At 50.8% G+C, this 71,474-nt stretch overlaps 1 long non-coding RNA gene and 1 other non-coding gene across 3 annotated transcripts; one reads left to right on the forward strand and one right to left on the reverse strand.

Moving 5' to 3' along the window:
- Positions 1-18,399: 18,399 nt before the first annotated feature.
- Positions 18,400-25,257, reverse strand: LOC127041930 (uncharacterized). Of its 2 annotated transcripts, none has more exons than XR_007771775.1 (4): positions 25,178-25,257; positions 21,128-21,220; positions 20,308-20,434; positions 18,400-18,483 (listed from the first exon to the last, which is right to left on the reverse strand). It is a non-coding gene; the product is annotated as an uncharacterized LOC127041930 (long non-coding RNA). The 2 variants fall into 2 exon arrangements; XR_007771774.1 differs by lacking the exon at positions 25,178-25,257 and adding an exon at positions 21,875-22,216.
- A 33,815-nt stretch (positions 25,258-59,072) lies between these two features.
- Positions 59,073-59,154, forward strand: TRNAS-AGA (transfer RNA serine (anticodon AGA)). The gene has a single exon. It is a non-coding gene; the product is annotated as a tRNA-Ser (tRNA).
- The last annotated feature ends 12,320 nt before the right edge of the window (positions 59,155-71,474 follow it).

The following is a 71,474-nucleotide window of genomic DNA, read 5'->3' on the forward strand; positions in this document are numbered from 1 at the left end:
TAGAGCTGGTGTCTAGGTCAAGCTGTTCTGAAGGAGGCAACTCAAACATTTTCTCCCTGCTTCCCTTGGCAAAGTCTGACTGGGAAAAGAAAATTCCCCAAACTGAAAATTTTCTGCTGAAAAACCAATACTAGTCTGTTTGGGGACTTTGATTTGAATGTATTATTATTCTTCTCTTCTGATTTCTGAATTATTTCAGTTCAGTGTTTGTCCGCCAGATGTGTTTACAGGTGTTGAGTTGTGGGTGAGAGAGGCCAACTCATGATGTCTCTACCCTTCTTTCATAGTTTCTTCCAACTTGCTAGGAAGTACCTTTGCTACGATGTGAGTCAAGCAGTGTCCACTGTCTCTGTGCTATCTCGGAGAAGTCTGCATTGTACACGGTTCCTGGGATAGTCCTTGGGAGTGTGGATCCCTGTAATGGGCCAGCAGTGAGTCTGACTTCTCCATTGTCACACCTGACAGGCTGGTGGTGGGCATTTCCCAACCTCATAACATATTTCAGTAACTCATACAGAACAAAACTTCATAACTTCCCAACCAATGCTACACACACAGTCCAACATGATATTAAGGTTCAACAAACCAAGACTTTTGAAATGATACCTCACCAGGCAGACTTTGTACAAACCGTATCATCATTATATGAGAGCGGTGAATATGGGGCTTCCAGGGGCTGCTCTGAGCACAGCGTGCCGCACCCGGGCTGACATTGCAGTGGAGACGTACCCTTAGAGTCCATCTTTCCTGGGATAAAGATGGCAGCATGGCTGGCCTGGGTCATCTGACTTGGGCTCATGGAGTTAAAGGTGTGGGGCTAAAAACTGTGGTGCAGATATTTGTGTTCACACTGAAGCCTGGGTTTGGAAACCCTCACTCCTCGTGGGGTCTCAGAGGTTGGGCTCAAGTCCATATGTCTGCACTGTAATTTTATAGTCTTGCAGTCCAAGCCCCATAACCCTCAGTCAGCTGGCCGGGCTTTGAAACAGGTGCCTTGGGTGTGTTAATCGCAGCGTAGACAAGACATTAGGCTACGTCTTTAGTGCAATGAAACACCCACGGCTGGCCCGTGTCGGATTAATCAGAATCATGCAGCTTGGGCTGCAGTAAAGTTGCAGTGTTTGTGTCTTGCCTCAGGCTCAGTACGGGAGGGAGTTTAGCAAGTGGAAATGGTAAAATCACATGGGAATATTACCCTGGACTCATGGCATTTCTCCATTGGTCTGTCTGCTTTGGGGCAGGGACAATGACACGTCCTGCTGCATTCGTTATTTCAGAGGGCGGTTTAGGATTTTCATTCTCAAACACGGTGCACAAAGCAGGACTCAAACCTCGACATAAACTAAACGAGCTGCCCACTGATTCTGGCAGCCACAAAAAGCATTTGGTGTGAAAGCTCAGACCTGCCCCTGTCCCAGAGGGAGGGGGTCATCTGCGAGGGGACTGGACTACTGATCTATCAGCTCCTAACTCCTAAACTTTCAGTAACTCTATCCTCAGTGCGAGTGTAATTTAAACCATAAAAACAGTCACACTGGGCTAGACCAAAGGTCCATCTAGCTCTGAATCTTTTCCTCTGACAGTAGCCAATAGCAGGTGTCCCAAAAAGCCACTCTACAAGGCACTACTGGGAGTTGAACCCAGAATCTCCTGTTTACAAAACAGGTGCTTTAACCAGCTAAGCCATGTTGCCTGCTGTTGTGTATTTGATTGCCATAGTTTTTGTTCCTATGGCAACTGAGTTAGATTATTAGGGGATAGCACAGCCAGTTTTGGCCCATTAGGCGAACTCTGTGTCTGTAAATAAATGGTAGTTTTGTTAGCTGTCTGCTGCTGTCTGGCCTCAAGTGATTTCTTCCTAAACCGGCTGCCCCCAAGGATATAACAAGTGGCGACGAGGATGGGATTCCGGTGCTGCTCCAGCAACAGAAGGAAGTAGAAGTCACGGTAAAGAACAAACAAACAAAAAAACTGCTTGTTTGCACTGACTGTGAAAGTGAAACTAAAAATCATGGCTACTCTGAGCGGGCCACTGGAACCTTTTGATGAGAATATAGAGCAGTGGCCTGCGTATACTGAGTGTTTTGAGCTTTTTGTTATTGCAAATGACATTACAGAAGTGAAGAAGGTGCCCATATTCTTAAGTGTTGTAGGAGCTAAAACCTACTCCCTGCTACGCAGCTTACTACACCCTGTTAAGCCTGAGACTAAATCTTACAGTGTTATGGTGGAAATCCTGGGGTCCCATTTTTCCCCAAAACCACTGGTCGCTGCTGAAAGATATCGGTTCCACAAAAGAGACCAAAAAGACGATGAAAGAGTTGTACAATTTGTAGCAATTTTAAAAAAGCTAGCAGAACACTGTGAATTTAAAGAGATGTTAAATGATGCCCTGTGTGACAGGTTAGTCTGTGGCCTCTACAGAGAAGCTATACGGAAGTGCATACTGACAGAGGCTCAGCTTACATTACAGAAGGCTGTTGATATTGCTGTATCCATGGAACTGGCTACAAGGGAGGCGCAATACATCGGTGCATCCCCTAGGCTGCAAAAAGTGTCACAAGAACCTACCCACAGAACTGTGGAGAGTCAGGAATGTTACCGCTGTGGTAAACTGGGTCACCAGGCATCAGAATGCAGGTGTAAGGACCTGGTGTGTCGACACTGTGGCAAAAAGGGACACATTGAGTGTGCCTGTAAACAAAAGAAAAAGAGGCCTGTGATCTGGCCGACAAAAAGAGGAACCCTGCACACCCTAGAGCAGACCCAGGATGATGAAGGTGGCACCTCATCGCAAGCGGAAGTGCCACTGCATGTTTTGTCTTTGGCGGTAGGCTCACATGAATACAGGGTAACCCCGTTATTGGATGGCAAACCTATACGCATGGAACTGGACACCGGTGCAGCCGTCTCGCTGGTCTCCGAAACTGTGTATAAAGACAAGCGACAGCATCTTCCGCTTAAGGCAACAAAAACTGTTCTGAAGACATATACTGGAGAAGCTGTGCCCATGTTGGGCACTATTGATGTTAAGGTGGAGCTCAATGGACAGGCTGCTAAATTGCCACTGTTTATGGTGAGAGGTAACTACCCAGCCTTAATGGGTAGGTCTTGGCTTGGGCAGATTCAGCTGACCTGGGCAGAAGTGCACTGGATGACTGAAGAAGAAACCAGTCTAACCCCTATACTAAGGAAACATGCTGCTGTTTTTGGAGATGATTTGGGAAGTATGAAGGAATCACTATGACATTGAACATTAAACCTGATAATCCACCAAAATATCTGAAAGCCCAAACTGTGCCATATGCCATCAGGCCAAAAGTCAAAGCAGACCTGGAGTGCCTGGTCACCAATGGAGTCCTAATACCAGTTACCCATAGCTCATGGGCCACTCCTATCGTTCCAATAGTGAAGAAAGATGGCTCTCTCTGGATTTGTGGTGATTTTAAAGTCACTGTCAACTGAGTGTTGTGTGCTGAGCAATACCTGCTTCCCCGCATCGATGACCTCTTCGCAGGCCTGGCTGGGGCACAAAAGTTCAGTAAGATTGATCTGAGGCAAGCATATTTACAGATGCACGTTGATTAAAAGTCCTAAGATCTGTTGACTATTGTGAATCATAAGGGGCTTTGTCGATACTGTCGCCTACCCTTCGGAATAACGTCTGCTCCAGAGAGCTATGGACCAGATCTTGTGAGGCTTGTCAGGAGTTCAGTGCTATCTGGATGATATCCTGGTCACTGGAAGGAATGAAGAGGATCACTTAAAGAATTTAGAGGCTACCCTACAAAGACTGGAAGAGTATGGCCTACAAGTTCGCAAAGACAAGTGTGAATTCTTCAAGCCCTCTGTTGAACATTTGGGACACATCATTGATTCTGCAGGTCTTCATAAGGCCCCTGCAAAAATTAAAGCTATTGTGGAGGCTCCCCCACCTCAGAATGTAAGCCAGCTGCGCTCGTTTCTAGGACTACTGAACTATTATGGAAAGTTCATCTCACAGTTAGCCACACTGCTAAAACCACTTCATGAGCTCCTGGGGCAGAACAAGGCCTGGAAGTGGACTGAAGCCTGTGATGTTGCATTTAACAAAGCTAAGGATGCATTGCTAAATTCTGAAGTTCTAACGCACTTTGATCCATCCTTACCCCTATAATTGGCCTGCGATGCCTCCCCTTATGGAGTGGGAGCAGTCGTGTCACACATTATGCCTTCTGGAGAAGAGAGACCTATTACTTTTGCTTCATGCACTCTAAGCAAAGCAGAAAGTAACTACGCCCAAATCGAATGTGAGGCATTCGGAATTGTTTCTGGAATTCGGAAGTTTCATCAGTACCTGTTTGGGAGAAAGTTTACTCTTCTCACAGACCATCGACCTCTGACATCAATTTTTGGACCCTACACAGGCATTCCTCCATTAGCTGCTAGTCGTATGCAACGTTGGGTATTGTTACTTTCAGCACACACATATGAAATCATATATCAGAAATCCACTCTGCATGGCAATGCAGATGGCCTCTCAAGGATGCCTTTGCCAGTCAAACATCAAGATAGTGCCCAAAAGGAAATGGTCTACTTTGAACAGGTAGAGAATACACCCATCACTGCTACTCAGATAAAGAAGGCAACTCGCGTTGACCCAGTGTTGTCCCAAGTTATGGACCTGGTGATTCATGGAAAATCTCGACAAACCTCTCTGGTCTCACCCAACCTTGTTACCTACATGTCCAGGAGGACGGCGTTATCGGTCCAATCCGGTTGTTTGTTGTGGGGGAGATGTGTCATTATTCCATCACCACTGAGATCACAGATGTTAGAACAGCTACATTCCAGTCACTGTGGAATAGTGCAGATGAAGGAAATTGCACAAAGCTATTTTTGGTGGCCTGGATTGGACAGTGCTATTGAAGAGAAAGCAAAAGCTTGTATGTCATGTCAGGGTATGAGGAATGCACCCCAGTGGACACCCCTAGACCCATGAGACTGGCCTGAAAACCCGTGGCAACGTATTCACATTGACTTTGCTGGCCCCTTGAAGGAAGCATGTTCTTGGTGGCAGTAGATGCCCATTCTAAATGGCCAGAAGTCTCTATAATGCAGTCCGCTACTGCAGAGAGTACTGGCCAAAAACTATGGGGACTTTTTAGTCGTTTTGGTCTCCCAGAACAACTTGTGAGCAACAACGGACTGCAGTTCGTCTGTCAGGAGTTTCAAAATTTTATGAAGGCAAATGGGATACACCACGTCACGTCAGCATCATATCATCCATCCACCAACGGATTAGCTGAAAGATTTGTGCAGACAATGAAACACGCTTTGAAATCAGCAAGGGGACAACACTCCACTCAAAAGCGTCTGGATACCTTCTAACTTTCCTACAGAAACACACCTCATGCTACCACCCAGGCATCCCTGGCCTTTCTAATGATGGGACGACAGCTGCGCACTTGCTTTGATCTGCTGAAACCTTCTGAACCCCAACAAATAGTGCAACATCAGCAGCAACATCAAGTCATCAGACGTGCACCCAAAGCAAAAGACCGAAGCTTTAGCCCGGGACAGCCAGTTTTGGCTGGGAATTATACTTCTGGAGCTAAATGGGTCCCTGCCATGATCATCACTCAAACAGGACCTGTTTCTTACACAGTCCGGACTGCAGAGAATCTTACCTGGCGGCGACATGTAGATCAGCTGTTGCCAGGTCATGCAAGTCCTCAGACACATCTGCAGTTTGACTTCACCTCTTCAGGTGAGACACTGAATCACGAATCACCTGATCTTGACTGTTCTCCTCCATTACTGCCGGCGGCTGAGATACCCCTTTGCCCAGCACGAGCTGATACCACCTCCTCACCTGTTTGTGCTGCAGACCCTGAGCCCATGGTACTTTTGGGTGCAACAACACCAGAAGTTTGCTGTAATCCACCTAGAGACAGAAGGCCTCCTCATCGGCTGGATCTTTATCTAGGGCGAACCCACAGTTATGAGACAAAATAATCCCCGGGGTTTAGCCAGGAATGGAGGCAGTCTACCCTCCTTCTCTAGTCTAGTGTGTGTTTTATTTAGGGGAGGTGTTCTTATTGGGGGGGGGAGGAAAATGCTGTTTATTTGGTTGTCATGGTTTTTGTTCCTATGGCAACTGAGTTAGATTATTAGAGGATAGCCCAGCCAGCTTCGGCTGGTTAGGCGAGCTCTGTGTCTGTAAATAAATGGTAGTTTTGTTAACTGTCTGCTGTCTGGCCTCAAGTGATTTCTTCCTAAACCGGCTGCCCCCAAGGATATAACACCAACCCAGCGTGGCTTCTCCTCCCCTTCCCCAGCTTGGCGCTTTTCCCCCTCCCTCCCCCCACTGCAGCTCCTACAGGGGCCCGGGGGTTCTCCTCCCCCCTGCCCCTCCACAGCGTGGCTCCAGTCCAGTCCGGGGCTTCTCCTCCCCCACTCCAGCTCGGCTTCTCTCCCCTCCCCCGCCCCCACGGCTTCTGCCGCTATCTGGAGCTTCCCCTCCCCCTAACCTCCCGTTGCCACCAGCCCCAGCCTAGCTGGGCTCCCTGGGGCACCCGATGCTCCTGTGGCTGGAGCCGAGCCTGGCGGGTGGAGAGCAGCGATTCATGCGGAGGCCATGGCAGAGCCATCACCCCGAGAAATGTGGGGCAGCCCCAGGGAGAGGGGCGGGCTGTGCTGCTGCTGGCCCCACACCCCCCGCTCACCCCGACCCCTGAGGCTGTTTGTGGGGAGACTCACTCAGCCCCCGCAGGAGCAGGGAGGGGGGAGCAGTTGAGTGGAGCCTGCCCAGCAAACAGCTGATCACAGCTGTGCGCAGGCTGCCCCCAGGGAAAAGCGCAGCGGAGGAGGCACCACAAGCTGCCGACAGCGGGTCATTCCTGGGGGGGCTGAACACCTGCCTGCAGCCACAGCAGCCTCCTCCCCTTCCCCCGGCGCCTCCACGGGAGGGGGAGGAGCAGCCTCCCTAGCCGGAGTTCAGGGCATTGGGGTGCCGCGGCTCACCCACGCGCACGCCTATGCCCTGGACACTCACACACACACTCTCCTCCTGGACTTTCCTGGCTGCACTGAGACCGTCCAACCCCCCGCCAGTCCCCCCACCCTTCCCCTGCCTGCAGCTCCAGCTACTCCCCTCCCCTCCTGCCCCCCGCCAGCCACACCAAGGGGAACCCCCAGGCCCCAGTATCTGTTCCCACCTGGATCCCAGCGGGGCTGGGGGCAGATCCTGGCTGCAGCTGAGAACAGCGGCTGCTCTCCGGCTTGGGCAGCTCCAGCGCTGCTGGCAGCACGTGGAGAACTAGGGAACAGCTGCTCAGCCCGGGCTCCGCGTCACAATGTGCCAGAGCCCCGCCCCCAGGAGCTGCCACACCCCTGTTCTGTACCAGAGCCCCGCCTCCAGGAGCTGCCCCGCCCCCGAGCTGACCTAGAGCCCCACCCCCAGGAGCTGCCCCGCCCCCAAGCTGAGCCAGAGCCCCACCCCTAGGAGCTGCCCCACCCCTGAGCTAAGCCAGAGCCCCGCCCCCAGGAGCTGCCGCGCCCCCGGGCTGTGCCAGAGCCCCGCCCCCAGGAGCTGCTCCGCCCCCGAGCTGAGCCAGAGCCCCACCCCTAGGAGCTGCCCCACCCCTGAGCTAAGCCAGAGCCCCTCCCCCAGGAGCTGCCCCGCCCCTTGCCTGTGCCAGAGCCCCTCCCCTAGGAGCTGCCCTGCCCCTTGCCTGTGCCAGAGCCCCGCCCCCAGCAGCTGCCCTTCCCCCGGGCTCTGGGCTTTGTTCTCCTGCCTCCTTCTTCCCAGCACCCTCTGCCCCCAGCTGCTCCCTCTCTGTGTCTGCAAACACTGCCCCTGGGCGAGTCGCTGGGGCCAACTCTGCTGGCTGAAGTAGCCTCCATCTCTGCTCACCTCGGGGGGAGGGGCGGGAGGAAGAGAGAAGATGGTCTCAGGGTGTGCAAGCAAAATTAGGGGGCAGGGAAAGGAGGACTGTTTGGAAAGGTGGGTTTTTTGCGGGGGGTGGGTGAGCCAGAGGGAGTCAGAAGAAGTTGGGCAGCAGAGGCTCACGGAAATTGAGGGGAACCCCCTGGGTGTCCCAGTGTTGGCCAGGGATTGTACAGCACCTAGCGCGATGTGGGGTCCTGATCTCAGTCATGGTCTGTGCAGCACCTGGGAGCCCTGATGTCTATTTCCTGATCACAGGCACTGGGAATGGACAGAGGGAAAACCTCAGCACCTGAAGCGTTAATGCAGCCCTGTGTGCAATCCCTGCTGGGTGGCGCTGCTGCTCTCATGAGGGGTTGGCTTAGTAGATCAATAACACAACCCCGGTCCCATGTGGTCTAGTGATCTGGATTCCTGGCTTTCCCCCAGGTGGCCTGGGGTTCAAGTCCCAGTGCGGGAATAATGCAGAGCTTTTGCTCAGAGGTGAGGAAGGGCAAGGGGGAGAGATCCTAGAAGCATGGCATTTGGACAGTGTGGGGAGGGGATCCCAGAAGTGGGGGTGGGGGGCAGAGGTCTGAGGGGAAATCAGGGATGGATCCCAACATTGCGGAAAGTGGGCATCATGGAGAGCCCAGGCCTGGCATGGGGACGGGGAAGAGTTACTCTGTCCTTCTAAACTCAGCACTGGCAGACTAGACAGGCTTGGAAGAATTACTTATTTGTTAGTAAATGTCAATTTCTGTGTAAACACACAACCCAATGGCAAAATATTTCCATTGATAATAATCAAAATTGACAGATGGGCAAAGTAAGAAACATGCTGCTTGAGAATTTATTCTGTTCTAATCCTATAGGGGTCCCTTCTGGCTTAGATGCCACCATGTGGGTGTTTCATTTCCCTCCCCATTTTCACACAGAGACACAATTTCCTTTGCATGGATCCATGAACAGTAAAATCTTCCTGTGTCACTTGTCTGAGCCAGGGCACTCAATTTCACAGAAACTTTCTCTCCTGCAATGGCAATGGTCAAACAGAGGGGACGTGGCCACCTTCACCCCTAGCAGTGAGATATTCCCTCTCCTCTTTCTTCAGGCTGCTGCTATTATTCCATGAATCATCAATGATGGAATAAAAAGCTGAGTTTACTCCAGAATGAGGAAAGAAAGGAGCCACCAACTCCTTGAAAAATCTCAGTGTCCAGAGAAAACCTGCCGCTGTTATTGGAATCCCTGATGTGTTGGTAGCTTGTTTATTTACACTGACGATTGAGTCCTACTTTGTGCACCGTGTTTGAGAATGAAAATCCTAACCCACCCTTTGAAATAACGACTGCAGCAGGACACGTTTATGTCCCTCTCCCAAAGCAGACAGACCGATGGAGAAATGCCATGAGTCCAGGGTAATACTTCACTGCAGTTTTACCATTTCAACTCGCTAAACTCCCTCCCAACCTTCTGGGCTCCTAGAGCAGGGTACAGAGCCTGAGCCGAGATATGTACAATGCAACTTCACAGACCAAGCCGCATGACCCTGATTAATCTGACATGGGCCAGCCGTGGTGTTTCATTGCACTGTAGATGTATCCTAATGTTATGTCTACAATGTGATTAAAACACGCAGGGCACCTGTCTCAAAGCCCGGCCAGCTGACTCGGGGTTATGGGGCTTGGACTGCAAGACTATAACATTACAGTGCAGACAGATGGGCTTGAGCCCAACCTCAGAGACCCCAGGAGGGTGAAGGTTTCTGAACCCAGGCTTTAGCGTGAACACAAATATCTGCACCACAGTTTTTAGCCCCTCAGCGTTAGCTCCATGAGCCCAAGTCAGATGACCCAGGCCAGCCATGCTTCCATCTTTATCCCAAGAGAAACGGACTGTACGGGTACGTCTCCAGTGCAATGTCAGCCCAGGTGTGGCACGCTGTGCTCAAAGCAGCACCTTGAAGCCCCATATTCACCACTCTCGTATAATGATGATACGGTTTGTACAAAGTCTGCCTGGTGAGGTATCATTTAAGAAGTCTTGGTCTGTTGAACACTAATGTTGTGTTGGACTGTGTGTGTAGCATTGGTTGGGAAGTTATGAAGTTTTCTCTGTGTGTGTTACTGAGATATGTTATGAGGTTGGGAAATGCCCACCACCAGCCTTTCAGGTGTGACAATGGAGGAACCAGACTCGCTGCTGGCCCATTAAAGGGATCCACACTCCCAAGGACTATCCCAGGAATTGTGTACAATGCAGACTTCTCTGAGATAACACAGCAACACTGGGCACTGCTTGACTCACATCCTAGCAAAGGAGCTTTCTAGAAAGTTGGAAAGAACTATGAAAGAGCGGTAGAGACATCATGATTTGGCCTCTCTTCCCACAACTCAACAGCTGGAAACACACCTGGATGACAAAACTGATTCAGAAATCAGAAGAGAATAATAATAATACATTCAAACCAAAGTCCCCAAACAGACTAGTATTGGTTTTTCAGCAGAAAATTTTCAGTTTGGGGGATTTTCTTTTCCCAGTCAGATTTTGCCAAGGGAAGCAGAGAGAAAATGTTTGAGTTGCCTCCTTCAGAACACCTTGGCCTAGACACTAGCTCTGGTTCACTGTTGAGGCCTTGCTCAGGATGGGGGTATTTTAAGAATTTGGGCAAGTCCCAGGGTGTTTGGGGGAAGATTATGAGGATGTTACCTTTTGAGAGAAAAGTTAAGAAATACAGAACTAGAGAAAAACATTTTATAAATGTGGGATTTAGACATTTTATTTAAAGCAATAGGGGGTCTGAATTTCTCAGAAGGTTTTTGTTTGTAGGAAGCAACATTGCTAGAGCTGTTATTGTACCAAAGGGGGAGATGGTTGTCTATAAAGGAGGGGTGAAGACCAAATGCCTCCAATGAGGATGGAATTCAAACCAGCACGTGCAGAGCACAATGGATTAGCAGTCCATCACCCTAACCACTAGGTCACCTCACCTGAGCTGTCAGGAAATGGACAGGAAGAGAAATTTAAGGCCGTCAGAGATAGGAATATGATGGAGTTTTTAAATACTAAGCATAAGCAGGGGCTGAATGAGCTCCCCACTCACATCTAGTGAGGAACTGGGGGAAAGACTTCAGGAGCAGACCGTGTTTGCATAAACACACCTACTCTGCCTCGGTATGCTGCATGATGGGGCCGCTTGCCCAAAATGACCAGTTTGGGATGGTGGTGGGTTACAAATCACTTTAGGATTGAGTGGAATGAAATGTTATTCTCCTTCCTGTATGAGTGAAGGGCAGCAGAACATACCTATTGCGTGCTGATGGAGGGGTAGACATCTCAGGGCCTGAGCCAGCCCCTGTGGAGGGCAGGGAGGGAGTACTACTCAACAGCACTCTGTCCCAACTCTTCCCCAACCCCACCCTCAGCCTGAGACTCTGGCTCCCAGCCTGGCGTCGACCCCTTTACCACTGTCCCCACCCCTCTCCCCAGCAAGCAAGAGCCCCACTCCCAGCCCCAGTTCTTGACCGTGGCTTCCGAGGGGCCACAGCCATGGATAAGAGAGCACAGTGTGAAATATTTGGGGACCACTGGTTTAGGGTGACATCCTCAATCACTTCTCTGCCACCACGGGCAGCCCAGAGTCCTTAAATCTCAGCCGCTGCCGGGATTCAAAAGGGATCAGAGATCCCTGAGGCTGCAGGCAGCCCAGAGCCCTTTTAATCCCGGCCATAGCTCCAGCGGATGGAGTGGGGTTGGGATTTCAAGGGCTCAGACTCCTCTCAGCAGCAGCTCTGGGCCCTTTAAATCACTGCCCCAGCCCCACAAAGCTCCGGGTTCCCCCAGCCACCGAGCCCCGGGCCCTTTAATTTGACTCTGATGGCTCCCAGCCACCTCTTCAGCTGGGAGCCCCTGGCTGATTTAAAATCAAGTATCACCTCCACACCCTCAACCTTCCTTTTTGACCCACAGCTGTTTTGGTGGGGCGGTGGTGGGGAAGGAGGGCTTGTTTCTGCAGGGCTGGGGGCGGTGTTTCCACCGGGCCGGGAAGTCCGGAAGGGGGGTGGTTCCGTGGGGCTGGGAGGTTTCCGCTCTTAGCTGTTTTCTTTAGAGTAATGTGGCCCTCGCCGCTTTACGAGTTGTGCAGGCAGATTGACGGCATTCGCTGGGCCTCTTGCTTGTGTGGATTCTTTGATGCCTAATAAGGTGTGAGCTGCGACTGAAGGTTTTCCCACACGCACGGCATTCGTAGGGTCTGTCCCCGCTGTGGATTCTCTGATGGGTAATAAGGTTTGAGCAGCGATTGAAGGTTTTCCCGCACTCACGGCATTCACAGGGCCGCTCCCCTGTGTGGATTCGCTGATGCCTAATAAGGGCTGATCTTTGAGTGAAGAGTTTTCCACACTCACGGCATTCATAGGGCCTCTCCCCTGTGTGGATTCTCTGATGTTGAGAAAGATGTGATCTGTAAGTGAAGTTTTTCCCACACTCAGTGCATGTATTTTTTTGCTTTTCCCTGCAGATTTCCTGCTGTATTCTGGTTTCCTTAAGGCCCTTCTGAGTTCCCTGACAGGAAATAAATTTATCCATTTTCTCCCCTGGCTGGTTTCCCTGCTCTTTTTCTGGTCTGTGCTGAACCTCACAGGATCTTCCCTGCTCGTGATTGCTGGACACATTCCTTTTCATTCTTTGCAATAATGCTCTGTGTTTATCCACTTGCTCAACATTTCCCTGCTGAGAATTCTGCTCCTCTTTCTCACACGTCATTGCATCACCTGCTGTGATAGAGACAGAAACCTCAAACAGGGATGGAAAGGGGAAGGCCAAACCAAAACAAGTGCTGGAGAGAGATCAAATAAAAATCAGGAACTCAGCTCCCCCCAACAGGAGAGAGGAGGGGATCAATTCAGCCTTCACATCCCATCCAACTTCACAGGGGGAAGGGAGAAAGCTACTGCCCGGAGTCTGCTAGGATCTATAGGAAGCCTTGAGCTATATTTACCCTGCAGATGTGACCCCTGCTATGGACAATAATGAATTGAGAGACTTCCCAAGAGCTTTGTAGGGCATCCCAGATGTTTCCTTCAGGCACTTACAGATTCTGAGTTGGTTTAATGTTTCCTCATCTGTGCGGGGAGATCTCAGGATCTCTCTTTTCCTCTGAACCCCGGAGATCTGGGACCCATGGCTCTTCCCCTTGTTCCAGCTGGGAGATCACATCACGTTGGAAAACCAGAAACCCTGGTCAGATGAAAGAAAACAGAGGAGTTCAGTTGATTTCATAAAACTTGATCATAAAAAACATTCTATTAATTTATCTTCAGTGCTTAGTGTGACCTGGTGTGCCTGGGGCAGTCCTCACTGAAAATGCCAAGGTCAGAGCAGGCTGAAAAAGGGAGAGCAGATGCTCCCCAAACTGAAGTTAAACTCACTGACCAGTCACAAACTGTGCTTCTGATCCCACACACTGGTTAATGAGACTCTGAAAAAAGAAATCACACGGCCCCCTTTATTGCATGACAGTTCTCTGACTCCTAGTCAGCAACTAGGTCCCGTACAGTGAGAGGTTATTTAAAAACTCTGCTCACTGTGAAACAGCATGGCCAGAGGGCAGCAGGAGAGTGATCCTAATTGGATCCAGGAAGTGGGTGGGTGGAAGGTCAGCCACATTACCCAGTCACTATAGGTTTGGATCTCATCCAAAATACCATGCTGCCAGCCAATCCTTTAGCAGTTAAACTAAATGTTTAGAAGAAAGAACGAATGAAAGAATGAAGTTAAATTCCATCCTTCCTGACAATTCTTTAGCATCTAAATTAAAGGTTTAAAAGAAAGAAAGAAAGACAGAAAGAAGTTAAATGGAAAAGCAGTCAGATACATTCCAAAATGGATATATCAGGTTCTTAGCAGTATTGGTGAGTTGCCGGTGTGAAAGTCTGTCTGGAACGCATCCACAGCTTGGATGGGTCATTCAGTCCTTTGTTCCAGGGTTCAGTTTGTAGAGAAGTTGCTCCAGAGGTAGGAAGGGGGATTGAAGACAAGATGGAGATGATGCAGCTGCGCTTTATATTCCTTTTGCCATGTGGCTTGTACTTCCTGTGTCCCAAACACAAGCTTCACAGCACATGGCATGGAAAAGCTTTGGACGTTTCATTACACAGGCAAACCTCAGCATGTCTTGCTGACTCAATAGGTGTATCCCCTTTGTCCATGGGCTCATTGTACAGCTGATGACCCTCAATGGGCCATCAAACAGGCTAAGCAGTGTTGATGCCAATATGTCTGGGGGTGTCACCCAGAAAAACTGCACAAGTCTGGAAATACAGGTATACCTTACATATCTGTAACTCACAATACAAAGGTGATAGAAACATAGAAACAAAATCATCATACTTGGCAAATCATAACATTTTCACTGACACTTTACATGGCATACCTAGCATGATTCATTGCAATTTTATCAGATTATATTATTTTATTATTAATACCAAAGTGTCTCACAATTTCATGCAGTCTCACACTGGCTAAACTAGTGAATTCCCAGGACCAGTTCCCCAGGTCCTTGGAGATGCCAAACATTGTGCTTATGAGGGATTGAAATACCCACATATCTGCTGGGAACACACACACAGACACTGTGTCAGTCTATACCCCTGTGTTCACTCTTCTAGAAAATTATGATCAATTTTGTACCCAGTATGGCTTGAGAGGTATCATTAGAAAACGCATAACCTACTGAATATTATCCTCCTGTTATAATGTGTAGTAACACTGTATGTAAAATTGTGAGATTTTACAGTATGATATTACTGAAAAAGTTATAGTTCTGGGGAACACCCACAGACCAGTTCCTCAGAGACAGCAAGGCAAACAGCTGGTCAAATAGCCATTCTCTTGCATGGGGAAGGTGTGAAGACATTAAGGGCTGGTCTACACTACGGGGGGAAATCGATCTTAGATACGCAACTTCAGCTATGTGAATAACGTAGCTGAAGTCGAATATCTAAGATCGGATTACTCACCCATCCTCACCGCGCGGGATTGATGCCCGCGGCTCCCCCTGTTGAATCAGCAACTCCGTTGGGGTTGCTGGAGTTCCGGAATCGATATAAGCGCGCTCGGGGATCGATATATCGCGTCTAGATGAGACGTGATATATTGATCCCCGAGCAATCGATTTTAACCTGCCAATACGGTGGGTAGTCTAGATGTAGCCTTACATTCCATCACAGGGACCTATTGAGGCTGTTGTGGAAAATGACCACAGGATTAATATTTGAATTAGCTCAGCCTGAGGCTCTTTTCTTGGTTAAAAGCACGCAGGGGGTGACAGCTATTGGAATACTGTCCCCGAGCTAAAAATCACACAAGCCTTTTACAGCTTAAAACCACAAACAATGACACACATGTTGCATGTTAATTTCCTTATTTGGAATATATTGCAAAAGATGATAAAGGTCAAAAGCAAGCTGAACAATCCGTTTTCCATATTTGGCCTTTCCTGTTATTTTTATTACACCTGGTGATATGGGAGCAAGACTCTCCATGTCTCAAGAAATGTCACTACCAAACTAGGCCATTTTCACATGCTGGGGTACAATCTAGATCAGTGAGGAGTTGTGTCATCTGTAATCCTGGCTGAGATTCAGTGTTCTGCCGCTGGAGCTCCCATGTCTGGATACTCCCAGCCAGCGTTCAAGGACGCACTGAGTGTCTGTATGATAAGTAACCCTGGACCGGCAGGTCTGACTTCAGCCACCTGCTTGTTACACCCCAAGCACATTCTGGTTTGGGTAGAGAAGGCTCAGGGTTTGAGAGAAGGCTGGGGCTAGGAAGCTTCTGTTCATTATGCTGGACCTAACCCCCAGTTTTACTTGAGTAAAGAGGAGATATTTGACATTGTGTGATACTGCTCCTGTGTTCTGTTCCCAAAGTGTTCTGCAGCAGAGGAGGGTCTCCGGTAGTATGTGTGTCACTGGCCTATTGGGGTGATGCTGAAACAGGACAGGGTACAGATGGCATTGTGGGGGTGGCATGAACTTTCACTCTTCATTTCCCCTTCCAAGAACAGAAGGGACAGGAATCTTTACCCAGCAAGACCACCGTCTCATAGTTCTTCTGCATGACATCCCTGTAGAGGGCTCTCTGAGTGGGGTCCAGCAGAGTCCCTTCTTTCCTGGAGAAATACACAGCCACCTCCTCGAAGGTCACCGGCCCCTGAAAGAGCAAGAGTCCAACACTCAGTACCTGCTGACCCACTCACAACCCCACTATTCACGGAAAAGCAGCACCAGGGAAATGGAAGCTCCGGAAGGCACATGTTAACAGAGTCCCACCCCACCTTGCTTACAGCAGCCAGGGGGCATCAGAGGGTAGAAGGAGAGAAGCTTTGTGTCTCCCAGCTGACAGATAGAAGCAGGGTCTTCACATTTATCACATAGCTACTAGCCAGAGCTTAATATAGGAGATGGGGCTGTCTCTGGACCGTGATAGTGGCTCCCTGGCAGGAATCCCAGCACTCTCCAAATAAAATATATGCAAGAAAGGGGAAGTCAATAGTAAAGAGTAGAAGTTAGAAGGTCAGAATTCTAGTGTCCATTAACAAAGGTTTAGAGAAAATAGAGCCTATCAAACTAACGGGATATCCTTATTGGATGAGATCAAAAGTTTGGTTGCAGCTAATAGTATTGATGTAATATACCTAAACTTCTGTAAGGGACATGACTTGATCAGCACAATATTTTTGCTAAAAAAACTAGAATGATACAAAATAAACACGGCATACATTAAATAGATTAAAAACTCTGATAGTAAATGGGGAACCATGGTTGAGTGGATTTCTTTCTAGCAGGTTCCTGCAGGGATTGGTTCTTGGCCCTGTGCTGTTTAACATTCTTATCCATGACTTAGAAGAGAGTACAAAATCATCACTGATAAAGTTTACAGTTGCCGCAAAGATTGGGGTTGGTGGTAATTAATGAAATGACAGTAGATTCAGGCTCCATCACTGGAAGTCTGGGAAGTTGTCCCAGCCCTGGCTGGAGGGTTATTTCCTGTTCCACAAAGAGGGCAAGTTCCATTCCCAACTCCTGTGCCTTGAAATTAGGACCTATCTGACACTACACCCCCATATTCATCATAGTGGTATGATTATAATATGATTAGGACATAATTATGATCTATTTTGTACAAGATGCCTCATGTGTGGTGTCACTGGAAAAGTTCTGATTTCCTGAATATGATTATCCTATTTGTGTGCACATATCATGTTCGTATCTGAAGTTATGGATATTGACTCTGTATCTGTATTTCAAATGTGCTTACTCTGGGTAACACCCACAACGAGCCTTTCAGGTACAACAATGAAGAAGCCAGACAGTGCTGATGGCTGAACAAAGACAATGGACTGTGGAAGAGCTTAGCCTTCCTGTGAATGTTTCAGCCAGCTTATGAGTCATGGCTACTATGACTCAGTAGGGCCTGCGACCAGACCACATGACATTAAACTCCATTTTAGAACCTGTATTTTTCCACAAACTGGACTAGGAACTGAGTTTGGAACAAAAGGTTCCCACCATATGGAAAAGCTACATAAGGTGGGGTGTGACATCATCTCTTGTCCTCATTCCCCACACAAGAGAACTCCTGGAAACACCTGAGAAACAAAAACGAATGTGGGGGAAGTGCTGCTCCCAGGATCAAGAGATTTCTAGCTTGTGTATGGAAACTTGGGGGACTGCTTGTACCATCAGTCAGGGTGAGAAATTGCTAATTCAAATTCTATCCATCTAGTATGTTAGGCTTAGTCTGAGTTTTGGTTATTTGCTAAATAATCTGCTTTGATCTGTTTGTTATCACTTATAATCACTTAATCTATCTTTCTGCAGTTAATAAACTTGTTTGATGCTTTATCTTAACCAGCGTATTTTGAGTGAAGGGACTGGGGAAAATCTCAGCTTGTTGTGCACATCTGTCCCATATCGAGGGGAAGGGGAACTATATTAATGAGCTTACATTATAGAGATCCCCATGCACTATAAGATGGTATAATTCTGGATTTATACTACAGCAAGTGTGCAACGTTGGGGAGTGGGAAATTGGCTCTTGTCTTCTATCTGTACTTGAGTGGCTTAGGTAAAGCACTCAGGTAGCTTAGTTGGCTGCATGGCACCACCTGCTGTCGTGTTGGGTGATAACAGGCCATGGAGAGGCTGGCGAAATCTCCAGCAAAGCAGTGTGAGAAGGGCCAGCCCAGCTTGAGGGTTAGAGGACACAGCAGTTCCCAGAAGCTCCACAAACTGCCCCCCTGGGGGTGACAACCCATCACGCCCTACACTACAGAAGTCTCAACAGGTTTGTCACATGCTGTCCCCTCCCTTTCTCCACCCGAGATATTTCCTGCTTCCCACCACTTCTAGCAATTCCCACCCTCCTATGCATTTACTGCTCCTCGACCTCCAAGCAGAGCCCACCACCCTGATAATCTCTTACCTGAGCCAGCTCCATTGCAGCCATTTCCTTCCCCCTGGGAGGACGAGATGATCTGAAGCGAAACATGGATGTTATTCTCTGGCCTGCCGGGGTGAAAAGGGCAAGGTGTGAGAATTCAGACTAGGCTCTTGTCCATTCCACAAGCCGATTCCCCCCAGCTTTTCCCCTGCTAATGCACATTCTAGGTTCTGGCACACAGTGAAGCACAGAGTGACCTTATTCCAGTACAGGCCTAGCGCCCTCCTACCAGGGTGTAACCCTCTGACACATGGGGAAACCCTCCCAGTAACAGTCTCTCTCTTACACGTATCAAGTTTGCGGACAACACCAAGTTGGGAGGGGTTGTAAGTGCTTTGGAGGATTGGATTAAAATTCAAAATGATCTGGACAAACTGGAGAAATGATCTGAAGTAAATAGGATGAAATTCAGTAGGGACAAGTGCAAAGTACTCCACTTTGGAAGGAACAATCGGAGGCCAGAGAAGAGCAGAAACAAAGGAGTCACTTTGGGGGATTCTTCCTGTCATTGTCCCCAAGGCAGCTGTCTCAGGTTTACAAAGGTGTTTCATGTTCCAGCCTTTATACAGTCTCTCCTGGGAGTGCCTCTTTCATGGACTGGGCCTAGTTTTAGTTTTTGGTAGTTAACAGTCTTGGTTTATTGTTCATCTAACCAGTATGTGTGGATTGAAGTGTGTTGGAAACTCTGTTTGGGATAACCAGCTGGTGCATGTCATTTTCCACTGATGAAATGACAGACTTCATATGAGCTTTTGTCGTTCAGTAGTGTGCTGGACAGTGCAAGATGCACATTTCTGGGGGAAAGTTGGGCACTTGAGAATTTGCTGGTTTTCTCCTGAGGTGTAATTCATGAGTGGCTGTCTAGCAGCACTCAATACTGTGTAGCTGGGAGTGAGTTACATGCTGGAGACTATGCGTTAGTTGGCCAAGAGGGACTGTTCTCACGGGAGAACAGTGGAAAAGGCACCCCTGGTTCGAGAACTGAAGGGACACAGCTATTTAACAGTCCAGATTGTACTCTGGGTAACGTCACAGACACTCATTATGACAGAGCCTCTTAAAACACAGAGAAAGTAAATCCATGTCCCAGAAATCGAAGACTCCAGACAGAGGGCAAGTGTCCCTGGCACTGCTTCTTGCTGACAGAGAGGTTCAGAGACAGTGCGAGAGTCCTGCGGAAGCTGGGAACAGGAAGCATGGGCTGGCGGGGTTCGGTTGAAAAACGGAACAGGAAGGGCAGGGATATTACTGAATCCAGGATCTCAGTAGTGCTAGATGACAGGATAGCACATAGTGCAGCCCACTGGAAAACACAATCCCAACTATACATACAAAATGATGGGGTCTAAATTAGTTGTTTCCACTCAAGAGATGGATCTTGGAGTCACTGTGGATAGTTCTCTGAAAACATCCACTTAATGTGCAGCAGCAGTGAAAAAAAGTGAACAATGTAGGAAATAATTAAGAAAGGGATAGATATGACAGAATATATCATAGATCATATTTGTAAAAATAGCAAATAAATCCATGATACGCCCACATCTTGAATACTACATGCACATGTCACCTCATCTCAAAAATAGATATATTGGAATTGGAAAAGGTTCAGAAAAGGGCAACAAAAATGATTAGGGGTATGGGACAGTTATGCCAGACCTAACCCCCCTTTTCACTTGAGCAAACAGGAGATATTTGACACTGTGCAATACGGCTCCTGTGCTCTGTTCCCAAAGTGTTCTGCAGCAGAGGCGGGTCTCTGGTATTATGTGTGTCACTGGCCTATTGGGGTGATGCTGAAACAGGACAGGGTACAGATGGCATTGTGGGGGTAGCATGAACCTTCACTCATCATTTCCCCTTCCAAGAACAGAAGGGACAGGAAACCTTACCCAGCGAGGTCACAGTCTCATAGTTCTCCTGCATGACATCCCAGTAGAGGGCTCTCTGAGTGGGGTCCAGCAGAGCCTACTCTTCCCTGGTGAAATACACAGCCACCTCCTTGAAGGTCACCAGCCCCTGAAAGAGCAAGAGTCCAACACTAAGGACTTGCTGCCCCACTCACAGCCCCACTATTTGTGGCAGAGAAGAGTGAATCAAATGGAAGCTCTGGGTGGATCGTATTCAGGAGAGTCCCACCTCGACCTGGCTCAGAGTATCCAGCAAATGCCAGGGTGAGGGGATGAAGAGAGAGCCCCTTGTCTCTCCCAGCAGATCCATCACCCCCCTACTAGCCACTGACTGATACAGGAGATGGAGCCCCTAGCAGGGTCCAGGGAGAGCTCGCAGGTAGGACGCCCAACACCCTCCTCATTGTGAGGAGCGGGATATGAAGGGAGAGGCAGCTCCAATAAGCCTGACTCATGGGTGTCCCCTTCATATCTCACAGCAGCTGCTGGTTATTGAGGTCAGGCTCCAGCAGTAGGAGTCTCGTCAGTTTGACTAGCTCCATGTAGGTGGGTTATTTTCTCTCCTCACAAATTAGGGCATTTCCACCTCCAAACCTCCTGGGTCTGTTCCTAGAATCTAGGCCACTTAGTAAATAACTCCCAGCAGGTCTGCCACACCCTGGCCTCCTCCTTTCCCCACGCTGTGAATTTCCTGCCCCGCTCCAACCTCCAAACCAGACTCTGCAAACCTTCCCACCTCTGGTGTATTTGCTCTCCCTTTCCTCCAGCAGGAACCCACCAGCAACCCCCTGATAATCTCTACCTTGACTGACTCCACTGCAGCCATTTCTCTTCCCTGTCCCACGCCAGGCTGGGATGAGCTGGAGCAAAACATGGACGTCATTCTGCAGCCTGTCTGGGGGAGAAGGGCAGTTGTGGGCGTTTCAGAACCGGTTTTAGTTAATTTCACATCACAATTCCCCCAGGCCCTTTCCCTGCAGACAGACACCCTAGATTCTGTCATGCTGGGAAATGCTCAATCTGTTTATTACAATTTAGACCTGGCCCCTCCTGCCAGGCTAAGTCCACAGACACATTTTTAACCTCCCTTCTCTCTCCCCTCACCCCTTCTCTGAACACAAGGCTAGAAAAGAGCAGAACCAAAAGGAGTCACTGTGGGGGATTCCCTCAGACACTGACCCCACGGGAGCCACACCCCAGCAGGGGGAATATGGAGTCAGGAACTGGCTTTTGCTCTGTCTGATCCTTGTTTTGTTCACTGGAAAGTGGTTCTGCCCCAGGATGCAGCAATACATGTGTCTGGGTGGACTAGAGAGCTGGAAATCTCTCCCCCACATTCATATCTCCCACTGCCCCTTTCAGTCTCTCCTTCCCCTGTTCTCTCTCCCTGTCCCTCTGGCTGGGACAGTCCCATTCCTGGGGGCTTTGCTCTCCCATGGCTGGATTTCCTCCTGGCAACCGCTAATGGGAGGAGAAATGAGGTGGGGTTGTTTGTGCAGAGTCACTTTCTTGCCAGACCCTAGGACATTCCCCGAGGTCTTTCAGTTACCTGGAGACTCTGGCTCAGAATTTAGTAGTAACAGGGCCCAGGGCTGCCCTAGGGGGCTAGGACCAGCTGCAGAAAGTCATCCCCTGGGCCGGGCAGAGAAGAAGCTTTAATTAAGGTCACTTCCCAGCACAGAGCCCCACTGGGGGAGCAGCAGCTGCCAAGCCTGGTCTCCCAGATCACAATGGAGGCTGCAGTCTCTGACCCAGGAAGCTGAACCCCAATATCCTGAGCAGAGAGGGACAGAGCGTTTGAGCAGCTTCCCTCCTTTAGCTCTCTGGGGAGAGCAGCTAATGGGAGCCCCTCCTCATAGGGAGAATTGCTGATCTCATTTGCCCCACTGTCCATGTGGAATCACTCCTCGTCTTTCCATACAGTGACTCTGGATTAACAATGGTCTCAATGACATCAGATTTCAGAAAGAATGAGTCCAGAATGCTGTGGAAAAGACCATCGTGTGGCAGTGCTGACTCCCTTCCCACCTCCCTCACTCCCGCAGATCTAGGACAAGGACTGCGGGCACAAATTTTCCAAATGGAACCGAAAGTTCCTGCAGTTTTCAAAAGAGGAGAAAAGCAAAATCTGTGATTTCACACTAACAGTGTTTGCTACGTGGACAGAAATTTATCACTGTGACAGGGCACGCGACTGGGGAATGCCGGGCAGTGCTTGGAGCCAGGACTCTGCCACAAGTCGACCAGAGAGAAGGATCATGGTTAGCAGCAGCCTCCAGACACCCCCTAGTACCCAGAGACCAGATCCCCCAGCCAGGGGCCCCAGACACCCCCCAGCCAGGGGCCCATCAGATATTCCCTGGGACGCAGTCCCCAGAGTCCCTGGCCAGGGACCCCAGATACCCCTCAAAGCCCCACCAGCCAGAGAACCCCCATCAGACCATGATTGCCAGGTTGGGAATCCCAAAGGGTTCCCCCCACCAAGAGCCCCCAGCAGCCAGGGACCCCCTCAAGGGACCCCCCCACTGGGAACTCAGTCCCTCACTGCCTGCCTAGGAACTCCCCCACCCTCGAGAACGATCTACCCTGACATTTGCCTGGGACACCCTCCTCTGCCCAGTGTGACCCCCTGATGCTTTACAGTGGGACCCCTCACTCTGCTTCCCTGGCATGCCCTGACCTAGTGCCAGGGATCCCCTCCCCCAGCTCTGTGCACTGGGCATGGCAACAAAACCAGGAACCAGCAGGGGAAGCACAGACAGAGCCCCTGGCACAGAACCAGGCTCCCTCTAACCCTCTGTCTCGCCCCCCCAAGAGACATCCACCCCCAGTGTTCTGCAGCCACCAGGCCCTCAGCGATACCCACCTCCAGGACCCATAGCCTCAGAGATGGGCACATCAGAACCACCACCCCCAAAACCCCAAACCACCACAACCCACCAACCTGAGTAGGGTACCCCCTGCCCAGCCACCCAGAGGCTTCCCCCTACCACAGTGCCCCTTCAGCTGCAATCTCCCCACACAGACACCTTCCCTGCCCCTGCAAGTGTTACCTCACAGAGTGTGAGAAATGATAGAAAGTTAACACCACCTCCTGCTGGCCAGTCACACAGGCAGAGGGAGCCTGGGGGGTGCTTCTTTAACAGGAGAATGGAAGGCCTGGAGGGCAAGAAAGGTCCACAGGCTGTCACTAGCAAATAATGGCCACCATGGATCCACCCCAGAGGCGGCTGCATCTTAGCACTTTGGAAAACAACCCATCATATTCAATTAGAAATAAAACAACTAGAGAGAAGTGGGGCAAATGTTTGGGGTATTTTATATCAATCTTTGAGACATGCAGAGAGAACCCTGTCACAAACGACATTTGATAACATGAGAGAAAACCACCAAGATCGGAGGGGATTTGATGTTGCTATTAAATAACTAGTGGAAAAGGGGGACTGTTGGACTGGATTTTATATGACTGTCCAATACATAAACAGAATGTGATGGTCCCGCCCGGCCCCGGGGCAACCATTCACGTGAGCAGCTCAGAGCCCTTTGAGGAGCTGATTTAAGGGGGGGGAAGCTGGAAGGCTCCCTGGACAATGGAAGGGGGCCGCAGGCTGATTGGGAAATGGGGTCTGGGCAGTCTCCATGGGGGATGTGCTCCTCCCTTCCCTGCCCTGGCAGAGAACGGGAACCTCATCCCACACCACTCCAGGGGGAGCCATGTTCTGGGGAATGACCCAGGGCAAGAATTTCCCACCCAAACAAGGACAAATCGCTGCAGATAAAATGGGTGGGAAAATCCACCCCCCATCGGAGAGATATTAAATTGACATTTGAGAAGTATGGAGAGAAAAGGGAAAATCAGAGGCAATTAGAGAGCTGATCATTGGGGGGGGGGAGGAGAATCTCCTTGGATTTTATAGCCACGTGTGATAATGAGAGAGAAAACGGGAAATCTTGAGAGAATGTGTGTGTGCGAGGAAGTGGCAAAAACAGGGACATGATCCAGTTAACTCACCTTCCTCCCCCACCCTGGGAATGTCCTGGCTGCACAGAGACAGTTCTACCCCCCCACCCTAGTGACCTCCCCCTCCCTGCAACTCCGGCTTCTCCCCCCCGACACCTCCGCCCTCACACCAAAGGGGGAAGCTCTGCCAGCGCATCCCTCTAAGCTCAACTCCTGCTCCTCCCCCCAACCCAGATTGTGCCCTTTAACCCCCCCCAACCCTGCCTCCAGCTGCCTGACCGCCCTCCCCCGCCCATCAATTTCCTGCTCAGCACCCGCCCCCTGTTACTCCCCCCTCCCCCGCTCCAGCCCCGTCCCCAGCGCCCGGCGGAACGTTACAGCTGGTCCTGGCAGGGGGAAGGGCAGCGGCTTCTGTGGCTGTTACTGGGATGCGCAGTGCCCGGGAGTAGCACAATGCTATGGGGAGTGATTTAATACACCGCCCCCCCGCCGGGCCCCGGGCTCCCCCTCGGCCCCCCCGCCGGGCCCCAAGCTCCGCCCCCTCGCCGGGCCTCGGGCTCTGCCCCAGGCTCTGCCCCCCCCCCGGGCCGGGCCGCGCCACCCCACACACGAGGGCCGGGCCCCGGCCCCCCCATCCCAGCGGGGCGGGCTGATCCTGCTGCAGCTCCACTGGGGCCGAGGCGGCTCCAAGCCTTCTCCCAGGCTCCCTGGGGCAGAGTCACTTTCCCGCCCCCTCAGCGGCCCCCCCCCCGGGGTCTCTCACTCCCCGGGGACTCCGGGTCACAATGTCCCACCGCCCTTCCCCCGCCTGCAGCTCCGGCTTCTCCCCTCCCCTCCCGCCCCCGCCAGCCACACGAAGGGGAACCCCCGGGCCCCAGTCTCTGTCCCCACCTGGATCCCAGCGGGGCCGGGGGCAGATCCTGGCTGCAGCTGAGAACAGCGGCTCCGCTCCGGCTCGGGCGGCTCCAGCGCTGCTGGCAGCACGTGCAGAACCAGGGAGCAGCTGGTCAGCCCGGGTACCGTGTCACAATGTGCCAGAGCCCCGCCCACAGGAGCTGCCCCGCCCCCGGGCTGTGCCATAGCCCCGCCCCCAGGAGCTGCCCCGCCCCTGGGCTGTGCCAGAGCCCCACCCCCAGGAGCTGCCCTGCCCATGGGCTGTGCAAGAGCCCCGCCCCCAGGAGCTGCCCCGCCCCCGATATGAGCCAGAGCCCCGCCCCCAGGAGCTGCTCCACCCCTGCTCTGCGCTGGAGCCCCTCCCCCAGGAGCTGCCCCGCCTCCAGGCTGGGCCAGAGCCCCTCTCCCAGGAGCAGCCCCACCCTGGGTTGTGCCAGAGCCACGCCCCCTGGAATTTCCCCATGTTGGGTCTCTGAGCTTTGTTTTCCTGCCCCTTTCTTCCCAGCACTGCCTGCTCCCAGCTGCTCCCTTCCTGTGTCTACAAAGCCCGCCCCCCCCCCCCGGGGCTGGCTGCAGTGCACGCTGAGACTGACTCCAGTGGCTGAAGCTGCCTCTATCTCTGCTTCACCTGGAGGGGGAGAGACGAAGAGAGGAGATGGTCCCAGGGTGTGAAACCAGAATCAGAGGGCAAGGAAAGAAGGACTGTTTGGAAAGGTGGGTTTTTTGCAAGGGGAGTTGATCCAGATGGAGTCAGAAGAAGTTGAGCAGCAGAGGCTCAGGGAAATTGAGGGGAACCCCCTGGGTGTCTCAGTGTTGGCCAGGGTTTGTACAGCACCTTGCATAATATGGGGTCTGATCTCAGTCATGGTCTGTGCAGCACCTGGGAGCCCTGATGTCTGTTTCCTGATCACAGGCACTGGGAATGGAGAGAGGGAAACCTCAGCACCTGAAGGTTAATGCAGCCCTGTGTGCAACCCCTGCTAGGGTGATCCGACAGCAAATGTGAAAAATTGGGATGGGGGTGGGGGTAATAGGCACCTATATAAGAAAAAGACCCAAAAATCGGGACATCTCGTCATGCTAGTCCCTGCTGTTCTCATAAGGGGTCGGCTTAGAGAGGGTTTGGCTACACTTGCAGCTGTACAGCGCTGGGAGTTAAAGCTGTCTTCCTACAGCTGTGTAGAGAAAGCGCTGCAGTGTGGACACACTGACAGCTACCAGCACACTGTCATGGCCACATTTGCAGCGCTGTTGGGAGTGGTGCATTATGGGCAGCTATCCCAGCATTCAAGTGGCTGCAATGTGCTTTTCAAAAGAGGAGGGTGGGGTGGAGTGTGACACGGAGCGTGGGGGAGACAGAGCGAGTGGATTTTTGGAGCTGACACTGTGTCAGCTCCCTGCCTGGCAAGTTCAAGCCCCCTCCCCCACCCCTCTCTCATTCACTAAATGCAAATAGCCGCCTTTGTTTTTTTCCTCACAGACCAGATAAGCCACTGATCCAAAACAGACACCCCCCCCCCCGTGCCCACCCGGCTGCTTCTCTCCTCAAGCAAACACCAGCTGTGGGTGTTCCAAAGGGATCCCCCTGCCTCTGCTCATTCACTGCAAACAGTAACTGTGTTTGGTTTTTAGATAAGCGGCTCCTGGAGCCTTGAGCTCACAACAAAACAAACAGAGGCATCACACCAAAACAAAGAGCGTTATCTCTACTTAAAAGCATTATGGGAAGGTTCCGGAGGTCAGTGACAGCGTAGTAAGTTTAATCACTGTTTACACTGGCACCCCAGCGCTGCATCACCAGCTCTGTTCTCTTTATTCCTCTTGTCGAGGTGTAGCACATGCAGCACTGTAGCCAGGGAGATACAGCGCTGTATGTGCCTTGCCAGTGTGGACGGGGGGTAAGTTACAGCGCTGTAAAGCCACCACCTACACTGTAACTCTCCAGTGTAGCCAAGGCCTGAGTTGTAGTAATAATAGCAGCCAAGAATCCGGTGGCACCTTATAGACTAACAGATGTATTGGAGCATGAGCTGTCGTAGGTGAATACCCACTTCGTCAGATGCAACAATAATCCCATATGGGCTAGTGGTCAGGATTCCTGGTTTTCACCCAGGTGGCCTGGGTTCAACTTCTGGTGTGGGAAGATTCTATTGGGTGTCTGGGAAGTGGGCAGGCAAAGCCTGCCCACTGCTAAAGGATCCCCCCAGCCTAAGGGGAGGGCCCACAGGACCACAGAACCCACTGAGTTCGTGGGACAACTAATAAAAGAACAGGGACAGGAGTGAGGTCAAAGGGTCATAAGAAGGGAACCTGATGGGGACACCGAGCAGAGAACCCCAGACAGCGCCCACTGCTCCTTGAAGGCGTCAAGGGAGCTTTTGGACGCTGCCCAGAGGAACTCCGCCCGGATGCATGAACGGACTATGGATCGGAAACAAGCCCCACAGTCACCGGGGTCTCCATCGGCCAACCTCCTCTCCCTGTTCGTGTAGATGGCCTTTTTAGCCAGAGCGAGGAGGAGGTTGACTAGGAGGTCCCGGGACTTCGTGGGGCCACGGATAGGGAGTGCGTAGAGAAGGAGGTGAGGGGAAAAGTGCAGCCAGAAACGCAAGAGGATGTTAATGAGGAGCCGGTGTAGGGGCTGCAACCTGGCGCACTCTAAGTAAACGTGCGCCAGGGTCTCCCTCACGCCGCAGAAGGGGCAGGTGTCCGGGACAGGGGTAAACCGCTCCAAGTACACGCCCGTGCTCACGGCCCCATGAAGGAGCCGCCAACTGATATCCCCAGTGGGCCTTGGGACCAGGGTGGAGTAGAGGCTGACCCACCAGGGCTCCTCACCCTCCAGAGATGGCAGGAGGTCCCGCCACTTCGTATCGGGGCGGGACACGAGGGTGAGGAAGTGAAGGGTGTGGAGCATGAGTGTGTAGAGCTGTTTCCTTGGCACGGTTTGGAAATGGACTGGCTGCAGGTTGTGCAGCTGGCTTGCAGAGAAGGGGCGGGGGGGCCGGTCGGGCCTACGGGGCAGGGGCCCGATGAAAAAGTCCGGAGGCCTTGGGGTGGGAGGTGGGAGGGGTGTGCCTTCCCACAGGACCCGGTCGAGGTAGGCCCGAGCAGCGGGCGGCAAAGCGGCCTCCACCTCCTGGAGTACGCGCCGGGGAGTACAAGGTCTGGAGAGCCCCATGCGTTGAGCGAGCGTCAGGGGATCCAGCCAGCCTCCCCGGTCATAGTCCAGGAGATATCTGACCCTGGTAGCTTCCACCAGGACCAACCTCTGGCGCACTGTGTAGCAGGGGCTCCGCGAGGAGGTCGGCCCCCTCGGTGGCCGCCACGGACCTGGTCGCAGAGAACAGCTTCCAGGTCCGGAGGAGGTCCTAGTAGAAGACCGGCAGCCCGGAGAGATCTCGCGGAAGACCCCTCGGTTTGAGATAAAGGAGCTGCCGGTCGTATCGGAGCCCTCGGAAGCGGCGCAGGAAGGCGTGCGCCAGGGCGCTCCATGCTGGACTACTCGCACCATAAAGGAGCCTCTGCAGTGCCTGGAGGCGGAAGACGTGGACCTGAGTGCGCAGACACTTCAGGCCCTGCCCTCCTTCCTCTAGGGGCAGGTGGAGGACCCCTGCAGGGACCCAGTGCAGTCCTGGCCAAAAGAACTCCAGAACCACCTTCTGGAGGTCGGCCAGGAATCCCAGGTCCGGGACCAGGGTGTTGAGCCGGTACCAGAGCATGGACAGGACCAGTTGGTTGAGCACCAGTGCCCTCCCTCGAAGGGAAAGGCACCGGAGGAGTCCTGTCCATTTCCGGAGCCGCTCCACCATATCCCATATCGAGGGGAAGGGGAACTATATTAATGAGCTTACATTATAGAGATCCGCTCTACCACCCTGCCCTGCAAACCTTGCCAGTTCTCCGGCGGAGACGGATGCGTGGCGGAAAGGTAAACGCCGAGATAGAGCAGCGTACCCGAGCTCCACTGGATGGCCTGAAGAGCGGGTGGGAGGGAGCCTGCCTGCCACCCGTCCCCGACCACCAGGCCAGAGCTCTTGACCCAGTTGACCCGGGCAGAGGAGGCCGCCGAGTACACCGCCTGGCAAGCCTCCACCCGCGCCAAGTCGCCCGAGTCCTGGACCACGAGGAGCACATCGTCGGCGTACGCCGACAGGACCAGCCGCAGCTCCGGCTCCCAAAGCACCAACCCCGTCAACCTCCTGCGGAGGAGACAGAGGAAGGGCTCGATGGCCAGAGCGTACAGCTGGCCCGAGAGGGGGTACCCCTGCCGCACTCCCCGCCCGAAGCTGACCGGCTCGGTCAGGGTCCAGTTGAGCCTGACCAGACACTCTGCGGAAGCATACAGCACCTGGAGAAAACCCACAAACTGGGAACTGAAGCCCAATGCTCGCAGAGTGCCCAGGAGATACCCGTGGTCCACCCTGTCGAACGCCTTCTCCTGATCCAGGGACAGGAGGGCGAATGACAGACCATCCCTGCACTCAAGCTCCAAGAGATCCCGGACCAGATAGAAGTTATCGAAGATGCTACGGCCTGGGATGGTGTAGGTCTGGTCTGGGTGGATCACGTCCTCCAGCACGGACCCCAGCCGCAGCGAGATGGCCTTGGCTATGGTTTTGTAGTCCGTGCTGAGGAGAGAGACGGGAAGCCAATTCCGTAAATTGCGGAGGTCCCCCTTCTTTGGCAATAAGGCGAGCACAGCTCGCCTGCACGAGAGAGGGAGGACCCCACCCTGCAAGGACTCGGCCCAGACGTTGGCCAAGTCTGGGCCGAGGACGTCCCAGAACACACGGTAGAACTCCACAGTCAGCCTGTCCATGCCCGGAGACTTGTTGGTGGGCATGTGACGGAGGGCGTCCGAGAACTCGGCTGGTGTGGGAAGAGTGCAGAGCTTTTGCCCAGAGTGGAGGCAGGAAATGAAAGGAACAGGAAGGGATCCTGCCAGCAGGGGAGTTAGACAGTGCGGGGAGGGGACCCCAGAAGTGGGGGTGGGGCAGTGGTTTGGGGGGAGATGAGGGAAGGATCCCAGCAGTGTGGGAAGTTGACAACCTGGAGAGCACAGGCCTGGCATGGGGAACTGGAAGAGTGAATGTGTCCCTCTAAACCCATGAGCTGCAGACTAGGCAGGCTTGGAAGAATTGTGTATTTGTTGGTAAATGTCAATTTCTGTGTAAACACACAACCCAATGGCAAAATATTTCCATCAATAATCATCAAAATTGACAGATGGGCAAAGTAAGAAACATGCTGCTTGAGAACTTATCATGTTGTAGGAGCAGCAGTGATCTGTATGTTCTGTATAACCTGTATGCTCAAAAGGTCTGTTAAACTCCTCCCCTCCCCCAGCTTGTGTCCTTTCCCTCTTTGAATGCCTGTGAAGTGGCTTTCCCACTCTCCTTTGTACCTCCAGTGAATGCCCTTCACCTGGCCCATCTGGCCAGTGGTTCACTGTGTTACATTCTATTGTACATCAGGGAGACTGATCTTCATCGCACCGTCCATCGCTGCGCTGTGGGACACTTACCTTAAAGGATCCTGACATCTCCACTGCCAGGCCTGTCCTGGGAGCGTGAGTATGAGTGTGACACCCTCCCCCATCCCTCCTTTTGAGCTTAGCTATCAAGCTAATAAATGTGCTGCTTTCTGCCAAACTCTGGGGGGGGAGGGGCATTATTAGTCCTCTCTAAGCTTACTAACTGACCCAATTTTGGGTAACACAAGCAACATTGTTTGATCTGTTATTGTACCAAAGGGGGAGATGGTTGTCTATAAAGGAGAGTGAAAACTAAATGCCTCTGAGGAGAATGGGATTTGAACCCATGCAGGCAGAGCATAATGGGGTAACAGTCCATCACCTTAACCACTTGGTCACCTCATCTGAGCTGTCAAAAACTGGACAGGAGGAGAAATCTAAGGCCGGAAGAGATAGGGCTACGATGGAGTTTTTAAATACTAAGCGTAAGCAGTGTCTGAATGAGCTCCCCTCTCTCACCTAGTGAGGAGCTGGGGAAAGACTTCAGGAACAGACCGTGTTTGCATAGACACACCTACTCTGCCTAGCTATGCAGCATGATGGGGCCGCTTCCCCAAAATGACCAGTTTGGGATGGTCTTGGGTTACAAATCACTTTAGGATTGAGTGGAATGAAATGTTATTCTCCTTCCTGTATGAGTGAAGGGCAGCAGAACATACCTAGTCCGTCCTGATGGAGGGGTAGGTGAGTGAGGAATAGCTTTTATTGCACTGCAGAGAAGTGATTGAGGACGTCACCCTAAACCAGTGGTCCCCAAACATTTCACATTGTGCCCTCTTAGCCATGGCTGTGGCCCCTCGGAAGCCACGGTCAAGAACCGGGGCTGGGAGGAGTGGGGCTCTTGCTTGCTGGGGAGAGGGGTGCGGACAGGGGTAAAGGGGTCGACGCCGGGCTGGGAGCCAGAGTCTCAAGCTGAGGGTGGGGTTGGGGAAGAGCTGTGGCAGAGTGGTGCTGAGTGGTGCTCCCTCCCTGCCCTCCATGTGGGCTGGCTCAGGTCCTGAGGTGCCCCCATGAATGTTCCTCTGTGTCCCCCTAGGAGTCGCACCCCACATTATGGGGACCACTGAACCCTACTCGCTAAGCCTGGGCTAGTGATGCCAAGCCCACGGGAAAGGGAGAACAAGTGTGGGGGCCCCAGCACCAGAACCATGCCCCTACCTTCTGTCTGTGGCTCTACTCCCTTCCACCCCTTCCACCCATGGCCCCATCCACTGTCACCTCTGTTCCACCCCTTCCCCCACCAGCCCCACCCTATCACTCCTTTACCCCTGCCCCGCTGTGGCCCTGAGACCAGAGAAGCGTTGTGCCCCTGCTGCAGCCCCCGGGCTGTATCAGAGAATGGGAGCTCCTCCAGCCCTGGGGCTGACATAGCAGAGACTTTTCCAGGGGGACCTAACTTGACCAGGGCCCCTGGTCATGGGCCCCACTGTCCCCTTGACAATGCAAGGTTTGGGGAGGCTGAGCCCCCTTGTCATAAACAGATAGCTAAAGGTTAATGTTCTTTTACCTATAAAGGGGTAACACCAGTAACCTAAAACACCTGACCAGAGGACCAATCAGGAAACAAGACTTTTTCAAATCTGGGTGGAGGGAAGTTTGTGTGTGAGTTCTTTGTTCTTTGTCTTGTGTCTGTGGCCTCTCGGCTATGAGAGTGATTTTTCTATCTCCTGCCTTTCTAATCTTCTCTTTCCAAGTTGTAAATACAAAGATAATAAGACAATAAGTTTATATATTTTTTTGTATTTACATATGTGTAGTTGCTGGAATGTTTAAATTGTATTCTTTTTGGATAAGGCTGTTTATTCATTTTTTTCTTTTATGCAAATAACCCTGTATTTGTCACCTTAATACAGAGAGACCATTTTTATGTCCTTTTCTTTCCTTTTATATAAAGCTTTCTTTTTAAGACCTGTTGGATTTTTTCTTTAGTGGGGACTCCAGGGAATTGAGTCTGCAGCTCACCAGGGAATTGGTGGGAGGAAGAAGTCAGGGGGAAAATCTCGTTGTGTTAGATTTACTAGCCTGACTTTGCATACCCTCTGGGTAAGGGGGAAGAGAGATTAGCTATCTCGGTACTTCTATTTCCAGGATTGGAAACAGGGAGGGGGGAGTCCCTCTGTTTAGATTCACGGAGCTTGCTTCTGTATATCTCTCCAGGAACCCAGGGAGGGAACACCTGGAGGGGAGGAGGGGGAAGGGAAATGGTTTATTCCCCTTTGTTGTGAGACTCAAGGCATCTGAGTCTGGGGGTCCCCCGGGGAAGGTTTTGGGGAGACCACAGTGAACCAGGCACTGTATAAATCCCTGGCTGGTGGCAGCTTTACCAGGTCCAAGCTAGTAACTAAGCTTGGAGGTTTTCATGCTAACACCCATATTTTGGACGCTAAGGTCCAAATCTGGGAAAAAATGTTATGACACCCCTCCCCCCTGAGCCTCCATTACGAGCCGCCCAGGCTACCACTGCTCAGTGTGTGGCCAGTCTCTGTGTTTTCTGCTGCTCATTCTGGGGAGCCTGGCCGGCCTTGGGGGTGGGGCCACCCGATAGCCGCCCAGGGCTCCAGGGGTCAAAGGGCACCGTGTGGCAGTGCAAAGGTGCTCACTGCTCTCCCCTGCCCCAATGCTCCTCCATGAGTCCATAGAGGTTTGAGGGGAGTGAGGAGCAACCCTATGTGCTCCATGCGTCCTGGTCACTTTTCCCACCTGGGCTGTGCTGTGAGGGGAGCATCAGAAGCTGCTGCTCTCTGCCATCCCGCTATGCAGCCCGGCTGAGGAAAGTGACCTGGATACAGGGAGCTCGGATGATCTCACTTCTTGCCCCCACATCCCACAGCCCCTAGGGGTGCCCAGATGAGCAGCGTTCCAGGGAGGAGTGGGGGGAAGCAATGCCAGCTGCTCCATGAACACAGGTCAGTCTTGGGTGCAGGAGGGGGTGCAGGGGTTTCTGTGATGCCTATTCTATCCATATCGTCACTCAATAACAGGCACTCAAATTCACCCGTCTTAGTACTTAGACATCTAGCATTAGTATTTAAACACTTCTAAAATGTGTCCCATTTTAGCTGTCTGCTATTACATGATGTAATTGAGGGAGACTCTTTCATTTCACTGTTTCTCATCAGAACCTACCTGTACATTATCATCTTCCATCCTCTCCACCTTACTAGGCTATAGAGAATCCCTGTGAATAGTTCCTCTCCTACCGGATGTCTCTGTCTGAACCCTGTGCTCCTCAGTGCCTGTCGGTTTTCCCCAGCTCTGAGGCTGTGTCTACACCGCGCACCTTACCACGGTGCAGCTGTGCCACTCTAACCATGCCATTGTAAGGTGCGCTGTGTGGCCCTCCTTATCGCTGGGAGAGAGCTTCCCCGGCAACAAAGCCAAACTACCTCCAATGAGGGGCAGGAGCTTCGTCACCGGAAGCACAGCTCCACCTATGAAGTGCTGTTCACACTGCCGCTTTTCATGGCTCAAATTCTGGCATTCGGGGAGTGTTTTTTCTCACCGCAGAGAGACAAAATTTTTAGCCACAAAAGCCGAAATTAAAAAAAACTCCTCTGCAACCTATTTAATTTTACCTTTATACAACCTTTATACTGCCTCCAGTTTTGGTGTCCTCATTTGAAAAAGATGTTGTGAAATTGGAGCTAGGGCAGCAAAGAGCCACCAAATGTTAAGAGGGCTGGAGAAAAATGCCTTCCAGTGAGCTATTGAAAGAGCTCAACCTGTTTAGCTTATCAAAAGAAGATTGAAAGGTGATTTCATTGAAGTGTTGAAGTGCCTTAATGGAGAGAAAAGATTGGGTATTTACGGGCTCTTGAATAGAGCAGAGAAAGGCATAACAAGACCCAATGGCTGGAAAGTGAAAAGAGACAAATTCATATTACAACTAAGGCACAAATAGTCAACAGCGAGGATGATTCACCACAGGAACAAGCTACCAAGGAAAGTGGTGGATTCACCATCTCCTGATGTCATTTAATGAAGACTAGATGCCTTTCTGGAATGTGTTTGCCCCCAAAGTAACTGTTGTGTCATACAGGAGGCCTGTGATATGCAGGTTAGACGCTCTAATGGTTTCTTCTGACCATGAAGTCGACTAATTTCTGAAAAACTGAGTGTAGCATTGGGAGCAGCGACTGATGTTTTCCTGTCTAGCCGGCTTGCTGCCTAGAATGAACGCTCCTTGAGTGGGGTGATCCACAGGGAGTAGCTCAAACCTCCAAAGTGCCTGGCCAGGGGCAGGACATTAGCCCAGCAAGGGAGGGGTGTGGCAGTGACATCACAAAGGCCTTTTGCAGGACCTCAGACTATTGGTCAAAGGTGGTGGGGAGGTGGTGACCTCACAGAGAGATGCTGACATCAGCAAGGCAGGACAGGGGTGAGGGGCCAGGGAAACCTCAGAGAAATCTGTGGCTTTGCTTCAGCATGTTTTCTTCTCCAGGTCTCTCTTTGAGGACTGAGAGATTATTTGGGGTCATGGACGTGAGCGCCAGGAGGAACCTCTTTCGAGTTTCCTCCTTCCCTTTTAGTGATTTTACTAGAAAACAGCCGTCCCTGTTTAGAAGGTAAGAGCCTCCTGGAGGTTTGAAACCTGTTCAGTCTGATCTATCTGGTGACAAGTGAATTCTAGGCATGGAAAACACGAGCTTAAGGAGGCAGAATTTTATTGCGCACCTGGGATTTTGTCCCTTAGAATCACTGGGGACATTAGGGTTTGTCCTTTTTGTTTCACCTCTTCCTCCATCCCTCCCTCCTCTTCTTCTCTTGCTTCTTTTGTCCTTTCTCCTGTTCCCTTCCCAACAACAGGAAGGAGGGGTGTGTGTGTGTGTTGCAGGGAAGTCCTCTGCAGCTCCCGCTATGGAAGGTCCACCCAAAAATGTGGGACTGAAATAGTGCTCGGGCAGTGATCCCCACCAGTGACCTGGGCCATCCTTTGGGCTCTCTGGTGAGAACCCTCAGCCTCCCGTCCTCAGTCTCTACCCTGATTGGCTGAGCAGGGGGTTATTGACAGGGAGGAGACTCAGATCCTTGTTGTTCTCTTTTAAGATCAAGTAAATAAGTCAGAACCACTTCTATCTTTGATTAATTTTGCTGCTTCTCTGCATTAATTGTCTCTGTGCAGTTGATGATTCTCTCTAACATTGCAGTTCTCCTCAAATACTTGCAGAATAATTACTGTCACTGTTGTTGGTCTGGAGCTCATCTGAGAGCACAGTATTCAGGTCATTCAATGTCTGAAATTCAAGATCCGATGGTTTGTTTGAAAATCAGGGCTCTTCGGTCCTATTCCCAACACTGCCTCTAACGGGCTGTGTGACCTAAGACAAGTCAATTCTCCTTTCTCAGCCTTAGCTTCTCCCTCTTTCAAGTAGGGATAATAATGATCCGCTCTTACCTACCTCATGGTGGGTAAAGGATGCGGATCCATTTGGGAGTGTCACTAGAAGTAGTGCATAATATGAAGTTTCCCATCATGTTTACTCAGAGCAGATTATGACATAATAGATTAGCTGAAATAGGCTATTTTATTGGTATTTTTTTATTTTGAAATTGTTAATAGTAGCAACGACTTAGCTCAGATTGAAGCATCTTATCTAACGGTTGAGATGTAAGTGTCTCCTCTTTGTGTGCGAGGAGACAATTTAACACACTCTGACAAAGAGGAGATGCTTTTGTTTTGCAACAAAATATTTTTGCAAAGATCTTTCATCCCACTTGTTATGATTTTGAGAAACAAACTGGTTTAGTCTGAATGGGATTTTCGGACAGAAATGGTTTGAATGAAATTTTCTCACCATCTCGATTCCTGGGCTCTATCCTTGCCTCTGGGGTGTTTTCGTCTGTTAGAACAGGAGTCAGAACTGGTTGCTTCTCTTTCTGGCTCTGCCACCTCCTTGCTGTGTAGGCCTTTGGTAGGTCACTTCCATTCTCCCATCTGTCCAATGGGAACAGGAACAGTTCTCGAACTATGGGCAGTTTAGAGCCCAAGTGAGATAAGGGGCGTTAAAGCCCTCTGTGAAGGAGAAAGGGGAGTTTCACAGTGTTTAGCACCAAGGAATTCTAAAGTTTGCTAAAATGTCTAGTCTGTGGAAACAAGAAATGGTCAGGGCCAAACTTATTAACTACTGCCTTTTTAAAGCCCATTCAAAGATGTGAGTCCCTGTCTTTTAGGTACCTGTGGTTCTTTGCCAGCAGCAGAGAAGAGGTTCCTGCCTCCGTTTTTGTGGCCTTAACAAACCAGGTGTTGTGCCCCAGTTCTTGTCTGAGATCCCTGAAAAAGAACATCTTCCCATCCATGAACAAGACAGGACCTATCTTTCAAAGGGGAACAAAAAGACCCCTGGGACTTACAGACTAGCTAGCCTGACTGCCATAGTTGGAGAGATCCTGCAATACATTCTTAAACACTGAGTTTGCCAGCGGCACCTACAGGATAATTTGGTTCTTATGACTAGTGAGCGTGGATTTGTCAAGAACAAATCATTCCAAACCAATCCTCTTTCCTTCTTTGGCAGGGTTCTGGGCCTGGTGGAGGTGGGTAAACAATAGATGGGATCTAGCTTGGTGTTACTAAGGCTTTTGACACAGTCCCGTAGGACATTCTCACAAGCAAACGAGGGAAATGTAGTCCAACTGCAATCAGTGTAATGTGGGTGCAGAGCTGGTTGAAAGCCAAGACTCCAGGAGCCCTTCTCCATGTTTAGCTGCCCAACGGGGAGGGTGAACCTAGTGGGTCTGGCAGGGATCAGTCCGGTGTCAGGTACTATTCTATATTTTCATGAATGATTTTGAAAATGGAGTGGAGAGCATGCTCCTAAAATTTACAACTGACACCAAGCACTTTGGAGCACAGGATTGAAATTCAAAACACTCTTAACAAATTGGATACTTGGTCTTCTTGAGCCAAACTCCACGGTTAGGGCTCTCTCTCTACACTGGGCTGAAGTGAAACCCCAGAGCCAAGCACTCCTCCTGGGCAGTGAGCTCCGAACTTGATTGGTCAGATGCTGCTTAGCACTGTCAGAGCAGCTTTTGCTGGGGGATTCTCCCAGCACTTTCCAATAGCGGGAAAGTATGAAATCCCCATTTGACTGCTGGGGACAGAGCCCGAGAGTGGGGAACAACTTGCCCAAAGTCCCCAGGAAAAGGAAAAGGACCAGCAGTGGAACCAATAGGAAACCCAGCAATGGAACTCAGGAGTCCCGGGGGTGTGCTATGGTGACTAGATGTCCCAATTTTATAGGGACAGTCCGAATTTTGGGGTCTTTTTCTTATCTAGGATCCTATTACCCCCCACCCCGTCCCGATTTTTCACACTTGCTGTCTGGTCACCCTAGGGTGTGCTCATGTGTGGGTCCCAGCTGCTCCCTGCCCCCCTCATTGAAGCAGATGTGCAGGGTTACTGCCCTGGGAAGTGCAGGGCACCAGTGGATGTGGGGTTGGCTGGAGGTAGGGTCTGGTTTCAGGCAGGGCAAGGGCTGCGGGGCTGGCGTGCTTCAGGCAGGGGGGTGCATCAGGGGTTGGCTGGAGACAGGGCAGGGAGGATGCGGCTGGTGCAAGCAAAGCAGAAGGTGCAGGGCTGGCTGGAGACAGAGGCTGACTGCGGGCAGTGCAGGGCAGGGGGTGCAGGGCTGGCTGCAGGCAGGGCGTGGGGCAGGGCCGGTGCAAGGATGTTTCATGCCCTAGGCTAAACTTCCACCTTGCACCCTCCCCCCGCACCCTGAGGCTCCCCCCCACCTGTGTCAGCTCCCCCCTCCACCCTGAGGCTCCCCTCTTGTGGCAAGTCCCCTGCCCTGCCCTGCGGCACCCCCTCGCCCCAGCTCACCCCTGCTGTGAGCACGAGCACCCCGAGCATGCCATGGCCGCTTTACTTCTCCCACCTCCAAGGCTTGCGGCGCCTAAGCCTGCCAGGCAGTCAAGCACCCTCCTCTGAGTCACAGCAGCCCTGACAGTTGACAATAGAGGCACCTTAACCCCTGAGTTCCTTCAATGTGTCCCCCTCCGCGGTCCAGCTCCGATCACCAGATACTCGGGGTATGTCTATACCACCTGCCGAATCGGTGGGCAGCGATCGATCCAGTGGGGGTCGATATATCGCGTCTAGTGTAGATGCAATACATTGAGTGCTCTCCCCTCGCCTGCTGTACTCCAGCTCGGTGAGAGACACAGGCAGAGTCTACAGGGAGCTGCAGCAGTCAACTCACCGCGACTGTGACATTATAAGTATGATCTAATATCTCATTGAAAGGTGACAGGGCCAGAAGGAGTTAATTAACTCACCTCACCGACTGACCTGACCCGTGGGTGTACCTTAAAAACTGGTTAGCAAGATATGTAAATGAACAGAGCTTTGAAATGTAAGTCTGCAGTGTTAGAGGTAGAAGGGGAGGTGTTTGCTCAGGTCTTGTGATGTCAGCAAACAAGTCTTGTCTATTGCTATAGTTTTAATTCAAAGAACAAAAAAAGAATATTAACATTTATGATGATACTTGAGTGAAATAGTATTATTGTCTGTGTCTCTTTGAAGGTTGTGGTAATCTGTATCTGAACTGTTTGATGGATGTACTAATTGCCAGGATGTTTGGAAGAAGAGTTAAGCCTATTGTTTTCTCAGGCTGAAAGGCTGCTGGAAATGTATAAGAACCTGGGACACGATCCTTCTTCATCTCAGATCTGCTTTGGGTTTCAAGAGGGGGAAACCTTAAGCCACAATGATTGAGATCCCCAGTCATTGACTGGAGCCACCCTGAATATGGACATTGGATTATAACCGATGGACTATTTCTAAAAGGACTTTTGGCAAGTACAAGATCATCTCTACTGTGTATCTGAACCTCAAAAATTGAATTCAAGTCTATATGTCTATTAATCTTTTAACCAACACTCTCTCTTCTTTTCTAATAAATTTTAGCTTAGTTAATAAGAATTGGCTATAACATGTATTTTAGGTAAGATCTAAGTTATAATTGAACCTGGTTATGTGGCTGATCCTTTGGGATCAGAAGAATCTTTTCTTTTATTTAATGTAGTAAGTAAGTTTTCAGGAATCATCATCATATCTAACAGGTGTGTCTGGACGTAGGCCTGAGGCTGGGTACTTTAAGGGAACTGCGTGGTTTAAACTTCTAAGTAACCAGTGAGGTACTACAGAAGCTGTTTTGTGGTGGCTTGGTAAATCTAAGTATTGAAATAACCACCAGCATTTGGGATTTGTCTGCCCTGTTTTGTTTGCAATTCACTCTGATTGAGTGAGCTGAGCTGGCTCCCACGGGCAGCACCGTCACACCTACATCCAGGCTGCAGGGTTCCGGGGGATCTTAGGGGCCTTGGGCTGCAGAGATACCTACGTCCAGGCCATAGGGGTCCCTGGGGGGCTTAGAGAGTTTTGGGGGGACACAGATACCAATCTCCATGGTCTAGGGGTCCCAGGGGGGCTTAGAGGGTTCGTGGGGTCACATATTCCTACATCCAGGCTGTAGGGGTACCAGGGTGGCTTAGGGGGTTAGTGGGGGGCAAAGATACCTTCGTCCAGGCTGGAGGCATCCTGGGAGTCTTAGGGGATTTGTGGGGGCCAAAGATACCTATGTCCAGGCTGTAGGGGTACCAGTGGGTTTTAGGGGTTCGGGTGGGCACAGATACGTATGTCCAGGCTGTATCGGTCCCAGGGGGGGTTAGAGGTTTCGTGAGGGGGCACAGATATCTACATCCAGATTGTAGATGTCCCGGGGGGGGGTTGTGGGAGTGGAAATACCTATGTCCAGGCTGTAGGGGTTCCTGGGGGCTTAGAGGGTTTCTGAGGGGCACATAAACCTACGTGCACACTGGAGTGTCGCAAGGGGCTTATGGATTCTATATGGGGTACAAATACCAATGTTCTGGCTGTATAGGTCCCTGGGGGGCTTAGGGAGTTTGTGGGGGCACAGATACCTAAGTTCAGGCTGGAGGGGTCTCTGAGGGTCTTAGGTGTTTGGTGGGAGGCACAGATACCTATGTCCAGGCTGCAGGGGTCCCGGAGGGGCTTAGGGTCTGTCACGGAGTGTGGGGGAGTCCGGTCCTGCACCCCTCTTCCTGGGACTCACAGTGAATCTCAGCCAGCCAGTAAAACAGAAGGTTTATTGGACAACAGGAGCGAAGGATACAGCAGAGCTTGGAGGCACAAGCAGGACTCCGCAATCAAGTCCTTCTAGTGGTTCAGGAAACTTAGTTCCCAGTTTGGGAATCCCTGAATTCCAACCACCGAGACTAAAACGGAAACTGAACTAACCCAACTCCCTCCAGCTGGCCATTTCCTGTGTCCAGCTTCCCGGGCAAAGGTGCTGACCCCTCCCCCCGCCTAGCTCAGGTTACAGACTGCACGTGTCCAGTCCTAAAGTCACCCCCTGCTCTCCCATCCCCCAAACAGACAGTCCCTACTCCATCACAGTAATGCACAGAGCATTTCCCGCATGGAGCAACAGTGTTACCATGTGGCCACGCAGGGTAATGCACAGAGCATTTCCCACATGGAGCAACATTGACACCTTGTGACCATGCAGGGTAATGAACAGAGCATTTTCTGCATGTAGCTACAGTGATACTATGTGGCCATGCAGGGTAATGAACAGAGCATTTTCTGCATGGAGCTACAGTGATTCCATGTGGCCACGCAGGGTAATGCACAGAGCATTTCTCTCATAGAGGAACAGTGACACCATGTGGCCATGCAGGGTAATGCACAGAACATCACGCCTATGTAGAGGCTGTAGAGATCCCTGGGGTGCTTAGGGGTCGTGGGGGGCACAGATAGCTACGTCCAGGCTGGAGACGTTCTGGTGGGCATTAGGGGCTTCATGAGGGGCACAAATATCTACATCAGGGCTAGAGAGGTACGTGGATGGCTTAGGGGGTTGTGGTGAGCATAGATACATACGTTCAGGCTGTAGTGGTCCCTGGGGGTTTAGGGAGTTGGTAAGGTTCACAGAAACCTACATATGGTCTGGAGGGGTCCCTGGGGGACTTAAGGGGTTGTGGTTGTGCAGATACCTAAGTACCAGTTGGAGGGGGCCCTGGGGAGCTTAGGGGGTTTGTGTGGCGTACACCTAGCTACAACCAGGCTGGTGGGGGTCCTATGGGTCTTAGAAGGCTGGTGGGGGGCAGAGATACCTATGTAGAGACTGGAGAGGTCCTGGGGAGGGCTTTGGGGGTTCCTGGAAGTCACAAACATCTACGTCCAGGCTGGAGGAGTTCTGGGGGTATTAGGGAGTTGTGGGGGGGCACAGATACCTATATCGAGGCTGTAGGGGTCCTGGTGTTGCTTTGGGGCATTTTGGGGTACAGATACCTACTTCCATGCTGTAGGGGTCGCTGGGAGGATCAGTGGGTTCGTGAGGGTGCACAGATATCTACGTCCGGGCTATAGGGATCCTGGGGGGGTTTAGGGGTTTGTAAGGGGCACAGATACATTCATCCAGGCAAGAGGTGTCCTAGGGACCTTAGGGGGTTCATGCTGGGCACAGATACCAGCGTCTAGGCTGGAGGGGTTTCGTGGGTCTTAGGAGAGTTGTGTGGGCACAGATATCTATGTCGGTGCTGGAGGGGTCCTGTCATGTCTTAGCGGATTCGTGGGGTCAGAGATACCTACATCTAGGCTGGAGAGGTCCCGGGGGGATTAGGTGTGTTGGGGGGGGAGCAGATACCTGCATCCTGATGGTAGGTGGCCCTGGGTAGCTTAGGCGGTTTTTGTCGGTCACAGGGAGTGGGCTCCTTGGGTGAGACAGAAACACCAATTGCATCTTCTTCTCTTTTAACAGTTGAATAGTAGAGCTGGTTGTTGAATTTCTTAATAACTGAAGATCCAGGTTCCTGAGCTGAAGTCATTAAAGTGCTGTGTTAACTAGGGGGAGAGTTTGAAACTATATTGCAGAGCAGCTGATAGAGAAGAGCAGTTTGTGGGACACTTGGAATGGCTCACGGAGTGAAGTAAGCTAAGCAGTTTTTGAGACAGCTGGAGCAGATCACAGGTTGGCTGGTGGAGCAGAGCAGCTGGTGGACTGAGCTGAGCAGTTTGTGGGGAAGGTAGAAGCAAAATCCCACGGAGAGGCAGGGCAGTCAGCAGTGGACCACGTAAGGTGCCCCTTTCTACCCAGGCTGGCAGGGGGAAAAACCCTGCAGGTAGACTCTTGAACTCTGGGGCATTCAGGGATTTCTGGGGGTCACAGATACCTACGTGCAGACTGGAGGGGTCCCAGAGGGCTTAGGAGAATTATGGGGGTCACAGATACCTACGTGCAGACTGGAAGGGTTCCAGAGGGCTTAGGAGATTTATGGGGGGCACAGATACCAACATCCTGGCTGTAGGGGTTCCCGTGGGGATTAGGTGGTTTATGGGGGGCACAGATACCAATGTCCTGGCTGTAGATGTTCCTCCACGGTGGTCCCAGGGCTGGAAGAGCTCCCACTCCCTTCTATTACCTGGGGGCTGCAGCAGGGGCACAGAGCTTCTCTGGTCTCACTCCTTTACCCCTGCCCCGCTGTGGCCCTGACACCAGAGAAGCTCTGTGCCCCTGCTGCAGCCTCTGGGCCGTAGCAGGGAGTGGGAGCTCCTCGAGCCCTGGGGCCACTGTGAGGGAGACTTTTCCAGGGGGACCCAATTTGGCCAGGGCCCCCCCGGGACCCCGACAGCCTGGACGTAGGGTTATGTGCGACCACAGCCCTTCTATGCACCCCAGGAACATCTACAGCCAGGACATTGGTATCTGTGCCCCCCGAACCCGCAAAGCCCCCTAGGGACCTTTACAGCCAGTATGTTGGTATCTGTGCCCCCCATAAATCTCCTAAGCGCTCCAGGACCCCTCCAGTCTGCATGTAGGTATCTGTGACCCCCATAATTCTCCTAAGCCCTCTGGGACCCCTCCAGTCTGCACGTAGGTATCTGTGACCCCCAGAAATCCCTGAATGCCCCAGGAACCCCTACAGCCTGGACTTAGGTATCTGTGACTCCAACGAACCTCCTAAACCACCCAAGACCCCTCCAGCTATGACGTAGGTATCTGTTCCCCCTTCACCCCCCAATCCCCTCGGGACCCCTAGACCCTGGACGTAGGTATCTGTGTCAGCCCCGATCCCTTAAGCACTCCCATTACCCCTTTAGCCTGGACTTAGGTATCTGTGCTCCCACAACCCCCCTAAACGTCCCAGTGACCCCTTCAGCCTGGACGTAACTACCTGTGACCCCCACGAACCCCCTAAGCCCCCAGGCATCCCTACAGCCTGGACACAGGTGTCTGAGCACCGCACGAACCCCCTAAACTCCTCAGGACACATCCAGCCTGGATATATCTGAGCCCCCAGTGAACCGCCTAATCTCCTCGGGACACGGACAGCCTGGACCTAGGTATCTGTGCCCCCCACAAACCCTCTATACCCCCAGGACCCCTCCAACCTATATGTAGGTATCTGTACCCCCACAGCCCCCCTGGGACTCCTACAGCCTGGAGGTTCGTATCTGTGCCCCCCATGAAACCCCAACCCCCCCTGCCCCCTCCAGCCTGGACATAAGTATCTGTGCACCCCATGAACCAATAAGCACCTGTAGGGACGCCTACAGCATAGATTTAGGTATCTGGGCCCCCCCAAAACCCCCTAAGCCCACCAGGGACCCCTACAGCCTAGATATAAGTATCTGTGCCCCCTGAATCCCATAAGCCCCCCCCAGATCCCTCCAGCCTGGATTTAGGTATCTGTGCCCCCCACGAACCCGCTAAGCTCCCCAGGGACCCTCCAGCCTGGACGGAGATATCTGTGCCCCCCCACAATCCCTAAGTGCCGAGACACCCCTCCAGCCTGGAGGTAGGTATCTTTGCTGAACACAAACTGCCTAAGCCCCCCCCCCCGCCCATCGGGAACCCTCCACCCTGGATCTAGGTATCTGTGCCCCCTCAACACACTAATTCCCCCTGGAAGCCCTGTTGCCTGGACTTAGGTATCGCTGCCCCCCACAAACCCCCTAAGACTCCCAGGGACCCCTACAGCCTAGACGTATGTATCTGTACCCCTGAGAAACCCCCTAATCCACCCGGGGACCCCTACAGCATGGACCTAGGTATCTGTGCCACCCAGGAACCCCATAAACCCCCCAGGAACCACTCCAACCTGGACATAGTTATCTGTGCCTCCCAAAAAACCCTAAGCCCCCCAGGGACCCCTAGAGCCTGGATATAGGTATCTCTGCTATCCACAAAAATTCCTAATACTCCCCGGAACCTCTCCAGCCTGGACGTACATAGCTGTGCCCCCCACAACCCCCCTAAGCCCCCCGGGACCCCTCCAGACTGGATATAGGTATCTGTGCCCCCCCCGATAACCTAAGCCCCCCCCAGAATCCCTATAGCCTGGATGTAGGTACCTGTGTCCCCTACAATACCACTAAGCCCCCCCAGGGACCCCTCCAGGACAAACATAGGTATCTGTGCCCCTCACCAAGTTCCTAAACCCCCAGGGATCACTGTGCTCACCACAACCCCTAAGCCGTCCAGGGATCTCTACAGCTCGGACGTAGATATTGGTGTCCTCCAGGAAGCCCTTAATCCCCACCAGGACCTCTACAGCCTGGACGCAAGTACTTATGCCCCCCACAACCCCCCTAACTCCCCCAGAGTCCCGACCATCCTGGACATAGGTATCTGTGACCCTACGAACCCCTTAAGCCCCCCAGAATGCCTCCAGCCTGGACGTAGCTATCTGTACCTCCCATGACCCCTAAGCCCCCAGGGATCTCTACAACCTCTACGTAGGTGTGATACTCTGTGCGTTACCCTGAGTAGCCACATGGTGTCACGGGTGACTTTAGGTGAGGGACAGGACCTAAGCCTGTAACTTAAGCTAGGCAGCGGGGAGGGGGTCAGCACCTTTGCCCAGGAAGCTGAACAAAGGAAGGGGCTGGCTGGAGGGAGTTAGTTCAGTTTTGGTTTGGAGCTGGGTTGTGGGAATTCAGGGAATCCCAAACTGGGAACTAAGCTTCCTGAACCCCCCGAAGGACTCGATTGAGGGGTCTGGGTTGTGCCCAAAAGCTCTGCTGTATCCTTCATTCCTGTTGGCCAAAAAAACCTTCTGTTTTACTGGCTGGCTGAGTCACTGTGTGTCCCAGGAAGAGGGGTGCAGGGCCAGATTCCACCACACTCCATGACACCCCCTAAGCCCCTCCAGGACCCCTGCAGCCTGGAAGTAGGTATCTGTGCCCCCCACCAAACTCCTGAGCCCCCCCCTACCCCCTACAGCCTGGACCTAGATATCTGTGCCCCCCACGAACTCCCTAACCCCCCAGGGACCCATTGAGCCTGGACGTAGGTGGAACCCTTCTGCCAGGCTGAACTGATAGCAGCAAGGACTGGGTTCAATACATAGGGGTCCCTTCCCTATAATGTAATGCAAACGAGCTCGAGCCCCCACCCAGTGACATGGGAAAATTTTACATACGCACCCCTAGGTGCCTCAAAGAGGCAATACTTCCCCGCTCACAAGCACAGAGTCTGGGTGTAGCAGAAAATGTTTAATAACGTGAGATAAACAACATAAATTGGGAAAACACCTCCACTAGGCCGTGTCCTTTTCCATGGGCTCATGAGTCCAGCAATCCCCAAATCACCCCAAGGCTCCAAAGTCCAATATCTCCAATGTTTCAAGAGTCCAGCAACCCCAAAATCACCCACAGTCCCGTAGCCCCAGATTTCAAGAGTCTATCTGCAGGGTTTTTCCCCCTGCCAGCCTGAGTAGAAAGGGGCACCTTATGTGGTCCACTGTTGACTGCTCTGCCTCTCCATGGGATTCTGCTTTTGCCTTCCCCACAAACTGCTCAGCTCGGTCCACCAGCTGCTCTGCCAGCCGACCTGTGTTCTGCTCTACCTGTCCCCAAAAACTGTAGCCTCACCTCACTCCGTAGGCCACTCCCACAAACTGCTTCTGTCTGCCAACTACTGTGCTCTGCAATACAGTTTCAAACTCCCCCACAAACTAACACATCTTTTCAGTGATTTCAGCTCAAGAACCTAAAACTTCAACTCTTAAGAGAATCAAAAATCAGCACTGCTATTCACCTGTTAAAAAAAAAAGTGCAACTGATGACTCTAGCTCACCCAAGGAGCCCACTCCCTTGTCTAGCGAGTTCCACTCAATTGGTGGTGAGAATCACTATCTCAAAGCAGTTTCACAGTTCCTCATCTACACAATCAGGATGACAACACTCCACATCTCATGCCCCAACAACAAATAAACGGGATACCACAGCTGCCAAAGCAACCATCCCAGGCTGCCATGGCCGTGTCAGGCGGGGTGGGTGTGCCTATGCAAACACGATCAGCCCCTGAAATTCTTTTCCACACTCGTCATAATTCACCACCAGATGTCAGGGTAGAGTTCATCCTGCTTCTGCTTACATAGGTATCTGTGACCCCCCACCACAACCCCCTAATCCCACCGGGACCCATCTATCCTGGATAAAGGTATCTGTGCTCCCCACAAACCTCTAAGCCCCCCAGGGAACCCACAAGCCCGGATGTAGGCATTGTATGCCCCACAAACCCCTTAAGACCCACAGGACCCCTCCAGCCTGTAGGTAGGTATCTGTGACCCCCAGAGCGACACAAAGACCCTCGGGACCCCTACAGCATGGATGTTTGTATCTGTGATCCCCACAAACCGCCTAAACTACCCAGGGCCCACTACAATCGGGACATAGGTATCTGTTCCAACACAACACACATAATCCCCCCCAGAACCCCTCCAGCCTAGATGTAGGTATCTCTAACCCCACGAATCCCCTAAGCCACGACGGGACCCCTCCAGCATGGACATAGGTATCTGTGCCCCCACAACCCTCCTAAGACCCCCAAAACCACTCCAGCCTAGATGCAGGTATCTGTGCCCCCCATAACCCTCCTAGGCCATGATGGGACCTCTCCAGCCTCAACATAGTGAATTGTGCCTTCACAACCCCCCTAAGCCCCGCGGAATGCCTCTAGCCTAGACGCAGGTATCTGTGCCCAACACGAACCCCCTAAGGCCCCGAGGAACCCTCTTGCCTGGATGAAGGTATCTGTGCCCTCCACAAACCACTAAGCACCCCCCCCCCGGATCCTTATACCCTGGACATAGGTATCTGTGCACCCTCACGAAACCACTGATCCTCCCAGCGACCCCTACAGCATGCAAGTAGGTATCTGTACCCCAAAATGCCCAAAAATAACCCCGAGACCCCTACAGCCTCGAAATAGGTATCTGTGCCCCCCCCCACATCTCCCTAATACCCCCAGAACCCCTCCAGCCTGGATGTGGATATTTGTGACCTCCAGGACCCCCCTAAGCCTCCCCAGGACTTCTCCAGCCTGGACATAGGTATCTCTGCCCCCAACAAGCCCCCTAAAACAAATAGGGGCCCCACCAGCCTGTTTGTAGGTGTGTGTATGCCGCACAAACACCCTAAGCTCCCCAGGGCCAGCTCCAACTGGGACGCAGGTATCTGCACAATCACAACCCCTTAAGTCCCCCAGGGACCCCTCCAGACCATACATAGGTTCTTGTGCCCCTCACCAACTCCCTAAACCCCCAGGGACCACTACAGCCTGGACCTATGTATTTGTGCTCACCACAACCCCCTAAGCCGTCCAGGGACCTCTCCAGCCCGGAAGTAGATATTTGTGTCCCCCATGAAGCCCCTAATCCCCACCAGAATGCCTCCAGCCTAGACGTAGCTATCAGTGCCTCCTATGACCCGTAAGCCCCCCAGGGATCTCTACAGCCTCTACGTAGGTGTGATGCTCTGCGCATTACCCTGAGTGGCCACACGGTGTCACTGTTGCTCCATGCAGGAAATGATTTGTGCATTACCCTGCGTGGCCACACGGTGTCATTGTTGCTCCATGCGGGAAATGCTCTGTGCATTACTGTGATGGAGTAGGGACTGTCTGTGTGGGGGATGGGAGAGCAGCAGGTGACCTTAGGACTGGACACGTGCTCAGCCTGTAACCTGAGCTAGGCAGGAGGGAGGGGGTCAGCACCTTTGCCCGGGAAGCTGGACACAGGAAGTGGCTGGCTGGAGCGAGTTGGGTTAGTTCAGTTTCGGTTTTGGTCTGAGTGGTTGGAATTCAGGGAATCCCAAACTGGGAACTAAGTTTCCTGAAGCCCCAGAAGGACTCGATTGCGGGATCCTGCTTGTGCCTTCAAGTTCTGCTGTATCCTTCACTCCTGTTGTCCAATAAACTTTCTGTTTTACTGGCTGGCTGAGAGTCACTGTGAGTCCCAGGAAGAGGGGTGCAGGACTGGACTCCCCCACACTCTGTGACAGACCCTAAGCCCCTCCCGTACCCCTGCAGCCTGGATGTAGGTATCTGTGCCCCCCACCAAATACCTAAGATCCCTGGAGACCCCTCCAGCCTGAACTTAGGTATCGGTGCCCCCCACAAGTCCCCTAAGCCCCCCAGGTACCTATACAGCCAGGACATTTGTATCTGTGCCCTATAGGGACTCCATAAGCCCCCCGGGACACTCCAGTGTGCACGTAGGTATATGTGCCCCTCAGAAACCCCCTACCCCCAAGGAACCCCTACAGCCTGGACGTAGGTATTTGTAACCCAGAACCCCCCTAAACCCCCCGGGACATCTACAATCTGGATGTAGATATCTGTGCCCCTCACGAAACCTCTAAACCCCCCCCCCAGGACTGATACAGCCTGGACATACGTATCTGTGGCCACCCAAACCCCTAATACCCCCTGGTACCCGTACATCCTGGACATAGGTATCTTTTGCCACCAAAAATCCCCTAAGACTCCCAGGATGCCTCCAGCCTGGACGTAGGTATTTATGCCCCCCACTAACCTCCTAAGCCCCCCTGGTACCACTACAGCCTGGATGTATGAATATGTGACCCCACGAACCCCCTAAGCCCCCCTGGGACCTCTAGAGCCTGGAGATTGGAATCTGTGTCCTCCCCCAAAACTCTCTAAGCCCCCCAGGGACCCCTACAGCCTGGACGTAGATATCTGTGCACCCCAGGGCCCCTAAGATCCCCCGGACCCCTACAGTTTGGATGTAGGTGTGATGGTGCTGCCCGTGGGAGCCAGCTTAGCTCACTCAATCAGGGTGAACCGCAAACAAAACAGGATAGACAAATTCCAAACGCTGCTGGTTATTCCAATACTTAGATTTACCAAGCCAGCACAAAACAGCTTCTGTAGTACCTCACTGGTTACTTAGAAGTTTAAACCACGCAGTTCCCTTAAAGTACCCAGCCTCAGGCCTCCGTCCAAACACACCTGTCAGATATGATGATGATTCCTGAAAATCTTACTTCATCATGTTAAAGAAAAGTTTCTTCCGATCCCAAAGGATCATCTACATACCCAGGTTCAATTATAACTTATATCTTACCTAAAATACATGGTATAGCCAATTCTTATTAACTAAACTAAAATTCATTAGAAAAGAAAAGAGAGAGAGTGTTGGTTAAAAGATTAATAGACATATCGACCTGAATTCAATTCTTGAGGTTCAGATACACAGTAGAGGTGAGCTTGTAGTTGCCAAAAGTTCTTTTAGAAATAGTCCATAAGTTGTAGTCCAATTTCCATATTCAGGGTGGCTCCAGTCAATGACTGGGGATCTCAATCCTTGTGGCTTAAGTTTTCCCCCTCTTGAAACCCAAAGCAGATCTGAGATGAAGAAGGATCTTGTCCCAGGCTTCTTATACATTTCCAGCAACCTTTCGGCCTGAGAAGACAATAGGCTTAACTCTCCTTCCAAGCATCCTGGCAATTAGTACAGAGTAATTTATTCATTAAACAGTTCAGATACAGGTTACCACAACCTTCAAAGAGACACATAGACAATAATACTATTTCACTCAAGTATCATCATTAATGTTAATATTCCTTTCTTGGTCTTTGAATTAGAACTATAGCAATACACAAGACTTGTTTGCTTACATCACAAGACCTGAGCAAACATCTCCCCTTCTATCTCTCACAATGCAGACTTGCATTTCAAAGCTCTGTTCATTTATATATCTTGCTAACCAGTTCTTAAGGTTCACCCATGGGTCAGATCAGTCGGTGAGGTGAGTTAATTAACTCTTTCTGGCCCTGTCACCTTTCAATGAGATATTAGATTATACTTATAATGTCACAGTCGTGGTGAGTCGACTGCTGCAGCTCCCCGTAGACTCTGCCTGTGTCTCTCACCGAGCTGGAGTACAGCAGTCGAGGGGAGAGCACTCGATGTGTTGCATCTACACTAGACGCCATACATCGACCCCCGCTGGATCGATCGCTGCTCACCGATTCAGCAGGTGGTATAGACATACCCCGAGTATGTGGTGATCGGAGCTGGACCTCAGAGGGGGACACATTGAAGGAACTCAGGAGCTAAGGTGCGTCTATTGTCAACTGTCAGGGCTGCTGTGGCTCAGAGGAGGGTGCTTGACTGCCTGGCAGGCTTAGGCGCCACAAGCCTGGGAGGCAGGAGAAGTGAAGCAGCCACGGTGTGCTCAGCGTGCTCGTGCTCGGAGCAGGGGTGAGCTGGGGCGAGGGGGGGTGCCGCAGGGCAGAGCGGGGGAGTTGCCACAAGAGGGGAGCCTCAGGGTGGAGGGGAGGAGCTGCCACAGGTGGGGCACCTCAGGGTGGGGGCGCAGGGGGGGAGGATGCAAGGTGGAAGTTTCGCCTAGGGAGTGAAACATCCTTGCACCGGCCCTGCCCCATGCCCTGCCTGCAGCCAGCCCTGCACCCCCTGCCCTGCCCTGGCCGCATCCAGCCTCTGTCTCCAGACAGCCCTGCACCTTCTGCCCTGCCCACACCAGCTGCATCCTCCCTGCCCTACTTGCAGCCAGCCTTGCAGCAAAGCCCCTGACACACCCCCAGCCCTGTCTCCAGCCATCTCCTGCTGCACCCCCCTGTGGCCCTGCTCAAAGTCAACCAGCCCCCACACGCACCCAGCCTGCACCAGCCCTGCACCCCCTGTCTGCAGCCAGCCCTGAATCCCCTGCCCTGTCTCCAGCCAACCCGATGCATCCCCTGCCTGAAACCAGCCAGCCCCGCACCCCTTACCCTGCCTGCATCCAGACCCTACCTCCAGCCAACCCCACATCCACTGGTGCTCTGCACTTCCCAGGGCAGTAACCTTGCACATCTGCTTCAATGAGGGAGGGCAGGGAGCAGCTGGGACCCACACATGTGCACACCCTATTGTGACCAGACAGCAAATGTGAAAAATCGGGACGGGGTGGGGTGGTAAAAGGATCCTAGATAAGAAAAAGACCCCAAAATTCGGACTGTCCCTATAAAATAAGGACACCTGGTCACCCTAGCACACCCCCAGGACTCCTGAGTTCCATTGCTGGGTTTCCTATTGGTTACACTGCTGGTTCTTTTTCTTTTCCTTGAGGACTTTGGGCAAGTTGCTCCCCCCTCTAGGGCTCTGTCCCCAGCAGTCAAATGGAGATTTCATACATTCCCGCTATTGGAAAGTGCTGGGAGAATCTCCCAGCAAAAGTTGCTCTGACAGTGCTAAGCAGCATCTGACCATTCAAGGTCGGAGCGCACTGCCCAGGAGGAGTGTTTGGCTCTGGGGTTTCACTTCAGCCCAGTGTAGAGAGAGGGGCCCAGCCATGGAGTTTGGCTCAAGAAGACAAAGTCTTCAATTTGTTAAGGACGTTCTGAATTTCAATCCTGTGCTCCAAAGTGATTGGTGTCAGCTGCAAATTTTAGAAGCATGGTCTCCACTGCAATTTCCAAATCATTCATGAAAATATTGAATAGTACCGGACTCCGGACTGATGCCTGCCAGACCCACTAGGTACACCCTCTCCATTGGACAGCCAAATATGGAGAAGGGCTCCTGGAGTCTGGGCTTTAAACCAGCTCTGCACCCGTATTACACTGATTGCAGCTGGACTGCATTTCCCTCGTTTGCTTGTGAGAATGTCCTACGGGACAGTGTCAAAAGCCTTAGTATCTGCAAGCTAGATCCCATCTACTGTTTACCCACCTCCACCAGGCCTGGAACCCTGCTGAAGAAGGAAAGAGGATCGGTTTGGAATGATTTGTTCTTGACAAATCCATGCTCACTCGTCCTAAGAACCAAATTATCCTGTAGGTGCTGCTGACAAACTGAGTGTTTAAGAATGTATTCCAGTATCTCTGCAGCTATGGCAGTCAGGCTAGCTAGTCTGTAAGTCCCAGGGGTCTCTTTGTTCCCCTTTGAAAGATAGGTCCTGTCTTGTTCATGGATGGGAAGATGTTCTTTTTCAGGGATCTCAGACGAGAACTGGGGCACAACACCTGGTTTGTTAAGGACACAAAAACGGAGGCAGGAACCTCTTCTCTCCTGCTGGCAAAGAACCCCAGGTACCTAAAAGATAGGGACTCACATCCTTGAAAGTGCTATAAAAAGGCAGTGGTTAAAAAGTTTGGCCCCGACCATTTCTTGTTTCCACAGACTAGACACTTTAGCAAACTTTAGAATTCCTTGGTGCTAAAACACCGTGACACTCCCCTTTCTTCTTCACAGAGGGCTTCAACACCCCTTCTCTCACTCAGGCTCACAACTGCCCAGAATTCGAGAACTGTCCCTGTTCCCATTGGACAAATGGGAGGAGCCTGAGGTACAGAGAAGGGAGGTGACCTACCCAAGGGCCTACACAGCAAGGCGGTGGCAGAGCCAGAAAGAGAAGCCGCCAGTCAGACTCCTGTTCTAACAGACAACAAATCCCCCCAGAGGCAGGGATAGAGCTCAGAGAATTGAGATGGTGGGAAAATTTCATTCCAACCGTTTCTGTCCGAAAATCCCATTCAGACTAAACCAGTTTGTTTCTCAGAATCATAAGTGAGATGGAAGTTCTTTGCAAAAAGATTGTGTTGCAAAACAAAAGCATCTCCTGTTTGTCACAGTGTGTTAAATTGTGTCATCACACACAAGGAGGAGACACTTAGATCTTGAAAATTAGATAAGATGCTTCAGTCTGAGCTAAGTCGTTGCTGCTCTTAACAATTCCAAAATAAAAAAATACAAATAAAAAAGACTGTTTCAGCTAATCTATTCTGTCATAATCTGCTCTGAGTAAACGTGATGGAACACCTCATATTATGCACTACTCCTAGTGACACTCTCCAATGGATCCCCATCCTCCACCCACCATGAGGTAGGTAAGAGTGGATCATTATTATCCCTACTTGAAAGAGGGAGAAGCTAAGGCTGAGAAAGGAGAACTGACTTGTCTTAGGTCACACAGCCAGGCAGTGGCAGAGTTGGGAATAGGACCCAAGAGCCCTGATTTTCAAACCAACCATCGGATCTTGAATTTCAGACATTGAATGTCCTGAATAATGTGCTCTCAGATGAGCTCCAGACCAACAACAGTGCACAGTAATTATTCAGCAAGTATTTGAGGAGAACTGCAATGTTAGAGAGAATCATGAACTGCTCAGAGACAATTAATGCAGAGAAGCAACAAAATTTGTCAAACATAGAACTGGTTCTGACTTATTTCCTTGGTCTTAAAAGAGAACAACATGGACCTGAGTCTCCTCCCTGTCAATAACCCCCTGCTCAGCCAATCAGGATAGAGACTGAGGATGGGAGGCTGAGGATTCTTTCCAGAGAGCCCAAAAGATGACCCAGGTGACTGCTGGGGATCACTGCCCAAGCACTATTTCAGTCCCACATTTTTGGGTGGATCTCTCACAGTGGAAGCTGCAGAGCACTCCCCCGCAACACACACACACACACACAAGCACACCTGCTGGTGTTGAGAGGGGAATAGGAAAAAGGAGAAAAGAAGCAAGAGAAGAAGAGAAAGGAGGGAAGGATGGATGGAGGAAAAGCTGAAAGAAAAAGGACAAACCCTTATGTCCGCACTGATTCTAAGGGACAAAATCCCAGGTGCGCAATAAAATTCTGCCTCCTTAAGCTCGTGTTTTCCATGTCTAGAATTCAACTCTCACCAGATGGATCAGACTGAACAGGTTTCAAACCTCCAGGTGGCTCTTACCTTCTAAACAGGGATGGCTGTTTTCTAGTAAGATCACTACAAGGGAAGGAGAAAACTCGAAAGAGGTTCCTCCTGGTGCTCACATCTGTGAACCCGAATACTTTATCAGTCCTCAAGGAGACCTGGAGAAGGAGACTTGCTGACGCAAAGCCACAGGGGTCTCTGAGGTTTCCCTGGCCCCTCGCCCCTGTCCTGCCTGGCTGATGTCAGCATCTCTCTGTGAGGTCACCACCTCCCCACCACCTTTGACCAATAGTCTGAGGTCCTGCAAAAGGCCTTTGTGATGTCACTGCCACACCCCTCCCTTGCTGTGCTAATGTCCTGCCCTAGGTCAGGCACTTTGGAGGTTTGAGCTACTCCCTGTGGATCACCCCACTCAAGGAGTGTTCGTTCTAGGCAGCAAGCCGGCTAGACAGTAAAACATCAGATGCTGCTCCCAATGCTACGCTCCGTTTTTCAGAAATTAGTCGACTTTATGGCCAGAAGAGACCATTAGAGCATCTAATCATATAATCATAGAATATTAGGGTTGGAAGGGACCTCAGGAAGTCATCTAGTCCAATCCACTGCTCAAAGCAGGACCAATCCCCAACTAAATCATCCCAGCCAGGGCTTTGTCAAGCCTGACCTTAAAAACCTCTAAGGAAGGAGATTCCACCACCTCCCTGGCTATCCCATTCCAGTGCTTCACCACCCTCCTAGTGAAAAAGTTTTTTCCTAATATCCAGCCTAAACCTCCCCCACTGCAACTTGAGACCCTTACTCCTTGTTCTCTCATCTGCTACCACTGAGAACAGTCTAGGTCCATCCTCTTTGGAACCCCCTTTCAGGTACTTAAAAGCAGCTATCAAATCCCCCCTCAGTCTTCTCTTCTTCAGACTAAACAAGCCCAGTTCCCTTAGCCTTTCCTCATTAGTCATGCGCTTCAGACCCCTGATCATTTTTCTTGCCCTCTGCTGGACTGTTTCCAATTTTTCCACAACCTTCTTGTAGTGTCGGGCCCCAAATTGGACACAGTACACCAGATGAGGCTTCACCAATGCCGAATAGAGAGGAATAATCACATCCCTCGATCTGCTGGCAATGCCCCTACTTATACAGCCCAGAATGCCGTTAGCCTTCTTGGCAACAAGGGCACACTATTGACTCATAGCCAGCTTCTCGTTTAGTGTAACCCCTAGGTCCTTTTCTGCAGAACTGCTTCCTAGCCATTTGGTCCCTAGTCTGTAACAGTGAATGGGATTCTTCCGTCCTAAGTGCAGGACTCAGCACTTGTCCTTGTTGAACCTCATCAGGTTTCTTTTGGCCCAGTTCTCTAATTTGTCTAGGTCCCTCTGTATCCTATCATTACCCTCCAGCGTATCTACCACTCCTCCCAGTTTCGGGGCATCTGCAAACTTGTTGAGGGTGCAATCCACACCATCCTCCAGATCATCAATGAAGATATTGAACAAAACCAGCCCCAGGACCGACCCTTGGGGCACTGCACTTGAAACTGGCTGCCAACTAGACATGGAGCCGTTGATCACTACCCGTTGAGCCTGACGATCTAGCCAGCTTTCTATCCACCTTACAGTCCATTCATCCAGCCCACACTTCTTTAACTTGCTGGCAAGAATACTATGGGAGACCGTATCAAAAGCTTTGCTAAAGTCTAGGAATAACACATGCACAGCTTTCCCCTCATCCACAGAGCCAGTTATCTCCTCATAGAAGGTAATTAGGTTAGTCAGGCATGACTTGCCCTTGGTGAATCCATGCTGACTGTTCCTGATCACTTTCCTCTCCCCTAAGTGCTTCAGAATTGATTCCTTGAGGACCTGCTCCATGATTTTTCCAGGGACTGAGGTGAGACTGACTAGTCTGTAGTTCCCTGGATCCTCCTTCTTCCCTTTTTATAGATGGGCACTACAGTAGCCTTTTTCCAGTCATCCGAGACCACCCCCGATCACCATGAGTTTTCAAAGATAATGGCCAATTGCTCTGCAATCACATCCGCCAACTCCTTTAGGACCCTCGGATGCAGCACATCCGGCCCCATGGACATGTGCTCCTCTCCAGTTTTCTAAATAGTCTCGAACCACTTCTTTCTCCACAGAGGGCTGGTCACCTTCTCCCCATGCTGTGCTGCCCAGTGCAGCAGTCTGGGAGCTGACCTTGTTTGTGAAGACAGAGGCAAAAAAAGCATTGAGTACATTAGCTTTTTCCACATCCTCTGTCCACTAAGTTACCTCCCTCATTCAGTAAGGGGCCCACACTTTCCTTGACTTTCTTCATGTTACTAACATACCTGAAGAAAGCCTTCTTGTTACTCTTAACATCTCTTGCTAGCTGCAACTCCGAGTGTAATTTGGCCTTCCTGATTTCACTCCTGGATGCCTGAGCAATATTTTTATACTCCTCCCTGGTCATTTGTCCAATCTTCCACTTCTTGGAAGCTTCTTTTTTGCGTTTAAGATCAGCAAGGATTTCACTGTTAAGCCAAGCTGGTTGCCTGCCATATATACTATTCTTTCTACACATTGGGATGGTTTTTTCCTGCAACCTCAGTAAGGATTCTTTAATCCTTTAGAGGATTGGAACTGATTTCAGTGGAGTCACATGTTTGCCAGGTTTTTATGCATTTGCACAGGAAAATATTGAGTGTTTCCATTCATTTCAGGGATCCCTATTCAGTGGAACTCCTCAACATAATGGAAATGCAATTATTTTTGTTGAAGGAAGAAGTTTATAAGGTGGCAAAGGGACTTGAACCAAGGCTCCTTTGATTTTCAGTCAAATACTCTACTACTGAGTTACACCCGCATGACTGCTGTGGAGGTAAATTGGTGATCTTAAAGATTTTGAAGGAGAGGCCCTGCCTCAGAGATCTCCTGTTCTGTTCCCAGACCACAGTGCTTTTAAAAATGGGGTTTGATTAAACTTATAGATACATGGAGACACCACAGCTTGCACACCCACCCACATAGCTTCCCCCAGTGACATAGCTACCACCTCTCGGGGAGATGGATTAACTACACGGACGGGACAGCTCTCTCCCCTCTGCTTAGAGCATCTTCATTCTTTATGAATAGGTAGGAAAGAACCTCCTGAATGGACAGTAACCTATTTATCAAATATTGCTGGGTCTGCATTCAATATGGGTAACTGGTCGTATTGGGCTGGATTAGTAGGAGCATTTCCAGCAGATCGAGAGAAGTGATTATTCCCCTCTATTCGGCACTGGTGAGGCCACATCTGGAGCATTGTGTCCAGTTTTTGCCCTCCCACTACAGAAACAAATTGGAGAGAGTCTAGGGGAGGGCAACAAAAATGATTAGGGGTCAGGGGACTTACGAGGAGAGGCTGAGGGCACGGTCACCCGGGGGGGGCAAGTGGGGCAATTTACCCCAGGCCCTGCAGGGATCCCATGAGAACATAGTATTCTATAGTATTGCAACTTTTTTTTATGGAAGGGGCACTCAAAATTGTTTTGCCTCAGGCCCCCTGAATCCTCTGGGCAGTTCTGTCCACTCCACCCTCTTGACTCATTCTCCTCCCTCTGAAGCCCCACCTGTGCTCTGCTCTCACTCCCATTTGGCCACTTCCCACTCCTGCTCTTTCTCTTTGGCTGAGGCCTGCTGGTCCACCTTTTGCTTGCTCCTCTCCTCCCCGAAGGCCTCCTTGTGTCTCTCCACCCCCGCCCCCAAGGTCTGCCTGCTGCCCCCACCTCTCTGCCCTTCCCCTGAGACTCACCCTGCCCAGCACTCACACCTCTCTGCCTCTCCTGAGACCCACCTTGCCCAGCACTCACACCTCTCTATCCCCTCCCCTGACCTGCCCTGTCCACCACCCACACCTCTTTGCCCCATCCATAAGACCGGCCCTGCCCACCACTTGCACCTCTCTGCCCCTCACCTGAGACCCACCCTGTCCACCTCTTTCTTCTGTCATCTCTTGTTATTCCTTGAAACATCAAGGATGGAATAAAAAGCTGAGTTTACTCCAGGGTGAGGAAAGAAAGGAGCCACCAACCCCCTGGCAAAGCTCAGTGCCCCAGAGAAAACCTGCCCCCTGCTATTGCAATCCCTGATGTGCTGGGGATATGATGGTAAAGGAACTGTCTGAATGATCAAGGCAGGAAATGGACAACAATCTACAGGAACGTCATTGACCACAAACACACTCTCCTCATGCTCCAGCCAGAAGGGAAATGAGCAGGAATTCTTGCAGTTCAGCCAGGGACACACTTACACAATGGCACAGCAGTGTGTGTGTTGTGGAAGCTGGTCTGAGGGAACAATTGGAACTGATCACTCAGTGAGAACAGAACTGGAGTGTAGTGAGAGACACGTCTCAAGTAAGTAGTTGTGGCCGAGTGGTTAAGGTGATGGGCTAGAAATCCATTGGGGTCTCCCTGCACAGGTTCAAATCCTGCCAACTACGGAGGAAGTTGTGGTTCTTCAGTTTCAACAGAGCTGGGTCTTGTCTCACTCTCAAGCTATATCTAGGCTATTGGGTAATGTGGCTTTAAAGTGTTTCAATTAAACAGCTGTTGTATGTCCACACTATGCCCCTTGTGTCACCAGAGCACATCCAGGCTGGACTCTTGGATGGCCACAGAAAGCAGTACATTGTAGAGAGCAGTGCATTGTGGGTAGCTGTGCAACTGGCTGTGGGTGCTTTGGGAAGGGTTTGCAAAGCCTCATGGGCTGGTACAACATCACATGATGCAGGTTTCTCTATCCCATTGTTCCATGGGAATCCTACTAGATTGCCAGCTGCTTTTCAACTGCTATGTGCCTGGTGGAGTAGAGAGTGTGTGTTTGTGTGTGTGTGGGGAGAGAGATTGTGTGGGCACACTGTCTCTAAGTTCAGACAGCTGCTGCAAGCAACCAGTCCTGAGGCAGGGGAAGGGGACAGCCCCAACATCAGCCCCTGCTTCCCTCACTGGCTCAGCTCAGCACAGCAGCCTCTGTGACACACACACACTGCTGCCTGCTTAGCTCTGTGTCAGGGGTGCTGGAACAGGGGGTTAGAGGGCCATGGCCCCACCACTCTTTACTGGCTGTTAGGACAAATGATGGAGTGAGGGGAAGGGTGGAGTCTTGGGGGGAAGAGGCGTTCTGTGGGTGTGGCCTCGGGGGAGGGGTGGTGTGAATGTGGGTCCCTGGGGAAGGGGTGTCATGGGAGCACCACAGTTCAGACAAGAGTGCCCCCCCACACACTGTAAGGAAAGTTCCTGTCGCCCCTGCTCTGTGTTCGTGGTGCGGGAGAGAGCAGCGTTCCACAGCAGTGATTTGCTCCCCAGGGCTCCGGCAGGGGGGCTCAGGCAGCGATTTAAAGGGCCCGGGGCTCTGGCCTCTGCAGGGAGCCCTGGGTCCTTTAAATCACCAGCTTGGGGAAGCTGGGCCGGTCTAGCACAGCATACCTGCTCTTGCCGGTACCCCATACCGGACCGGACCGGCTTACTTTCACCTCTGGAAGGTCCTCACCTGGATCAATAACTGGTTAAAAGCTAGGAAACAAAGGGTAGGACTAAATGGTCAGTTTTCAGGATGCAAACAGGTAACTAGTGGTGTCTGTACTGGCACTATTCAACATATTGATAAACCATCTGCTAAGCAGCGAGGTGACAAAATTTGCAGATGATCCCAAACTACAGAGGATAGTTAAGTGCGAAGCAGCCTGTGAGGAGCTAAAAAGAGATTTCACAACACTGGGTGAAAGGGCAACAAAATGGCAGATGAAATTCAATGTTGATAAATGCAAAGTGATGCACATTGGCAAACATAATACCAACTCTACATATAAAATGATGGGATGTAAAATAGCTATTGCAACTCAAGTGAGAGATCTTGGAGTCACTGTGGATAGTTCTCTGCAAACATCCACTCAATGTGCAGCGGCCGGCAAAAAGCAAACAGAATGTTGGGAATCATTACGAAAGGGATAGAAAATAAGAGAGAAAATCTTATTGCCACTGTATAAATCCAGTGGTACTCCCACATCTTGAATGCTGCTTGCAGATATGGTCACCCCATCTCAGAAAAGATGTATTGGAATTGGAAAAGGTTCAGAAACGGGTATGGAGTGTTTGCCATATGGGAAGAGAATAATAAGACTGGGACTTTTCAGCTTGGAGAAAAGATGACTAAGGGGGGATATGATAAAGGTCTATAAAATCATGGCTGGTGTGGAGAAAGTAAATAAGGAAGTATTACTTATTCCTTCTCATAACACAAGAACGAGGGGTCACCAAATGAAATTAATGGGCAGCACGTTTAAAACAAACAAAAGGAAATATTTTTTCACACAATGCACAGTCAACCTGCGGAACTCCTTGCCAGAGGATGTTGTGAAGGTCAAGACTATAACAGGGCTCAAAAAAAGAGCTAAATCGATTCATGGAGGACATGCTCTGAGCCAGGATGGGCAGGGAAGGTGTCCCTAGTCTCTGTTTGCTGGGAGCGTGTGACAGGGGATAGATCACTTGATGATTACCTGTTCTGTTCATTCCCTCTGGGGCACCTGGCTTTGGCCGCTATGGGAAGACAGGACACTGGGCAAAATGGACCCAGTCTGACCCAGTCTGGCTGCTCTTAAGTCCCTATGCTCCTTTCATACAGATGCCTGGGATTCTGCCTGACAATGTGTCCCTGAGGTCTCAGCCAAAATGCCCAGACTGGCAAACACTCTGGGCTCCTGAAGCCTCTGCCCCCCACCTAGTGCCTATGGCTCATCCCTGACCCTTGCTGCTGCTCCTTGCTGTAGAAGGTGAAAGGAGCAGAAGCAGCGCAGGAGCCTTCTGGGAATGCAGATCTGAGACTTTGGGAGAGACACATTGTCTGAGACATCGGAGTGCTGTAAACCATGCAGCCACCCCCTCAATCAGGGGCCTGTTCCAGCCCTGAGTCTGGGCTACCACGATCCCTTCCGCAGAGCAGGGTGCCCACAGATTACAGCCTGAAAATAGGCATGTGACACTAATTCCTGTTCTCCCTGGCAGGGTCTGACCTAGACCAAGTGGCACTCCAGGCAAGACGTGTCTTCGGTGCCCCCCCATATGTTAAAATTTTAAGTATCTTATTTTTCATTGCATTTGTAGCTCAGTACATGATTATGATGTACAATTTCGATGCACGATTTTCTCTGTCATATAAGATGCTAAATTTGCAGGCTAGGTTCTGTAAACCTGTATTTATTCATGCCATATATAAGCAAATAAAACAAATGCATTTTCTTTAAGCATATAGAAACTTTTAATGGTAACTGAAACGTACTAACATCTAGAAATGGAACTGTCGCCAGCACAGGGCTGGCCAGGATTAAATAGTGTTACAGTAGGAGACAGCGTTAGGATGTTAACCCCAGGCCTTTAGTTGAAAGGTCGCTTCTCTCACCTTTCACCCATGAACTGAAGCGCAACATTAAAGAGATCCAAAGATTGGCCAACGGCATTTTCAAGTGCTAAAATAGCAAGCGATGTCGCTCTCTCATTGGCCATCAGTGACTGAAGATGTGGTTTAATGAGCCAAAAAGAAACCTAGCAGCTGCTGAAGTAGTTCAGTTGGGAGCGTGCTAGACTAGCAGGCTATTCTATCCAGCTTTGTGCACAGGTGGGATGTTTTCTGAAAGGTGCAGCAGTTCCTTTAACTGCCACGAGTCCCTCATTTCAGGCTATGAAGCTGGAAAAGACAGCATGGGCTTCTGCACCGAGTTGGCCCACCTGACCTTTCATTCTTCTCTTGCTCTTTGTCAGCAAGGAGAAGAAGAAGAAGCTCTCCCTCAAGGTGGAGTCACACGGGCCAGGTAAGGACGACTTCCTGAGTGCTGGCTCCAGTCCTCTGCTCTGCCAGCTGACCTACTGAAGGGCTGCCACCACTTTCTCTAGGTTTGTCCATCGGACTGTGGCAGGATGAGCAACAGCCAAGCAGATGGAGTTTTTGTAGTGTAGTGGTTATCACATTTGCCTAACATGCAAAAGGTCCCTGATTCAAAGCCAGGCAGAAACATGCTGGTTTCCTTTTCCCAGATCCCCTTGCTGTTCAGGAAGGCGCTCCTCCTGCCACTGGCCTGTCCCTGGGATAACTCCAACCCCTGCATGACAGAAGGTGCTGACATTAGTGGACAAAGCACCTTGGTGTCAGGCTGGAGAACCTAGAGGAGTTAGGCATGTTACCTTTCAGAGACTTGTGGCTTGGCCTCCTCTGCCCTTCGAGATTGGCAGGTGGACGCCGGTTCTTCCTGCTGGCCTCCTTTGTGTGACTTCCAAAAGGAGGAAGTGAGGCAGGAATGGAGCAAAAGAGGAAAGTCAAGCTGAGAAAGGCAGGGTAGAAACTAAGCACATCATTGTGGCTAAGTGGGGTTAGTAGAGCACCACCATTCATTCTGCAAAGCCTGGGGAGGTGTGGTTGGCTGCTGGGAGGCAGAATCCTGTGCCTGCCTCTTGGCTTCCCAGGGATGGCTACTTGCAGCCCAGGAGAAGAAGGAGGGTTCTGGGTCAAAGGAAAACAAGCAAAGCTGAGTCCAAGTGGAGAATGGCTGCTCCTTTATGGCCAACCTGGGGGCATGACTGATGGTTTTAGAGGTGGATGCTGGGCTGGCTGTGAGCAACTGGGTTCCAGGAACCCCCCACCTGCACTTCTGAGGACCAAACCATGGAGGTGCGGTTGGCTGCTGGGAGATAGACCCCTGTGGCTGGCGGTTGGCATCCCAGGGATGGCTCCTTGCAGCCCAGGAGAAGCGGGGTTCTGGGGGGAAGGAAAATAAGCAATGACGAGGATGAGTAGGCTCCTTTCTGGCCAAGATGGTGGGCTGTGGTGGGTCTGGGAGTTGCCTGTCAGCCATAAGTGGACTTGGTGCAGTGAAAACTACTGCTCCATTCTGGCTGACCTGGGAGTGCCATGGACGACTTGGGAGTGGGGCAGCGCCCTGGCTGTGAGCAAATGGGATCCAGGAAGCTCAGCCTGCCCCTCCAGGGGTCGAGTCTTCTTCTTCTCTCCTGCCATGGGGACCCTGGCCTCAAGCCTGCCCAGCATGTGCTGTAGCTCGAGCATTAAGCCTTCCTGTGTGGCCTGTGCTGGAGCTGACCCTGGACCCCTGTGGGGCACTGTTCTGGGAAATCCCGACTGCTGGTCACTTTGGGAGCTGTGCTGCCCGAGGTAAGCACCCCCCCTCCGACCACCTCCTGCACCCTTACCCCTGCCCCAGCACAGAGGCTCTATGTGTGTTGAGCAAGCACTGCCAAGGATTGGTCAAGAACTTCTGCTCTGTTTATGTGAAAGAGACACAAAAAAGGGAGCCCAGCGGACAAGTTTAATTCACAAGCACAAACTGGCCGGCCAAGCCAGGATCTCTCAGTTACTCAGAAGGCTCTTCAGCCAGCTCTTCCCAAAGACCAGTCTCTGGAGGCTTTTGTGACATGATGTACCTCAAAATAGCCCTCTGTAGCTCACATATTCATCATTCATATATGACTGTGATATGTCATACAAACAATTCCATGTCAGGTATCACATGAAAAGTCATGATCTGCTGAAATCGGTTACTCTGTCCAAATATGTATAGCATAAGGGTGTATGAAGTTATGCATTTTGCTGTATGGTTGTTACTGAAATATGCTATAATTTTGCTAGTGACCTCTGCCAAGGAGGGAGTTCAACAACCATGAATCAGCAAAGGAATTGTAATTAAGAGATTTCCAATTCAATGACAGATGCCCAAACACAACACTGTGGGGACTGCTCAAGTCTATGATTCAGTTGCACAAGACCACACCAGGAGCCTTCCCCAACCTAGTGACTCAGCAGAGCCCACCCGGACACATCTGGGCAAGTGTCTTCTAGGCACTTAAACTAAGGATATAAAATAGGAGACTGTGGTATCATGTTTTTGCCTTTCTCCTCCCCCACCTATGTTGGAAGCATCAGGAATCCTGAGAAAATGAAGGGGGGAATTCTATGTATTAAGGAGGGTAACATCCAGTGGGGTGAGAAAAATGCTTGACCTAACTACTGCCTAGTGTAATAAGGTGTAAAGTTTAGATTTTGCTGTGGTCATACAGTGCTTAGTGCTCTGCGTTGTGACCCCAAGAGCCATGAATGCAAGTTGAGTTATGATGACCTTTTCCTTGTCTCCACATTTCTTAGGTGCCTCCTTCCAACATTGGTCAGAAAAAACGACCGGTTTCTTTTGGAAGTATTTGCATTGCAAGGCAGAGGCAGTCGTCTCTGTTTCCTCAGAAGATTGACCAAAAGATGGGAAGAGAAGACACATTTGGCAAGGCACCAGTGGGTGCTGCATCTCTAACCTCCACTATACCTGGCAGGTGAGTCAGTCAGCTTAGCCACGATGCCACTCTCTGGGACTTTTCTCCCAACTGCTCCATTTTTTATCAGTGACTATCTAAAGGAAGGTGACATGACATCTGCGTGTGGACATCCCCAGTGAATCACAAGGACGTGTGGCACAGGCTCTCACGTTGCAGCTATTGCAGTCAAAGCAACCACCATGCTAATGCCAGTCACAGCAACCTTTTCATCAACTCCAGGCTTGTGATTTGATTCTTTCCAATGCTTCTCTACAAAGAAGCCTTTTCCTTAGCAAGCAATGACTTGGCTACCAAGGGAGTTCTCTTCTGTTTCCTAGGAAGACACAGGAAAATGTGAGCAGAGGAGACAAAAGCCATACACGATGGCAACACTGGGAGTTGAATCCAGGATCGCCTGTTGAAGAGACAGATGCTTTAGCCAGCTAAGCCATGGTGCCTTCCTCAAAAAAGTGTTTGCAACTGTTCCATTTGATGGCCCAGGACAACACCTGCAAATTGTAAAGTACAGACATTCTACATTTCCCTCAAGACCTGCAGACCTTGAGGTGTCTGGCTCTCCGTGCACAGAAAGCCACAGCTGAGATGACAGAGGGCTTCTAACATGTGCTTCTTCCGCCAGCCACTGTGATCATATAGCGGTTAGTGATCTGTGTTTCAGTCACAGCAACCTCGGCTCAGTTCTCAGTCATGGTAAACTTTCCACCAGCTCTAAACTTCTCATTTGCCATTTTCCAAGTGGGGAGGTGTCTGCCCCCAACCAAGCAGGAGACAGATTAAGGCAGCCTTGCAGAGGCTGTGCAGAACCCGGCCTATCAGGAAAGGGCACATTGGGAGAGCCAATCAAGAGAAGGCTTGCTGGAGCAGCCCATATATAAAGGGTTTTGCTGGGGAATGAGAAGGGGAAGGGTGGGCACCTTGATCAGAGTAGTGCTAGGTGGGTAAGGGGAGCATGAGTGACCTTCTGGCCCAGTACTGCCAGACTGAGGCCCTAATACAAAGGCAGAGGAAGGTGCTGGGGCTGTGGGGAAGTTGTCCAGGGAAACAGATGCAGGGTTGTACGTTCACGACTTTTGCCTCCGTAGCGGCTGACACAGGTGGCTACACCCTGGACTGCAGCCGGCGACTGAGGCAAGTGTCCGGGTAGAGAACAGCTGCCCCCGGGAAGGGGGGAGAGAACTGAGTGGGGCACAGCCAGAGGGCTGTGTCCATAAGAGGACACTGAAGTCCTGAGAGCGACATGGGTCCTAATGATGAAACAGATGCAGCCAGATGCCACTAGATGAAGGCGCACCGGTGAACCAGAACTAATTACCAGGATGGCCAGCAAGAGGCACCACAGCAATGAGGCATGCCCCATGGCCCCAAGACTTAGCCGCAAGGAAGGCTCTCTCTGTCTTGAACAAGCACTTAGAAGGATTCTGCTGACAGGTCTTTTCTTTTTTTGAAAAGAGATACAAAAAAGGAGCCAACAGACACACTAGGTTCAGCAAGGAAGAAATGGCAGGAGAAGCCAGGCTCTCCTGGTTAGTAGGAAGGCTTTTCAGCCAGCTCATCCCAAAGATCACTATTTAGAGACCTTTTAACAGCCACTGCAGATGCTGACCACAAAACAGGCAAAGAGATGCCAAAATAGAGTTCTCCACTACCTGCAGCCGTCATGCTACCAGGAGTTCTGTGCACAGAGAGGCCCCTGCTGGGGGGAAGAGGCCTTGTTAGAGACTCTTCTGACACCAGCCGTTCTCAAATAGTGTTTAGTGTTCTGTGTTGTGACTTCAGCATCCACAGATGCCAGTTTAGTTGGGGGACATTTTTCCTGTCTCCACATTTGTCTAGTGCCTCCTTTCAACACTTGTCACCAAAAAGACCTGTTTCTTTTGCAAGCAATGTACAGCTAGGCAAAGGCAGTCTTCTCCATTTCCTCAAAAGATCACCAAGCTGTGAGGAGAAGACACACATTCAGCCAGGCTGGATCCTGAATCTTCTCTTTATTCAGCAGGTGTCCGAGAAAGACAGAAATCTACACCATGTAGAGGTCAAAAATAGGAGTTTATTACACACAGTGCTGGCGGAGTGTCACCTTGCTTATTAGGCTCAGAGACATTGTTAATTAATTTATTACAATAGAATATATAGATTTTTCACAAGCAGGGGAAAGTGACGGGGTAGGCAGTTCCACACCCCGGGATAGGTTTTGCAGCAAGACAAGATAAGCACCTTAGCCAATAGTTAACAGATTACATAATGTCTCCACCCATGGTCTCAAGTTACCAAGTTAACATTTCATTAATACTTAGATATTTTATACTAACAACATTTTATCAATGTTGAATTCTGATTTGGGGTCCATAGGAATGGAGCAACTCCTTTGATTGTCCAAGAGGTACATTCCTAGGGGTTAAAGCAAAGAAAGAGTGAAAGTATATGGCAATAAAGATTTTCTGTGTGTCTAAAGGCAGGCATTGGTCCCTGGGAAGGGACGTGGAAGAATGACGTATCTTATACTGACATGTGACAACTTTTCATAAACTCAAGATTGGATCTCTGGGAAGAACGTCTCCCTACAGAAGAAACAAACACAATAGGAACAGGGATTCTTTGTTCAATCTGCATCTCTGAATAAGACACAATTCTTTAGTTCTTAGCTCCAACACCTGGCAATTTGCTGACTAGGCCTATCTTAGCGAGCAAGGCTTTCTGTTTACTCCAGCTTTCTCTTAGCTTATCACTATTTGCTAGGCCTCTGGTCCTTGACCATACTCTGGACTTTGAGTCTGGAAAAGAGCTGGCACAATCCATGCACCAGGTTGCTACATAAAGAGCAAATAGATTTTTAATCCTTCACATGAAGTAATGGCAAAGCTCTTGGTTCAGGCCTGTAGCAGCTATGGAATAAACTGCAGGTTCAAATCAAGTCTCTGGAGTCAATCCACAACTGGGATGGGGCATTCATTCCTTTGTACAGAGCTGAAGCTTGTTTGTAGAAAAGTCCCTCCAGAGGTATGAAGCAGGACTGAAGACAAGATGGAGATGAGGCATCAGCCTTTTATAGTCTCTTGCCACGTGGTCTTTGCTTTCTTTGTCCCAAGGACACTCTATCCAGCACGTGGCATAGAAAAACCTTTGAGTTCTGTCCACAGGCAGGTCCCTGCATACCTTGCTGAGTCACAAGGTGTATCTGCCTTCTCTCAATGGGTCGATTGTATAACTGATGGTCCTTAGTGGGCCATCAAGCAGGCTAGGCAGAACTGCCACCAACTTGTCTTGAGTGTTCCCCAGAGGCAGAGCACGAAATATGGACAGCACAGAACCAATATTCATAACGTCATCTACAAAAAGGATACACATCTACATATTGCATCATTATAATCAGTCAATCAGAACCTCTTCACAGACGCCTTATGTGGCAACTTTTCTACAATATTGGCTGCAAATATAGAACAGTGGTCGCAATGGTGATCTATACAGTTACAGATTAAGTCATTAATGTCACAGGAGGTGACATGGTATCAGTGAGACTGATATTGGAATGCTGCCTCCAGTTTTGGTGTCCTCGGTTGAAAAAGATGATGTGAAATTGGAGCTGGGGCAGCAAAAAGCCACCAAATGTTCTGAAGGCTGGAGAAAAATGCCTTCTAGTGAGCTTTGAAAGAGCTCAGTCTGTTTAGCTTATCAAAAGAAGATTGAAAGGTGACTTCACTGAAGTGTTGAAGGGCCTTAATGGAGAGAAAATATTGGGTGTTAGAGGGCTTTCTAATTGAGCAGAGAAAGGCATAACAAGACCCAACGGCTGGAAGGTAAAAAGAGACAAATTCATATTACAACTAAGGCACAAATATTCAACAGTGAGGATGATTCACCACAGGAACAGGCTAAGAAGGAAAGTGGTGGATTTGCCATCTCCTGATGTCATTTAATGAAGACTAGATGCCTTTTTGGAATGTGTTTGCCCTCAAAGTAGCTCTTGTGTCACACAGGAGGCCTGCGATATGCAGGGGGTCAGATTAGAAGCTCTAATGGTCTCTTCTGGCCATAAAGTCAACTAATTTCTGAAAAACTGAGTGTATCATTGGCAGCAGCGTCTGATATTTTCCTGTCTAGTCGGCTTGCCTGCTAGAACGAACGCTCATTGAGTGGGGTGTTCCACAGGGAGTACCTCAAACCTCCAGAGTGCCTGGCCAGGGGCAGGATATTAGCACAGCAAGGGAGGGGTGTGGCAGTGACATCACAAAGACCTTTTTCAGCACCTCAGGCTATTGGTCAAAGATGGTGGGGAGGTGGTGACCTCACAGAGAGATGCTGACATCATCCAGGCAGGACAGAGGCGAGGGGCCAGGGAAACCTCAGAGACCCCTGTGGCTTTGCTTCAGCAAGTCTCCTTCTCCAGGTATCCTTGAGGACTGACAGAGTATTCGGGTTCATGGATGTGAGTGCCAGGAGGAACCTCTTTCGAGTTTTCTCCTTCCCTTTTAGTGATTTTACTAGAAAACTGCAGTCCCTGTTTAGAAGGCAAGAGCCTCCTGGAGGTCTGAAACCTGTTCAGTCTGATCCATCTGGTGAGAGTTGAATTCTAGGCACTGAAAACACGAGCTTAAGGAGGCAGAATGTTATTCTACGCCTGGGATTTTGTCCCTTCGAATCACTGGGGACATTAGGGTTTGTCCATTTTGTTTCACCTTTTCCTCCACCCCTCCCTCCCTCCCTCCTTTCTCTTCGTCTCTTGCTTCTTTTGTCCTTTCTCCTGTTCCCCTCCCAACACCAGTGTGTGTGTGTGTGTGTGTGTGTGTGTGTGTGTGTGTGTGTGTGTGTGTGTGTGTGTGTGTGTGTTGCAGGGGAGTGCTCTGCAGCTCCCACTGTGGGTGGTCCATCCAAAACTGTGGGACTGAAATAGTGCTCTGACAGTGATCCCCACTGGTGACCTGGCCCATTCTTTGTGCTCTCTGGTGAGAACCCTCAGCCTCCCCTCCTCAGGCTCTACCCTGATTGGCAGGGAGGAGACTCAGGTCCTTGTTGTTCTCTTTTAAGATCAAGGAAATAAGTCAGAACCAGTTCTATGTTTGACAAATTTTGCTGCTTCTCTGCATTAATTGTCTCTGAGCAGTTCATGATTCTGAGCAGTTCATTGCAGTTCTCCTCAAATACTTGCTGAATAATTACTGTGCACTGTTGTTGGTCTGGAGCTCATCTGAGTGCACTTTATTCAGGTCATTCAATGTCTGAAATTCAAGTTCCGATGGTTAATTTGAAAATCAGGGCTCTTCGGACCAATTCTCAACTCTGCCACTGACTTGCTGTGTGACATAAGACACGTCAATTCTCATTTTTCAGCCTTAGCTTCTCCCTCTTTCAAGTAGAGATAATAATGATCTGCTCCTACCTACCTCACGGTGGGTGGAGGATGGGGATCCATTGGAGAGTGTCACTCGGAGTAGGGCATAATATGAGGTGTCCTATCACGTTTACTCAGAGCAGATTAACACACAATAGAATAGCTGAAATAGTCTATTTTATTTGTATGTTTTTATTTTGAAATTGTTAAGAGCAGCAGTGACTTAGCTCAGACTGAAGCATCTTATTTAATGTTTGAGATCTAAGTGTCTCCTCTTGTGTGTGACAAGACAATTTAACACACTGTGACAGACAGGAGATGCTTTTGGTTTGCAAGAAAATATTTTAGCAAAGAACTTTTATCCCACTTGTTATGATTTCGAGAAACAAAGTGGTTTAGTCTGAATGGGATTTTCTGACAGAAACAGATTGAATGACATTTCCCCACCATCTCGATTCCTGGGCTCTATCCCTGTCTCTGTGGGGTTTGTTGTCCATTAGAACAGGAGTCGGAACTGGTGGCTTTTCTTTCTGGCTCTTCCACTGCTTTGCTTTGAAGGCCCTTGGGTAAGTCACTTCCCTTCTCTGGACCTCAGGCTCCCCTCATCTATCCAATGGGAACAGGGACAGTTCTTGAACTCTGGGTGGTTGTGAGCCTGAGTGAGATAAGGGGCGTTAATGCCCTCTGTGAAGGAGAAAAGGGAACTTCTCAGTGACTGGGGATCCTCTCTGTATGGCCCCAATGGGGAAGGAAAGACATGGTGTGGGGAGAAGACAGACAGAAGGGGTCAAATGGGGCTAAACCAGAAATGAGGAGTTTTTCTTCCTGTTAAAATATACTGGAGTCTCATGGCTGAAAAGTTGCATCTTTAGTTAGGTATGAACCAGCAGCCTTTCAATTACCAGGCAAAGGTGTGAATCACAGAGACTGATAATTGCCTGCTTCCCAGCTTTGTCTAAGAAGCAACTGCAGTGGTGCTACTGGTTAGTACAAAAAGGACTACTGCTGGGGTTATGAGTTCAAGCCTTACCTTAAATACTGGTTTCTATTACCCTTTTGTAGCTTCCCCAACTTGTTTTGCCCAATTCACATGGAAAGTACCCTACT

Source organism: Gopherus flavomarginatus, unplaced genomic scaffold (assembly GCF_025201925.1).
Source record: "Gopherus flavomarginatus isolate rGopFla2 unplaced genomic scaffold, rGopFla2.mat.asm mat_scaffold_103_arrow_ctg1, whole genome shotgun sequence".
NCBI classification, from domain to species: domain Eukaryota; kingdom Metazoa; phylum Chordata; order Testudines; family Testudinidae; genus Gopherus; species Gopherus flavomarginatus.